This window comes from Pistacia vera, unplaced genomic scaffold (genome assembly GCF_008641045.1).
Source record: "Pistacia vera cultivar Batoury unplaced genomic scaffold, PisVer_v2 Contig1007, whole genome shotgun sequence".
In the NCBI taxonomy this organism is placed as follows: Eukaryota; Viridiplantae; Streptophyta; class Magnoliopsida; order Sapindales; family Anacardiaceae; genus Pistacia; species Pistacia vera.
The window spans coordinates 122,348-194,436 of record NW_022195036.1 but is presented as its reverse complement, the minus strand read 5'-3'; the positions used below and the strand labels follow the sequence as shown (position 1 = coordinate 194,436).

Here is a 72,089-nt window from a genome sequence, read left to right as displayed (position 1 = left end):
AAACCACATTAACAAATTCATAAAAACATCACTTCATTCCAAAAACTCAAAACAAACAAAAAATAGATGCTTTTGCTTAGCAGTTAAAAATTTATCACTAACATAAAGACCCCATTAGCTTCCAAATTCATCAAAAAAATCTCATAAACCTCTCCTAAAATGAATAATTTATCCAAACTCACCTAAGAACAATCATTTAATTACAAATTTTTGAGTCAAAAAAAAAAAAAAAACACAACTTTGCTCTCAAAAAACAAAAATTATGACCCTAGCAGTAAAAAATATCATAACATAGAGAGTACAGACAATATAGCTTCCAGATTCATCAAAAAAAAAAAAAAAAAAAAAAAAAAACTTGTAAACTTCTCCTAAAATTATCCAAAATCTGAAGGTTAACATCTAAATATCTTAAACCCAAGCACATAAATGAAAATGTACTCCTACAATAATTTCAAAAAATTAAAACGAATAAAAAGCAACAAAATAATAAAATTACGATTCAGCAAAACAGTAGAAATTTGATTCTAGATTAAAAATCGCTCTCACTCTTGATAATCGAATCATGAAATAAAGAAAGAGATAATCAGAGAATTGAAAATGGCGAAAGGCGAGAGAATCGAAGGCGATTGGATCGTTTTAATCTAATCGTGCACGTAGAATAATACGAATACGAACACGAAATTAGATGAAAAAAATACGCGTAGAGAGAGAGAGAGAGAAATGCAGTACCTAATGAAGAAGAAGAAGAGAAATGAAATGAGATTGAGATGTGTTGTGTTGTCTTCAAAGGGAAGCACTTTCTTCCTCTCATTTACTCCAAAAGCCTGGCCGTTCTTCTCTTCCTTCTGTTAGTATTAAGGTTTTTCTTTTTTTTTTTTTATAAAAAAAACAATTCAGTTATAAAAAGGGAAAATATTTTTATATAAAAATTTTCCAATATTGTGTAAAGTAAAGAATAAAAGATAAAAAAATATTATTTGTACTTTTATATATTTTTAATTTTTTTAGTTAAAATATGGTTTTTTGTTTTTCTGTTTTATTTTAAAAAAAAACCGAGTATAAATGAACAAATATTAGTATATACTCATTTTCTTAAATAAATTTATTATTTTAATCTTTCGATTAAGGAAAATAACTTTCAAATCAACTCTAAGAATGATTTCAATTGATTACATTGTAATATTTATTTATTATTTTGGTAATTTTTCCTTACATTAAATTAAAATTCTATATTTGCTAAATTCATTGAAAGAGGACAAACATTCTACATTAAGTTATATATTCCAAATAATGTAGTATATAAAGGAAGTAAATGGAAATAATATTTATTTTCCTAACATTACTGCTTCATTGATTATAATTAATATACTTAATATTTATTTAATGTTTGATGTTAGACGAGACCATGTCTTCTGTCTTAAAAATATTGAAAATTGTTTATAAATTAATATATAAGATTTAATTGGATATATATATAATATTTTTCTAATTTATTAACAATGTGTGAGAACGGCAGTGAAAGCTTTGATTTTATTCACATCCATGTTAAGAAATTATTAAATACCTCCTACAAAGAGATGTTTATAGGAGGTTTTCAATAATCGAGTTATAATATTTAAAAATTATGAGCGTAATGAAATTATACAATTACTTAGTGATTTGTCAAGCAATTCGTTGTGAAAATTTTGTTAAACGATACTCTATATTATTATATGTTATCAGTAAATGGTTACCGTTTTGAGGTTCGATAAAGATTATAGTTTTGAAGGTATTTGTAAAACAAATCTAGAGATTTTTAATTATAAAAGAAAAAAAATTATTAAGATATCATTATATACTATATTCATTAAAAAAAATATTTAAATTTAATATTATCAGCCAAAACTTAGATGTACTCTAGTTTAGCATGCAAGATTTAAAGAACAAGTGGCAGGTGCGAGATCAAAGTGAACAAGACTATAAATTATTTTCAGTTCAAGAAATTTGGTTTTAGATGGATTTGTTGGTGTCAAAGCATATGGCATTCAGAATAATTTTACAGGATAACAGTTAACCTCAAAACTCTATCATAGACATTTATGCATGCACGTGTTCGAGAAGAAACAAGTCACATAAGAACAGTTGGTGAAATGATATCTTTTATCCTACAGAGTCTTTCCAATTGTTAACGGCAACTTTTGATCTATGCAATTTAGTTTTCCCATCATCATATATAAGACTTGTATTCTTTCAGATTCAGAGAAAATAATGCTGCTACTTAATACAAAACAACGGCCAGGAACCAACTCTACTTACAAATAATAGCAAACTGAATTTACTTGAAGATGCCACTATTGAACCACAGATTATAAATAATTCAAAATTTGACATTTAGTCACTATTTACAGGAATAGTGTAAGAGCCAAATATTATCATTTTGCGATTCCAATGTAACCCCCATAAACTAATACATAAAAGTTCAGCCTGTCAGAAATTCCAGATTAGCTCAGCAAAAACAGCTACCAAAATTGTGAATTTTATACAATTCATTTACAATAAACATTGTCATTGCATAGAGGAATGGAGGCAGAGTGAGACAGTAACTACCTTGTTGAAGATGTGAGATGAGATACTGATGTACAAACAACTGGCATGACCTTCATCCTGCAAAGCACTTCTCTGAACTCCTCCATTGTGAAAGATTTAAATAATAAATTCCATCATGCCACACTTAATCTTGGAATCCAAGTGTCAGACCACGAACTTCGAGTTCCATTACCATGACTTTGTCCCATAGAAAGCAGGAAACAGCATAGCCTATTCACCATTCCGCACTGCATGACTCTTGATCTTTATCAACTGATTCAAAGAAAACTTCAGTTTACATAATGCAACAATCAAAGAAAACTATGGCACATAATGGTGACTAAACATGGTAGTGCCTCAAAAATCCATGGAAAATAGATGTTATTTCCATGTTGCTTCAAATGCAATGACTATAACAAATGCAGTCATTGACAATAAAAACATGCTTCACTATTGTCTCATCATAAATAGGTTTACTATGATGTAAGGCGCCACCATTGGTAAAGTAATGGCACATGCTTCTAGGAAAAGAACAAGCTTGAAGTTTATGAAATATAAGCTCTAAAGTTCCCATTGTTTTAGTACTTTTGAGATCGATGAAATAATTGTACGAGCACCTTACCTTGTAAAAGTATTTTTTCCGAATTTTGATTGCTGTGCGTATACATCTTTTTATATGTATCTCAAGCAGCTTATCATTGAAAATCTGCAATGTGTCAATATTTTAACACAAAACAAACTTTAGAGAATTTCACGTACAGATCAGAATAAAGAAGCAGTTGAGTCACTAATTAAAAGGCAGAGCAAGATGTCTGCATTTTACAGCTTACAAATCACTTTCCTACTATATTACTCAACTTTAATTTTAATGAATAAATTAAATCTGGCTAGACAGTTTTTGACCATCAATCATAGAAAAAGGCCTTCATCTCTACAGAATGTTATTGGAGAAGAAGCTTCTTCTAGTATCAAGAAAGCTCCACTTAGCAAGCAAATCATAGAAGGCAACAATGTATCAAATCAGAAATAAACTTCTAAACAATGAGATGATACCCAACTGACAACTCTATTGGCCATGTACAACATAAATTTCCTACATTGTTAGCTAGCCCATGCCGTGATGTCTACAGATGGTTCCACCATTGACCCAGGAAACGTTCCTGCCTTAATTAGGGTCTTAAGGGTTCAGAGAAAGAGGGGAAGACTACATCTAATTCTGTTCTCCCTATCAAATAACAGAAACCCGTCATAGAATAACCAGAAATACTACAGGTGCTTTTCAACCATGAATTTTGGAATAATACATATAAAATCCTAATAAAATATTGTACATTTAAGATTAATAATGTTATGATAGCAATTTAATTATTCAAATCTTAGAAAAATCATGTTTTCTATCTCAAAAATAAAAAGTGACAGAAAGACAGAGAAAAGAAAATGTTAGATCCACAAAGGCCCTGCTAAAGCCTAATTTAGAGGTCCCTTAAGATGGATGATGTGGTGATTGAGGCATTAAAGCTTTAGTTTGATCCACCCACCTCATAAGTTCACTACACTACCCCTCCCCTTCTGACAATTCTCACTTATAATTATCAACTTGTTATGAACTCTTGCTGTTTTCCTTCATACATAACAACCAAACATTTCCCCTATTTAGTTTTTCTTTATAATTTTATTGTTTATTTTGCATGCAATACTGAGTGTTTGCATTAGAAGAAAATTGAACTACAATCAAGTACTTTATAGCTAGAAGGAAAAACACATGAATTGTCAGCAATGCACCTGCCTTTATCATGTCATCAATTGAACGTGTTTCTTTCACAATTTTGTTACGGTTCAATATAAGAATTGCTGCCACACAAAACACAGGCAATTCGTCATCTCCACTTCCAGTTGATGAGACTACAGTGCAGTTCTGCAAGTGATGATTTCTTGACCAGAGATTCCTTGTCAAGCCACAAAATGGATGACCTGATGCTGATTTCACTCCAACATTGTCAGGCATGGAACCCTCCACATTTCCATTTTTTTGTTCTAAGCCACCCTTTAAATCAGTACCGCCACCATTTTCTGTGCTTTCTTCTCTAATTTCTGCATCAGACTCCCTTGGTAACCGTATAATCAAGGCTTCCAGACAGTTCTCCTCCAAATTATTGATCAAAGACATGTCAAAATCAGCAGCCCACATCATCTGCATCAAGGATCATTATTCTAAGTGAAGCTGAGTTATTAAAAATAGAATAAAATACAATAAGTATGTACATCTCCAAGAAAACAAAGTTACAAAATTATCAAATGCATCCCAAAAAGTTGATATGTTCCCCAGAAGCTCGGCTATATATGTACTATTCATTCAGAAAAGGAGTCCACCTAGGTTATGAGCAAGTACAGAAAAGCTAGACAGACTTAAAACTGTAAGAGGTGATAAAAAAGTCAAACAAAAATATATTCCCTAACTAGACAAGGACTAAACTGTGAGCAAGTCTACATTAACTACTAAAAAGAATATGCAATAATAGTGGATTGATGGCCCTCCAAAAGGGATAACTTTCATAAGCTTCCCCAAACAATCTGGTCTTAGCAAAGGTATTTGCAATTAGCAACAGGAAATAATGACAGCAGGCAACTAATCAGTACCACTATTTTCCATGTTAAGATGAGACTAGCTCATCTATTAATGTATTGAGAAATACGACTCATACTAATCCTGGGAAATAATACTCCTAGTTTTGTGCATCATATTGGCATTATGATATAGATGACACCACAATTTTTTATAAACTAGTTCCCACATCTGATAATAGATAACTACTGAAAATATACTAACCTCCCACATACGAAGAGCATCATTAAAAGATAACTCCCGACGGAAGAGTACCAGTAACATTCGAAATGCAAAATGAAGGCTTTCAGCACCTATATTTGACAGATGTGAAAACATTTCCCTGTCTGTGAGTTCCAGAATATGCCACAATGCTTGCAACTGCTTCATAACTCCAGTTGGACCTTCCATTTGAAAATTTTCACGCTGCAGAGATGTGAAAAGTATATGTAACTAAAAGATCATATAATTGTCTATCTAAATATATTTAACAAGATTGGAATTACCGTTCTCCTAAGAAGCATCTCAAAGCACCAAAATGCATCAGCATTGTCCTCAAAGAGAACAACAAAAGGAGATAGCAAGTCACTCATACCTATAATCAGAATTTTAATCAGTACAAAATATAAATTTTTTAAGTGTAAAAATTAATCCTCCAAAGCTTGAATAAGAGAAATAGCAATCATGTGGCTCATGAGGATCAATTAAAGACCTCGGATAAAATTAAGGACTACAACCTTGACAATAACCAGTGGCAGGATCAACCCAAGCATAAACAGCAAGGATGTCAGACATCCTAGCTAAATTTCTTGTATCCTCATAGAATTCAAGATGACTATCTGTTCTTACCACATCAACGACTGAAAAAGAAAAAAAAATCTTGTGAGTTGTTGGCAAATTTGACATAAACAGAAGCCTTTACAAAAAAATATAATAGAAAAACCAAAACTAAGTAAACCAAAACTAAGTACCTATCCTATGCAAAGTCCAAAGCCATTCAGAAACCCTGTCTCCACTGACAGCCGCTCCTTGTAATGTGGTTGCATTCATCAATGGCGTGTCTGGAACATCTGATATTCTCAACTTGTTAACTATTTCTGTTTCAAAATCCAGATTTTTGGACCACAATTCTGGTTTATGGGAACCAGAACAAGCCATTTCAATTTCTGAATTCATGGGGTGTGAAATGTTGTTAGATGGTGAACCATTTGATTCCATGATTAATTCTGCATTATTACTAATTTGAAAACTGTGCATTCTGTCATCCTCAAATCTCAATTGTTGCGTAGATGGTTCATCTTCACACACACCATATTCTTCATCATTGTTTCCACTCGTCTCAAACAAATTTGTGACTGGTAAATGAGGAAAATCAAAATAACTTTCAGTTACAACTTGTGATCCATTACTTTCTCTTCCCGGATTAGGGGTGTTGCAATTGTTTGGATCAGATGTAGGTACAAAACAAGAAGAGTCATATGCTGCACTATCCAAGCTTTCCCAAACACTGACAAGCTCTGCCGAATCAGTAGAACTTTCCCTTTTGCATGCATATGATGTATCTGTACAATTATTACTCAAATCACAAAAATTCTCCAATTGGTTAGTATTATCAATAGAAGCTTGTCTACTTTCAACTTTATCTTCTTTTCTCCCGTCATCTTTGGATGATGTTCTCATGTCCATAACCTTGGACCCCACAACATAGGCAAGTGATCCAGTTCCAATGCTTGAATGCATTATTTGACATTGCTTAATCAACTCCTTGTAACGTTCCCTGAAAAACAAGTCTCAAAAAGATGTTCTTATGAACAATAAATGATCATCATGATCTCAAAGATTTGACATACATGCATACTTGTTTCGACAAAATAGATGCTTCATAAACTGTTCAGTAGTAGAAAACATACTATAAACATGAACACAGTGCAAACACAATTTAAAGTACAGAGTTTTATGATAGTTCCATCCAGGCAAAAGGGTTTAAATTATTTCAAGTAAATGAAGTATCACATTGTTGCAGTTCACGCATTAATAACTTTTTCAGTCACTCTCTCGTGCTTTATTTTACTGGGCAACCCAAAATCCAGTCATCAGTTACTAAACCAATTACAGCAGCATGGTAATGCAGGACAAAGTGGATTATAAAAATCAAAAGCTTTGCAGTTGATTAAACTCAACTAAATGATAAGGCTAACAAACAGAGCAGATGGCCAGCAAAAGAATCAGAAGCTGGAGTATTCACCACCTCTTGACTGAATTATTCTTCAAAAGATACAACACCATCCAGATCGAAAATACCAAAGATAAACAATTCATGTGAAGAATTCATCCTCAATTCCAACAATCTAGTAAGATCCTAACCATAAACAATTAGATCAAAGAAGCAGGCCAACAAATAAAAATGGACAGGATGATCAATGGTACTAATTATTCAGACAATTTAAAAGCTGTCTGAATATAGAAACATATGAGATTCATGTATTCAACTAACCAAAAATATATATTTAGATTTATTTGCAAGCACAGCAACCCAAGAATCAGCACTTGAAAGGAAATATACCGCATACCTCCTGGCTCTTCTTAGTTGCCTTCGGTACTCAGCAGTAGTCCCCAGTGCATAGCAACCAAGTAAAAATTCCCAAACTTCTGGCCGTATAGATGGATCCACACCCTACAATGCAGTATATAATATGCACAACAGTAATAAAAATTGGAGCATCCTGACAATGTCACCTTTAAATAAAATAAATAAAAAAGAAAGAAAGAAAGCAGAAAGTTTTCGAAGGAATTTGGATCAACAAATCATCATTTTCAAAATGCAAACTAAATATTATTCATCAAATATCTAAACATACAACATGGAATGACTAAAATTTGAAAAATAAAACATTAACACAGTATAAAAACTTACACATTAAAAAGAATTAAGAAGGATTATATATCCAAAAATAATCAAATTTCAATTGGCTAGTTCAAAATTCAAGATTGAAAATATAACCATCCTATATGTTGACCCAGAATTGAGAATGCAAAAACTGCAGCAAGGCCATGTTAGGATTCAATATGAGACTGTCAAACATCTCTTTCAAAATGTTTGACCGGTAGAAGAGAATATCTAAAACCACACTGGTCACAAACATATAAAACCTATCAAACCATGGAGCTGAAGTAAAACCAAGATGAGAATGTACCCTAAATCCTAGCTCAGTGAGAGCCATATGATGATAGGGTGAGATGTAGTACTAATATATCTACAGAGAGAAAGGCCAAAGATTTTAAAAGTTCAAATGTAGAATGTTCAGACATGCTTGCTTCTCTTAAGTTACCAGATTAGGTGACATGAGATTTGAATTTCAAAGTAAGATGGCAAATGAATAATGTAGGGCACAGGCGAACTAAAATGACACATAGCACACTTTCCAGCTTGGGCCCCTATTTTTTTATTTCTTTGTCTACACTAATACTTCCTGCAAATGTTTGGACAAAGAGACTAGCCTTAACCGTTAGAATTTCATATCATAATCATAAATCCCAATTGCTAAAGCATATTTACACTGACAAGAAAAAACCAGCTTAACTTCATAAAAAGGAGGATATTGAAACAAAATGCCATTAAAACATGAAAACATCAACTAACAGAATTTAGAATACATAACAATGGTGAAACAACACACCCCCAAAACAATCAACTTGAGTGCTTTCTGAAAACCTGAAACCTTGCCATCACTATCAAAAGTTGCCTGCCACTTTTCCGGCTTCAGCATTCTAGATATCTGCACCAATAACATATATCAGAAGTTATAATATGATTTCAGACACCAATAAAAGCACAATAACAAGTTATAATTACACCTAAAAAAATTGGAACAAAAAAGCATCTTTTAAACCAAATCAATTTACCCAAACAGCTCATACAAGTTGCACCATTACCTCAGTCATCAAGTTTTACTTTTTCAGAAAATCATTGAAATCACTGATGTATGCATATCACCTAGAAATCCTTCAACCTTTCTTATGTATAAACCAAGTCCAATAATGAGGGATTGCTGAAAATAACTGATATATAACACTAAATCAATTGGTAAACACACAATGAAGAGACATGACTTCCCAAAATTATTAGCAGATAAAACAAGATATACAATAAGATGATAGGTATTCTTAGAAATACTATTCCAAACTCCATCCATAAATCTTATGACATGTAAACATCATTTGGCTCCAAATAGTCCAACATACATGAAGCAGGACCCCAGTAATGCCTTGATGGTCACAAAAACACCCTAAAAGGTTATTGCTATTAATTTCAATATTTTTGTAAGCAGCACCTTAATGTCTATCTTATCCTTCCTTATTCCTGTATTGCTATCTATCTGTTGTTTTAACGTGAGACTATCCCACATAAAATGCAAGTGCAGCAGCAAACTACATGTATTAATCAACAAGATCGAAACACAAAATGATCTTGCACATGGACAACTCTACAATTACCTTAATTCTGCATCATCAGCATAATTGACAAAAAGACACTACTCACTGACTGATTTGATTTTGATAGCAGTATTTAAGTATCAAAAATTCAGAAAGTGCCAGAAGTAATTAAAATCCAGTTCAGAAAACATCTTACAAAACAACCTTTATAGGCGATTGTGAAAGGCAAGGATCTCCAATATCGCGTACAATTGAACCCATTCTTTGCAAATTCATTGCCCGCACTTTTCCACAATCCCATAGCTCGCCCTCTCTCCCTCCGCCACAATACATCACAATCCCCACAAACCCCTCTGCCTCTCTCTCACTCTCAAACTTTCAAGCTCTACTATCATCACAAACTAAACCCGATTTTCAACACTGAACAACTGCAAGAAACATTGAAAATACCATGCACAAACCACATTAACAAATTCATAAAAACAATCACTTCATTCCAAAAACCAAAACAAAACAAAAAAATAGATGCTTTTGCTTAGCAGTAAAAAATTTATCACTAACATAAAGACCCCATTAGCTTCCAAATTCATCAAAAAAATCTCATAAACCTCTCCTAAAATGAATAAATTTATCCAAACTCACCATAAGAACAATCATTTAATTACAAATTTATTGAGTCAAAAAACAAAAACACAAACTTTTGCCTCTAAAAAACAAAAATTATGACCCTAGCAGTAAAAAATTATCAATAACATAGAGAGTACAGACAATATTAGCTTCCAGATTCATCAAAAAAAAAAAAAAAAAAAAAAAAAAAAAAAAAACTTGTAAACTTCTCCTAAAATTAATCCAAAATCTGAAGGTTTAACATCTAAATATCTTAAACCACCAAGCACATAAATGAAAATGTACTCCTACAATAATTTCAAAAAATTAAAAACGAATAAAAAGCAACAACAAAATAATTAAATTACGATTCAGCAAAACAGTAGAAATTTGATTCTAGATTAAAATCGCTCTCACTCTTTGATAATCGAATCATTGAAATAAAGAAAGAGATAATCAGAGAATTGAAAATGGCGAAAGGCGAGGAGAATCGAAGAGCGATTGGATCGTTTTAATCTAATCGCATGCACGTAGAATATATACGAATACGAACACGAAATTAGATGAAAAAAATACGCGTAGAGAGAGAGAGAGAGAAATGCAGTACCTAATGAAGAAGAAGAAGAGAAATGAAATGAGATTGAGATGTGTTGTTGTTGTTCCTTCAAAGGGAAGCACTTTCTTCATCTTCATTTACTCCAAAAGCCTGGCCGTTTCTTCTCTCCTTCTGTTAGTATTAATGGTTTTTCTTTTTTTTTTTATAAAATAAAACCAAATTCAGTTTATTAAAAAGGGAAAATATTTTTATATAAAAATTTTCCAATATTGTGATAAAGTAAAGAATAAAAAGATTAAAAAATATTATTTTGTACTTTTATATATTTTTAATTTTTTTAGTTATAAATATGGTTTTTTGTTTTTCTTGTTTTTATTTTAAAAAAAAAAACCGAGTTATAAATGAACAAATATTAGTATATTACTCATTTTCTTAAATAAATTTATTATTTTAATCTTTCGATTAAGGAAAAATAACTTTCAAATCAACTCCTAAGAATGATTTCAATTGATTTACATTGTAATTATTTATTTATTTATTTTGGTAATTTTTCCTTACATTAAATTAAAAATTCTATATTTGCTAAATTCATTGAAAGAGGACAAACATTCTACATTAAGTTATATATTCCAAATATATGTAGTATATAAAGGAAAGTAAATGGAAATAATATTTATTTTCCTTAAACATTACATGCTTCATTGATTATTAATTAATATACTTAATATTTATTTAATGTTTGATGTTATGACGAGACCATGTCTTCTGTCTCTAAAAATATTGAAAAATTGTTTATAAATTAATATTATTAATGGTTTAGTTGGATAATATATAATAATATTTTTCTAATTTATTAACAACGTGTGAGAACGGCAATGAACGTTTGATTTTATTCACATCCATGTTTAAGAAATTATTAAATACCTCCTACAAAGAGATGTTTTATAGGAGATTTTCAATAATCTCAAGTTTATAATATTTTAAAAAATTATGAGCGTACATGAAATTATACAATTACTTAGATGATTTGTCAAGCAATTCGTTGTGAAAATTTTGTTAAACGATACTCTATATTATTATATGTTATCAGTAAATCGGTTACCGTTTTGAGGTTCGATAAAGATTATAGTTTTGAACGGGTATTTGTAAAACAAATCTAGAAGATTTTTAAATTATAAAAGAAAAAAATTATTAAGATATCATTATATACTATTATTCATTAAAAAAAATATTTAAATTTAATATTTATCAGCATGTTTGGTTCATTATTTTTATTCCTATTGTGGATCGGATTATTAAAATAATGTTTGGTTCATTTTTTTCAAAACTCTATCCCCAAAACATGATCCTGACACAAGTTTGAATTGTCTGCATCTTCACAGCTTTCTCAGGTTTTGACCGTTTCAATTTTTTTTTTTTATTCATTTTTCCTTCACTACTGAACCGTTTCTGCACTGCGTGAACCATTTTCTTCACCATTTTTCTTCATTTTTCGTGACTTGCTCACCAGTTTCTACGCTGCATCTGATTGAGAAAATTAAACAATTTTCTTCACTGCATTCTTCACCATTTTTCTTCACTTTTCGTCACTGCTTCATCTTTCTGCACTGCATCTGACTGGACGTGGACTTTTCTTCACTGCATTCTTCACCATTTCTTCACTGCATCTTCACAACCGTGAACCCACCTCACCTACTGCATCGCAACAGCCGTGAACCCACCCACTACTGCATCTTCACAACCGTGAACCCACCTCAGCTACTGCAGCTCCCCAGCCATCAACCCACCTCAACTACTGCATCTTCACAGCCATGAACCTACCTCAGCTCCCCAGCCACCGTCAACCCACCTTAGCTCCCCACCGTGAACCCACCTCAGCTCCCCACCCCCGTGAACCCAGATCTGTCACTTCTCTTCTCACGTTCGCAAATCGCAAGCTATGAAGCTGATTTCTTCTCAATTCCATGCCATTGTTCTCCTCTCATTCGGCTATTTTTATACAAAGTTCGTTGATTAATTTTCTTCACGAAAGTATTTTCCAGTTTTTTATTTATATTTCTTGACTTCGTGTGTAGAAATTGTTGTAATTGGTGGTATTGAACTTAATGGTCGTGAGTTTTGTGATAATAGAGTGATTAATGTGTGGTATGACGGTGCTGGTGGCGGATCAGTGGTAGTTTTGGTGGTTTGTGGTGTGAATAAATTTAAATATTAGGGTTCAAATTGGGGGTTTTAAAATTTAGTCCTTCTGTCGCAATGTTTACTTATAGGCATATTTTTTACAATTGAATTTTTTTTTTTTTTTTTGTTACTTTAATCGACTAATGTTGTTGGCAGATGATGGAAACAAATAATCATTAAATGGTGAATGGTTCAATGTTATGGGTTTGATTTAGATTGGGGTTTGGATTTGAGATTGGGGTTTGGTTTTGAAAATCAATGATGATTCTGAAGATTTGTTGTTCAGGTTTTGATTCGAAGAAGAATCAATCGAAGAAAGTGTGGTTGTACAAAGGAGTTGTAAACAATATAGGGTACCAACGGAACCGAACTAGTAGGTTCCTAAAAGCTTTGGTAAAGTAGTATTTTGCAAAGCTTTTTTTTGTTTTTATTCTATTCTACAGTTAATAAAGCTGAATTTTCGGACTTTGATTTTCGTAAGCTTGATGATAATTTTTGTTTTGTTTGGCAGGTTTTTAATATTTTAATTCGGATTTCACTAATTGATATATTTGTTCTATAGATTCGACATCGTGATTTAATCGTAACAAGAAATTACGCTCATATGCACAGATGTCAGTATAATTTGTCTCGACGTCGTAGGATTGATTACTACTTCTAGCAGAGGCGAAAGTTTCGACCTTTTTCCAAACTCGGAGTTCGTCATACACCCTGTTGGTCGACATTATCTTTATCTTCCCCTGCATTGACGTCTTCAAGCAGTGCCGGATCGAACGAGGTATAAGTTTATATGTGTTTAGTTGATTACATTAACATGTGAGTATTATATTTTGCAATGTGATTGGTGATTCATATGGTGTCCTAATGTTGGTTGTCCCTAACTGTACCGTCCTTAGATTAGTGAATCTGTGGCCTGGTCCGCTGAAATGACCCACCAATTTCTGGTCCTGTTATCTGAGCGGGCCAAAACTTCGTACGGTACTGCAATAAAAACAGCTGATTGCCAAGAAATGTTGGGCGACATATCATCACTAGCTGGCAGGAGACTCAATGTCACACAATTAACCTCTAAGTTCTTTCGGCTGCGAAAAGTGTATCAAGCATGGCGGAAATTGCTACAACACACGGGGTTTGGGTGGGATCACGAGTCACAAAGTTCAATGTGTCCCGTTGAGGTGTGGCAAGAATATGTCAAGGTATATTTTTATATTTTTTAACTAATATTATTCAACGACACCATAAATGTGCACATTTTTTTTGGACTGCTAAATATTAATATATTATTCTTTTAACTTACCAGCAAAACCCATTAGCGTAACAATTTTACCACAAGGGACTTCCTCACAAGGAGCTTTATGAAATAATATTTCAGAAGCAAATTGCCACTGGAAGATATGCATACACATCTACATCCCAACCGGTGGAGACCTCCAGTAATTCCAATCCCGACGCGGTTCCCATGGATGATAGTGAGTTTAAACCTGATCCTGATCGGACGATAGGGGAAAAACGGTCAAACACATCTGGCCATGGAAGAGCTAGAAATAGGAGGCACAGACGCAGCCCGAGATAATCAATTGCGGATGCCATTTTCAGCTTGAGGGATGAGCTTGCGGAGAAGCGAACTATGGCATCGAGGGCTACCAATCGCAGTGCAGATGAGAGGGAAGAAGAGAACACCAGTGCTTCATCTGATCCTTTTTCTATGAGCAATTGTATTGACATCATGACAGCCATGCAAGTACTGACACAGTTTTACCTGCCGGTTGTCACGTACTTATATGAAAATCCAGGGTGGCGGGAGATATTCGTAAAACTCCAACTGGAGGAAAAGGCTAACTGGATTTATAACAACTTTCCCAAGAAGTAGATTACACTATATTTCATAAGTGTTTGGCAACAATTTTGTATGCGTTAGTAGGCAGTTGTCATTACAATTACAATTTATAACGCTACTGTATGAACATATTTATGTGATATTATGTGTAACAACACCGTTTTCGATTGTCATTACAATTAAAAATTGACCATTATATTTGCTAAGTGTACACAACCTGTTAATTGTTGATAATGTTTTGCAAATGTGTAGGTACAAATGGCGTCGCTAGCCTACAGAAGAAGGCGACGTGCTACAGATGAGAGGACGAAGAAGAAATAATGACAGATGTAGCCATTGCACTTTGCGCTGCTGTCGCTTAGAAGCAAGTGGGCATCAACGCGACATACTCCGTATTAACTGGTCATCAGTACATGTTGGAAGTACTCACGGTTCATCTGACAGGATCTATGACAAGTGCCGCATGGAGAAAGACTGTTTTACATTGTTATGTGAAATTTTGTCTAATCAAGGCAAATTGCAACCAACCAGGACAACAAGTGTGGAAGAACAAGTTATGATATTTTTAACAATTGTTGGAAAAAACGAGACAATCAGAACAATGATGGAGGATTTCCAACATTCGGGTGAGACGATCCTAGACATGTTCACCACAGTTTGCAACGCTATATGTGATTTGAAGACAGAGTTTATCAGACCACCTGACTTCAATGATGTTCCATGGGAATATCGGCCAACAGAAATATTACCCTTTCTTTAAGGTACTGGTTCATTATGTTTGCTATAAGTAGATAGTTAAGTTCATTGTGTATTAATTTTTATAGTGTTAATAGAGTAAAATTCAATTTTCATTATAGGACTGTATTGGAGCCATGGATGGCACACATGTAATGCTTCAGTTCCACGTGAATTTGCCGATAGGTATCGGAATCGCAAAGGATCGATGTCACAGAATGTAATGATGTATGCGACTTTAAGATGATGTTCACTTATGTCATTACTGGATGGGAAGGATCTGCGCATGATTCAAGTGTTTTAAATTCAATTATTAATGATCCTAATTATGGATTCCCACATCCTCTACCAGGTATAAGTATTTTCTTGACATATTCTAGCGTATTACCTCCACTGTTGAGACTTTGTAATTCAAATAAAATGTCTGATATTATTATAGGGAAATACTATTTGGTTGATGCGGGTTATCCAAATAGAGATGGGTTCCTCGCCCCTCATAGGCGAGTGGCTACCATATTTCTGATTATCGCCATAACCGAAGGGGGCCACAGAGTTGTTTAACTACAGACATGCTTCACTCCGCAATGTTATCGAGAGAACCTTTGTGTTTTGAAAAAACGGTTCCGTATTCTATGGAAGAACAATTACCGTTGGACAACAAGGGAAGATTGTTATGGCATGTTGTGTACTTCATAATTTTATCAGAATGTACAATATGGACGACCGTATCTTCGAATAAACCAATAATAGTACGGGTAATGAGCAATATATTGTGGTCGTCAAAACGGGGCAGAATATGGGCGAAATGAGAAGGACCGAGTCAACCGCAATAGGTATTGTAGACAACATGACGATTGTCGGGATAACATAATTATGCACTGTGGGACACAGTGGACCATGTCGTAGTTGTTAATGGAGTATACGTGTAATAATGATTGAAGGGTTGATAGTTAGTACTTTTGTTATATATGTATTAATTTGATGTTTTTAAACAGTTGTATTAGCACTTGAAATTAATATGAGTTTTTGTTTTTTAATATCTACGGTGACAAATTACCAATAAAATATTGTATTATTAAAATATAATTTGATAAGTTATATATATATATACATTATTTCAAACAAAATATTATATAATAAATCATTATAAAAATATATTAATCAAATATTCAACACAATCAAGATCAAAATACTCAACCAAATACATATTCTATAAATCTTATTCTCGTAATTATAACCCTTCTAACTATCCAATCCTATCCCTAAAATCTTATCCAAAATAATGAATTAAACCACCACCTATTCATTAATTTTTCCCCTCCTTCAGAGCCCATGCACTCATAGGTCAAAATAAAAATGGTTATTGCTTTTCAATGGCCGCAAGTAATTATTTATTCTTTCAAAATCAAAGTTAAAGACTGTTAATTTATTATATTTAAATTCCAAATTCTTCAAGTCTAATCAAGTTTCACTTCTAGGGTTGTCTTTGAAAACTACATTGAAATGAATTTAATATACAAAAATTAAATCACAAGCTTTGTTTTTACGCCCAACTGTTCTTAGGTAAAAGATAATATAAATAATTTTTTAATTTAATTCTTTATTTTTATTTCGATAATCATTATTTTGGATTTTGTCCAATTTGAGGATTAAAAAATAAGAGAAAATTTACCCTAAAAATTAATGAGAAGTTTTGTCAAATAATCGTGTCATTGATAAGTAACTCACTAAAACATCAATCAAAGATATAATTTAAAATAAAAGTTTAAATATTATTTACAAAATAGGTTATATAATCCCTTGACGTATATAATAATACCAAAAATCCTTCTATAGTTATAAAAATAACAAAATCTCCTATCGTTAAGCTTTTACTATTAGAATAGAGACAATTGTAAATATTTACACATCATATAGTATAGTAGAGAGATTTAGGCTATTTGCTAAATCCCTAGGGGAAATATATTATTTAATTAAACCTCAGGGGTACCCCTTTAAAAAATGTTTTCCAAAATTATTAGGTGGATTTCCATTACTTTCTTTATTGATATCAGTTACGTCCCCTTTTGACATTCTTGATCTTTTATTGATATATTCTACTCGTTTTAACCTAAGTTTTTCAAAATTAAAATGTTTTAAATGAAATGAATGGTGTTTAATAAATTATCACCCAATATGTTACTAAATGTTTTATCATTTTCATTTAAAACTCGACGACTAACATAAACCAGTGTTACACATAATCGACAATGTATGACTATTGTAGACGATAAAATGTTGTTACACGCAACCAATATAAAGAATTGTTACATGCAATCGACAATATATGACTATGATACAAAAGATTTCGACTAACCCTATTTTACATAGGGTTGAAATTGCTATTAGAACAATGGTAATTACTTTGAATAGAAATCAAACAAATTTATAGAAATTGAAATGCTAATAATTTTCTATGGCTCAAATCTATATCTAGTATCTACCTATTAACATCCATGAGAACTTCCCTAATGACACTAGAGATTTAAACAACCCATGTCTCAAAGGAATTTTTATGTAACAAGTATTAACTGAATGATCGACATTGATAATAAAACAACTGTTAAAATGACATCTAAAACGGTTTCTTTTTTTTTTTCAGACACTAGTCTAGAGATTGCATATGTTTGGTATGCTGTATTGTACTGTATAAGAGCATCGTATAGTATTAAATATAAACATGGTATATATACGGAATAAGGTTTCTAAATTCTTATAGCCTTTCGATAAGCTGTATGAAAGCTATCTGCTATTCAATCCACTTCATCAACCGAGTATAGAAATTTTGATGCACCGGCTTTCTGAAACTTTTGCACCACTCAACTGGAGTCCAGAAAGTTGCAATGACCATAATTCAAAACATATGACAAAGAGTAATACTACACGTCCCAAAACTTATCTCAAAATTCACATCCCAAATGATGTGTCATCTTATTTGGCATTGCCATGTCACTCACTAAATCACCACTTTATTTAGATCTCAACACCACATAAGATTACAAATCATTTGGGATGGTAATTTTGGGATAACTTTGGGATGTATAGTATTATTGTAACAAAATAATTAGAAGAACTAAAATTCTTTGAATCCTCACTATTTCAGAATAAAAGTGGGACAAACTATACGATACCAGACTGGTGATAACAGTTGAATTGATTTGGTTTAAACTTTAAAGAGCATCCAGCTCAACTGGAATTNATGATTTTGGATTTTGTCCAATTTGAGGATTAAAAAATAAGAGAAAATTTGACCCTAATAAATTAATGAGAAGTTTTGTCAAATGATAGTGTCATTGATAAGTAACTCACTACAAATCAAATCAAAGATATAATTTAAAAATAAAAGTTTAAATATTATTTAAAAAATAGGTTATATAATCTCCTTAACGTATAATTAAATACCAAAAATCGTTCTATAGGTATAAAATAACAAAGGTGTTGTTTGTTTTATTATTTTGGATAAGATTTTGAGAATAATATTGAGTAGTTGAATAGGGGAGTTACGAGGTAAAATTTAAAAATTTACAAAAAAACCCCCTAGGTTTGCTAATTTAACTAAACATCTCAATATATAAAAATTTTGTAAAATGACATAAACATACCCACCCACCCACAGTACCAGATTCCGGCCACCATCGTCGAAATCTCGTCGAAAAATTTTGTTACGACGCAAACCGGTCGAATTTGGTGGGTAGGGCGCGATATGACCTCTTTCGGCCAGATCCACCACGGATCTAGCCATCAACGGCCGGAAAAGTCCAGATCTGACGGCCAAGATTTGGCCGTCGTTGACCGTCAACGACGGCTAGATCGGTGAATTACTAGCTATTTCCGGTTGTTTGTAGGCTGTGGTGACAGATTCCAACTATGACCGACAGTGGTTGTCGGAATCTGGCGTTAACTTTTAAACTTTTTTTTTCTGAGGGTATTTATGAAATTAATAAACTTAAAAGGTCTAAAAATAATTAAAAAAATATACTAATATTTCTCAAATAACAAAATAAACAATATTTTGGGAATAGGATTAGAAATATAGGTAAAAATAATGTGTTAAACGCACCCAAAAATTTCCCATCATTAAGTTTTTACCGTTAGAATAAAGACAATTAGGTAAATATTTACACATCATATAGTATAGTGGAGAGATTTACGCTATTTATGAAATCCTAGGGGAAATATATTATTTAATTAAACCTCAGGGGTACCCCTTTAAAAAATGTTTTCCAAAATTATTAGGTGGATTTCCATTGCTTTCTTTATTGATATCAGTTACGTCCCCTTTTGACATTCTTGATCTTTTATTGATATATTCTACTTAATTAACCTAAGTTTTTTCAAAATTAAAATGTTTTAAATGAAATGAATGGTGTTTAATAAATTATCACCCAATATGTTACTAAATGTTTTATCATTTTCATTTAAAACTCGACGACTAACATAAACCAGTGTTACACATAATCGACAATGTATGACTATTGTAGACGATAAAATGTTGTTACACGCAACCAATATAAAGAATTGTTACATGCAATCGACAATATATGACTATGATACAAAAGATTTCGACTAACCCTATTTTACATAGGGTTGAAATTGCTATTAGAACAATGGTAATTACTTTGAATAGAAATCAAACAAATTTATAGAAATTGAAATGCTAATAATTTTCTGTGGCTCAAATCTATATCTAGTATCTACCTATTAACATCCATGAGAACTTCCCTAATGACACTAAAGATTTAGATAACCCATGTCTCAAGGGAATTTTTACGCAACAAGTATTATCCGAATGATCAGACATTGATAATAAAACAACTGCTAAAATGACATCTAAAACGGTTTCTTTTTTTTTTTCAGACACCAATCTAGAGATTGCATATGTTTGGTATGCCGTATTGTACTGTATAAAAGCATCATATAGTATTAAATATAAACATGGTATATATACGGAATAAGGTTTCTAAATTCTTATAGCCTTTCGATAAGCTGTATGAAAGCTATCTGCTATTCAATCCACTTCATCAACCGAGTATAGAAATTTTGATGCACCAACTTTCTGAAACTTTTGCACCACTCAACTGGAGTCCAGAAAGTTGCAATGACCATAATTCAAAACATATGACAAAGAGTAATACTACACGTCCCAAAACTTATCTCAAAATTCACATCCCAAATGAAGTGTCATCTTATTTGGCATTGCCATGTCACTCACTAAATCACCACTTTATTTAGATCTCAACACCACATAAGATTACAAATCATTTGGGATGGTAATTTTGGGATAACTTTGGGATGTATAGTATTATTGTAACAAAATAATTAGAAGAACTAAAATACTTTGAATCCTCACTATTTCAGAATAAAAGTGGGACAAACTATACGATACCAGACTGGTGATAACAGTTGAATTGATTTGGTTTAAACTTTAAAGAGCATCCAGCTCAACTGGAATTTATTACTAGTACTAGTATAGTCCTAGTAATTTTACACTTAAAAGTCTCTCATATACACTAGTATACTTCGAGAAGTATTTCCTTAGCACAAATAATCGAACTTTTTTTCTGAAAGGAATACAATGAATCAAATGTTAGTTTCTATCATATATGTATGATAGATGCATGACCATCGACTGGAATACACTTTTAATTCTTATCAGCTCAAGAATGGGATACTACGACTAGTATTTAGTACAGCTATAAAAATTTATACCTTATCCAATGAGGGTATTTTCCGGATCAAATTCTGTATATCCAACATCAACAAGACAGAGACCATCAGGTGGTGCTGGTGGAGCAGTGGCACGTCTACATGTGGCATCCATCAGCTTCAGCAATGCATCTTCTTCTGCACCTGCAGCTGCTTCCCTTATCGAAGTGGCCACAAGCACCCGTACCATCTTGCGTAGGAAGCGATTTCCCACCAGCTCAACACACATAACTTTCCTTCCTTCCCCATGATCATGTACAGAACAAGGTAATCTGGCTTCTGCAGCTCGTGCGTGGTAGATGAAACACTCTGTTGGTGGACCTATGTTTCTTGAGGCTTTAGTGTCACGCGCAAACACCTTGTAGGATAATAACTTTCCTTCCAATTGCTGTAGGAGCAAATTAACACGTTTTACTTCAAACCTTCTTGGTTTCTTTCCAGTTTCAACAACTCCCTCATCATCAATAAGTTTGTTCTCAACATTTTCATCCTTTCCATTAGAAATTCTATTTGAATAAAAATTGTCAACTTCTACCTCACTGTCACTGGTTTCTTCCTTGTTTTCTCCATCATTGAGAGGAAAAATATACAAATACCGCCTCCATTTGGCAGAGAAATTAGGATGGAATGCACGTGACACCTCAGAAACAGAAACAACCCTGATTTTTCCTGGTGATGCAGAGTTGATTGCATCTACAATATCACGAGGTTTAACATCCTTTCTCCAAGTATAGAAAGAACACGCTTGTTGAAGAGCTGACACCCCTTTGTCCGTGCGGCCAGCAACACTAGCACATCCTTCCAATGGTTTACACTTCTCTTTCAGCAACTTCGCTTTCTTCTCATCAACAAAACTCCCAAGAGATGTTTCCACTAAACCTTGAACAGTGTTCAAACCAGGCTGCTTTTGCCAACCATCAAATGAACCTCCATGATACGAAACAAGTATTTTAAATGTTACTCTTGCCCATCTCCCAGACCGGACTTCAGTTCCATCACTCTCCACTTCAACCTCCAGAATTTCCTTATCATCATGACTAAAACATGCTCTCTCAGTTCCAAACAAGTCCGATAGCAACAAGCGGCCATTAACTATATCAGAATAGAAATCAACAACATGTTGCCAGGGCCTTGCATACATAAAATCGTAGCTTTCCCTGGCAGTCCACCTAGCGAACTTACAAGAGTCAGTATGGTTATAGTGAACATAAACCTTATTTTTTACGTGACTTTGGTTTTCCATCGAATACTTTCGAAACTGTTTACTGACAATCACAGCCGGAAACGATTTTATCATAACCCTTTTGTTGTTTTGCAATTGTAAACTCGCCAAATCTCTACCACTACAACATAGCTGCCAGCCACCGCCACAGAAGAAATCCTTACTTCGAGAAGCAAAATAGCCCAGAATGAATTCTTTTTCTATAAGTCTAACCACATCATGCTTAGTGGGTAGCAAAATGATAAATGCACACACACAAACTTAAAACGCCTACAAGAACAAGAAAAATAAACGCTATCAACGCACATAAAAGTTTTAAAAATATGCAAATTTGAAATTCAAAACAATTTAAATAAAACCAGGCCTATCATATGTTAAATTTCTAAACATTACACTCATGAACATCAACATCTTGAATCCTTTTTCAAGAAAAAACACATATATCACTTTAAATTACATAAACAAATATCCTAAGAAGCTTAAATACATTTAATCAAATAAAATAAAATATAAAGAACTCAAATAAGTTAAATATATTTATTTAATAAACATTCTAGGCCACTAACAAAGAAAATAAATCATATGCAAAAAGGGCTTATTGAAACTAAATTAAGAAAATAAAAAAAAATAAAAAACTTAAAACAAAAAAAAAAAAAAATACAATAATTCTATTAACTTTATATCTTAATTAATAAGTAGCACTTTAAATTTATTTATTTCAAAAATTAAAAAGTGATTTTTACTTATTTCAGCATACTTAATAGATATAAATCCCAGAGAAACTAAATCAAAAGTGAAAAATAAAAGAAGCGTGTCTGTTTTTTTGTAGAAATAAAAGCCTAATCCTTTGTTTGGAAGCCGAGAAACTTTGGAAAAGGAAAATTTATACGTGCTTATGTAAAATGCATACAGTTGGACAGAGCGAGGTACCTTTTAATCATGAATTGCCGGTGGTGTCGCCGCCGTAAGGGGTTACTGCGTAAGCACTTTGAGAGTTTTTTTGAAGTTCAAAAAGGAAAGGGTTTTTTTTGTACTGATTGTAAGTGGGGGAGAAGGAAACTCTGGTAGACCCCTGAATTTTAAAACGTTACATTTACATCTCAAAAACGGTGTGATGCTCAAAAGAACCGATTGGAATTAGAACCGGCGGGTATCCGAGGTTTGGTTCCTTTTCCTACCCGGAATGGGCCATCAACGAGTAGGTTCTAATATAAAATAAAAGTAAAGAGTAAGAGGGTTAATAAAAACTTTTGTAAAAAAATACTTGAATACATTTATATTTATATTTCATAGTATTTAAAGTAAGTTGGTTTAACTTTTGAGAATCTATTATTACAAAATAATAGAGTTTATAATTTTGAATTTATAATTTCTAATTTTTTTTTGTTAATAAGTGCTAGGTAGAGGGTATTTGTAAGTTTTTTAAGGGTTTTTTGCTATTTTAAAAACTTTTGGGGGATAATAAATTTTATAGAATACCCAAAATCATGTTACAAGTTCTGGTTCTAGGTACCTAGAAACCAGAATTGTCAGTTTCGGTTTCGGTTCTGGTTCTAATTCCTTCAAAAAATACAAAGTACGTGGAACCGAACACCCCTAGAAAAACGGTTCAATAATTGGAAGGCAAAAATGACAAACACCTACATTAGGTTTTGGGAAACTACAATTACCTTCCAAACGTTTTAATAACCAACAGAGAGGGAGAGACCTACACTTCCTTTAATAGAAATTATATATGTCATTCAATTACGAAACTACCCCTAACAAAATAAAGATTTTACCTGAAAATAAACACACAAACAACCAAACCATGATAGTTGTGATTTGATCATTTACAACTTATTTTTTTATTTAAGCATTTTAAAAAAGAATATTTATATGATTAATAAACAAATATAAAATAATTTTTTTCGATAAATAAATTATCGTCAATAATTAAATAATAATGAGTCTATCATTATGAAACATTTTACAATGCACTCTTTCTATTTAATCATATTCTAGAGTTAAATTATTAGTTTACCCTTCAATGTGTTAGATTTAACAGAGAAAATTGATGACATGGCAAAAATTTGGACCAAATTTAATTTCGCAAACCTCAAAGTTAATGGATTTTGTTTTACAAGTTTTTCTGATTTTCTTTTATCTTTTCTTCTCTAATTTTTTTTTTTTTTTTTCTATTCTCCTTCTCCTTTTTCTCCTTTTCATTGTTTCTTTCTTCCTAAGTACAACAGAGATCATGCAAGTTTAGAGAAATATTTTTCATTGATAGATTTCTTCGTTTGATGGTGCACGACATCCGTTTAAAGTACTTTGTTTAGAAACGTTTCCCGGCTTTTTAGCAACACGCCTAGACATGAACGTGATCATATCCGTTACCGTTCTCAAATATAACGTTGACAATACCAACATCATTCAACTCGACATCACGCTATCTGACGAAGAGGGCAATGTGAGTGGTACATGGTAGTTTGATTTCAAAGACTCTTACATGGAAAAATCCATTCAACTACTTAAGAAACATGGACTTGATTTCAACAAAATTAAGAACGATGGTATTCCCATGCACATATTTATGCCTACATTTCTAACAGTTTTGTCAAAGTATAAACATAGTCTCTTCAAATGGATTACTTTTCATGGTTTATACGATTTTGCTTACCTGATTAAACTAGTAACTAATAACTGATTAACAGTCCTTTGCCAAGAACATGTAAAGCTTTTGCGGAGATGGTTGCTGCCTATTTTTCAAAGGGTTTTGGACATTAAAGTTGCGGTGAAACACTGTAAAGAACTACTAGAGGGAGAGGTATGGTTATCTAAACTTGAGAAGATATTAGAAATTAAGAGAATAGGCGAGAGATTCACTATGCAGATGCAAGAACGACGAAGCGTTATGAGCTTAAAGAAGTTTTGGATGGATATTTTCATGGAATATCAAGAAGGTTCAAAAGGACGCCAACTAAAATTACTCCAGTAATAAATTGATAGTAGTTTTACTTGATAAATTTTGGTTTTATTGTTTTTCTGATTAATTTTTTCTTGTTAAATTGATGTTAAACTTTTTATTTGTTCTCAAATTGCTTCACATCTATGCATATTAAATCACAAATTCTCACTAATTAAATTGCAATATCACCAAGCAGATCCAGCCTTGAAAATCTCTGCTCATTCACGGCTATTGAGCAAACCCATCTGCTACGAGTGGCGGAACAAATCTGCAATCTTGAAGAGTCTGCTCAAATATATGACCCACTTTCAGCAGTTTTTCCTGTATACATTAAGAGAGAATCGTCTCATCAGTTTGATAATCCTTCGACAACCCTTGCCGGTAAGTACTAACTCATAAATAATACTACAAATAAACTTCATTTACAAACTTTTGCATACAAATTGGTATGATACAAAATGAATATAAAACGTTTTGTAACAACACCTATCAGATATTGTTCACTTTAGACACAATCATCACGGGCTTTTCAACCCACAACGAGTCTAACAAGTTAAGGAACACCCTAGATTATATACATTTGCTCTAGCTTCCCACCTAATTATGTGGGCACTCTTGCTTATGGTTTGCTCCCATACACCTGGTGCCCACAAGCAGCCCTGACTAGGCACGCTTTCTGACAAACCTAACTATATAAAATAGTAATCAATTTGCAAATAAGAGTTTTTTATACATAATTTGTATGTGTAGCATTACTTATTTATGAGAAAATAACACTGTAATTAGCAAAAGGTTATGCAGAGCTACACAAATAGTTGGGTTAAATTTTTTTGCTGACAGATAAAATGTGCAACTTTTATCAAGGTATCAATGTACTAATGCTTATTTATTGATATACTAATGATTTGATTATACTTTGGCGTCTTAAGCCTCACAACAGGAAATTAGAAACCAAGAAAGTTTGCAAAAAATATTCTGAACAAAGGCAAAAGGTGGCTGAAAAATCAAGTGATTGTAGATAACAGAAGTTGCAATTCTCAGAGGACTCCTCTTATCAAATTAAAATAACGAATTGTAATGAATATGGGTAGTCTGTACCTCATCAAATGCTGCACCAATCATTTGGAGACCAATAGGAAGGCCCGCAGGTCCGCCTTCTACAAACCCACATGGCAAAACCAATGCAGGTAACCCTGCCAAGTTTACGTTTACCTGTACCGAGTATAAAATCCCGAATGAGGAAAACAAAAATGAAGCCAGGTAATATTTGGAGTTCTGTCCTGACGCTAACTAACTAATAGAACTTAAAAAATGTAAAAACAAAGAGAAGAAAAAAGAAAAAGAAAATCACACATGCTAGTTGTCATTAAAAAAAATTTTAAATCTTACAACTCATTAAATAAGATGTGATTTTCAGGAGGGATCATTCAGAAAAATTAAGAAGCTTTCCTCCAAAATGAATCCATAGTTTCAGCAATGACTGTAGGAAATTAAAATCTGGATAGCAATCTATTATAAATATTCATAGTGGTAGCCAAGAGGACGTAAATATGGCAGATCATAGAGCAACAAAAAGATTCTTACAGTCATAATATCCCCTGCATACATTGCCAGCGGATCATTCTTTTTCTCACCTGTAAATATCACAAGTAATTAGGAAACTTCAGTCTAAAATAAAAATCAAACATTTTAAGTGAAAGAAAAAAGGAAGGGGGGAAGAAAAGAGACAAGTGAATACCAATCTTATAAGCAGCGGATGGAGCTGCAGGTGAAATTAGAATGTCGTTTTCATCCAAAGCTGCCTTAAAGCTTTTCTGTATTAAGGTCCTCACCTAAAACACTATTACAATCATAATTTTTTTCTTGAACAGCAAAATAAAGTTTTTCACGAGTCTCAGAAAACATAACAACCAGATAATGAATAACTAAAATCAATGTTCTACATCCCAAAACAATCATTCAATCGTGGTCGAGCAGATATAATTTACACAGGCAGAAGGACTGTAACAATGAAAAGATTTGGGAGAACATCAGCCAACTCGTAATTCCTAGGATTTCTACACGCTTGTCAATTGAAATAATAGAGAGAAACAAATTTTTGGTTCTCCATAGCAAATATCATGGAACTGGAACTTCTCTTGAACACACATGAAGGATGATTGTAGTACCTGTTGGGCACGCTTGTAATATGCATCATAGTATCCGGCTGAAAGGGCGTAAGTTCCCATCAATATTCTCATTTTAACCTGCAAAAGTTTTATGCACATTTTGATTTAACACTCCTTATTGGTACAAATCTAAGTTACACTTTTCCTTTGGGCTACTTAGCAGCTAGCTCTCTCTACACAACTACGAGAACTTAAACCAGTGACAAGTAGCCCTGGGCAGTAAAAAAAAAAAATCAATAAATTTGAATAAATACGGGGAAAAAGGATCTTATATCCACTTGAGATATACATACCTCAGAGCCGAATCCTTTTGCACGGGAATCTTCATATAGTGCATTCAGCTCATCAGCAACAACTTGGTTCCCATATCTGGATATTGACGTAAAAATAAAGGCAAGAACTCAGAATTATTTTGTAACACTGGATTATTATATAAGAGAGTTGGAAACATTCTTTCTCATTTCCTTCGGTAAAATAGACAACAACAGCAGACACTATAGTTGATTTCAAGTTTTTTGTAATCCATCTCTCAACTAAAACCCAATTCTTAATAAATGCTTGCTTTTGGACTTCAAAATTGCCACCAAAATTTTTTCTTCTCCATTCCATTGATTTACAAATGGAAGTAAAATTAATAGACATATGTGCAAACAAATTGGTTTAATAATTTACCAACAATGCCTGAAACAAAATCAAAAGAATGATTATTGCTAAGATGTATTCTTCAGTAAATTACCTGACACCATCATAACGTGAAAGGTTGGAAGAAGATTCAGATGAAGCCAGAATATAATAGGCTGGTAAACCGAGTGAAAAGGATGGCAATGATACCTAAAATGTCAGTGAAAATAAAAATTATAAAATTATTTGCATAAACTTCAACATAAACAAGTATGAGAAAATATCAAAGGCACCTCTGACAAAGTACATCCTAATTCTTCCAGATGGGAAACAGCACCAAGAATTGCAGATTTTACTCCAGTATCAACACCGTTATCAAGAGTTTCACGAATTATACCAACCCTCAGCCCTTTCAATGGTTTGGATTCCAAAAGAGTGGCAGAAACAAATTGACTTGTGAAATCAGGCACTTCCTGAAAAGTGATATCATCACAAAATTAAAATATAACACTGGAGAAAAAAGTCCTAACATGAAATTAATACAGAAAGTACAAAGCTCAGTAGCACCACTAGAAGCTCACAGTGCTAGAACCTAATCTCAAAACGTTGCGTTTTTAACAAGTCAGAACGGTCAGATGGTCCATGACATGACAAAATAATGCTGGTAATAATGCTCAACAGCAAATATGGTGACTCTCCAACTGACATAAGCATATTAATCTATACAAAGATGAACACAAAATGGGAATGGATCTTGTTTCTGTCCCTCAGCATATACAGTTTTCTCTTACCACATTGGTGTAAACACGCAAATTTCCTAAATCATTTTTCGGGGAAAAAAACTAGTAAATTATAAAATTAGATAATAGTTTGCTCCAGGGAGAAGCACTGACGAGTATTTATTGAAACATTTAGATATATCTGTATACCCGTAGACATAATCAAATGAAAGAATGATGATGAAGAAACAAGGAGAAGTTAGGGACACATACTTGCTTGCTACTTGTGGCATCAAGTCTATCATGACCAGAAACTGCATTTAGAAGAATTCCAGCATCAGCAACAGATGAACCAAAGCAACCAATGACATCAAGTGATGATGCATATGCCATAAGTCCAAATCTTGAGACACGGCCATATGTTGGCTTCAATCCAACAACACCACAAAACGAAGCTGGCTGTCTTACACTTCCACCGGTGTCACTTCCCAGAGATACTACACACTGCCTAGCAGAAACGGCTGCTGCAGAGCCTCCTGATGATCCTCCTGGAACCCGAGAAACATCCCAAGGATTTGCTGTCACCTAACGAACGAATGAACAGATTGCATCACCTGAGTAAACTAACTCCAGTTACCAGTTGTAAATATCATAATCATCTTTCACAGAAAGGCTTTCTCAGTGAGGCTGCTTTTGCATTTGTGTATTAGGAGGAATGAATTTGGAAAGTTTTCAGTTTTGAACTACTTGAACCAGGCTTAAGAATAGTAGTCTATCTATTGTTAATGGTAGAAGTTCCATTATCTACAAAATTCAAACACCCTAATGTGAAACTTTCTCACCACTTTGACAGGAGCAATAAACCCTAAACCCTAAACATTAATCATCCAGGATTTTCAAGCAGTCTTAACAAAAAGAAGGCGAGCTGCAAGCTCGGTTTGTCGAGAGGTGGTCTTGCTCGGATACCAATTGTAACAACCACAACTTTGTAGAACTCACCCTCAAAACCGGTTTGTAAAGGGAGGGTGCCCACATGATTATTACCCACATGTCAAGCCCATTCTTTGGCGATACGAGACTTAATTAGGATCGTTACACACAACAGGATATCATTAAAAACAGAGCCTTTAACAAGTCTAGTTGCTATAATTAATAATTAAAAAGAAGAAATGATATAAGACCTGAAAAGCAGAAGCTTCAGTGGTGCTGCCCATCCCAAACTCATCCAAATTGGTCTTACCCACAACAATCCCACCCAATTCCTTCACTCTTTTCACTGCAGTGGCATCGAACGGCGGACAATAATTCTCCAAAACCTTAGACCCAGCGGTGGAGGGCATATCCACCGTACATATATTATCTTTGACTCCTACAAGAACCCCAGCGAGGGGTCCCACATCTTCATTTCTCTGAATCTTTTCATCAATGGCTTGTGCTTCTTTCAAGACATTGTTGGAGAGGTGAAGAAAGGAGTTGAGCTGAGGCTCAGTGAGTTTAAGACGAGTTAAGTAGGATTCGGCCAGCTGAGTGGCGGTAACGTGGCGAGAGAGGAGGGAATGACGAATGGAGAGAATTTGGGATTGGGGTGGTGACGTTGAGGACGCATGGGGTTGTTCGATGATGGGGTGTGAGGAAGAGAGAATGGGTTTTGTGTGGAAAGAGCGAGTTTTACTTTTGGAAGGTAAGAAACGAGAGAGAGAGCGAGGAGGGTGATGGAGTGTTGATAGCATTTTGGAGTGAGAAATGAGTGAAGCCTCAATGGGGCTTGTCCTTTACTTCAAAATTTGATTCGGGTATTAGAATTTGGCTATTATCTTGGACCAAAGGTTAAATAAAAATTAGTAGCATTTGATACATAAAAAATGGTGAAAAATATTTACTTAAATTACTAACTTAAAATAAGGGAACTCAAATTTCTCGCTATCCCTTTCGTTGCGAAGGTCACAGTTAATTGGTGATGATAATAAGCTTCTCTATCAGTAACGAGGATGCTGATGAGGATCCTATATATTAATACCAGCTTCCTTGATAGCATTGCCATGGAATTTGATAAGGGATTTGCTAACATATTTGTCGGTTGGGGCCTCACTCCACCCCCTGTCGACAAGCAACCATCTCATCTTCCGGCTCTTGTTGAACTTAGTTGTCCTATGAATGACCTCTCGCTCAAGAGTTCCCGCTGTCAGGTTCTTTTATGTACCTGTCAATCTGGGAATCCTTCGACAAATTGGAGTCAGCACAGCAGCACCTTGTGGCGTTGAATTAGCAGTTTCATGAGTAGGTGGAGCACCCACATTGACTGATTACATGAGCTTGGCAAAAGGAGTTTTATCCGTTTTGGAATCGACAAGAAGTTCATTTAACTCCTCAGACAATCATTCATTACTTGTTTATGAGTATATTTCCTTGAATTTGGCAATTTGCATCACTCTTTCGTTAATCCTTATTCACTTATTTAATATTTCATGATTATATCCTCTTTCTAAATTCTAAGTTTTTGAGTTATTGTAAAATCAATATGTTGATGACTCTGTACAGCTGTTAAGTCCACTTATGTGGCCATGAAATATATCTGATACGGCGGACATCCTGAATTTAAAATTTTTTTTGCCCCATTAATTTTATATTCAAGTGGCAATCCATGGTTAAGGAATTTGAATCTCAGCTTATACGACTTATTATCTGTGACACAGAATTTTTGGACAGTATGGACATCCATTTTCACTCACATATCTCGGGGTGTTTCTTTACGGTTATATATTTGTCCATAGCACTTATGAAAGATTGCCTATGCAGCTTAGTGGATGCTACCGTATTTAAGAATTTTTCCTGTTATACATCTATGACAACCACTGTAGGGCCGTTTGGATTGGGGATAAATAAGATAACGGAGGTAATCTTTGTTTATTTTATAAAATTCATGTATTTGGTTTGCAAGTAATAAAATATTACGGTAATATTTTATTACAAATAATGTTTACTGTTGGTAATGTAAGGGGTAATTTTATTACCTTGCTAGGTGGTGTTATTAAAACATTAACGAGGTAATCTGATTTTTCTACCTATTTTGCCCTTAATTAAAAACTATTTCGGATACGGTTGCTCTTAAATGTCTACCAAATAACAAATACTCATCCCCTCTATATTTGAGAAATTAGATAAAACACCTCAACCATAAAAAAGTTTAAAAGTTAACAAAATACCCTCAGCCACGCAAGACCATCGTTAGCCGTGACTCACCACTGCCAGCCACAAGCGTCAATCACCGTAATGGTGTACGACCAGCAAGATCTAACAGGTCGTGCGCCGGTAAGGCCTTTTCCAGCCATGGATCACAAATCCATAGCTGGAAACGACCAGATCTGGTGTTTCCATGGCCTACGGCCAAAGATGTGACTGTGAAATGGCCATAGATCTAACCGTTTTTCGGCCATAAATTTGTGATCCATGGCCATTTTCGGCTTTACCAGCACATGGCCAGTCGTGCGCCATTCCATCGACTACCGGCAGTGGTTGGTTGTCGGCAATAGCTTGGGGTGGATGGGGGTGATTTTGCTATAAATTAAAGTTTTATATGACTGAGGTGTTTTAGCAAAATTTCAAATGTAGGGGGTTAAAAAAACAATTCAAAAAATAATAATAAAAAAATACTTTTATATTAATATTTAAAAATGAGGGCAATTTAGTAATCTATATAACATACCTAGCCATTTATCCTTCTAACCAAACATATTATTCACCAATTTATTCTAACCAACCAAACATATTTTCTGAACATTCCTAGTAATATTCAAGGTGATCTTTTTTTTCGTTAATATAATATACCCCTGTAATAAAATATTATATGATTCAAACACCCTCTACTTGTAATGGAGTTGATATTCCTCTTTCAGTCACTGCGTTGCAGGATGGTTAAAAAAATTGATCTGCAAGGGAGGGTAATTAGTGCCCAAATTTGTTACGGAAAGGGAAGAGGGGTAGCCTGTGCTCCCAAAGAATTGAGGAAGATGAGTATGTTGAAACCACAGCCAAACACACGCAATAAAATAAAACAGAAAAGTAAATAGGACACTTGATTTATCATGGTTCGTTCCGATTAAAGAACTATGTTTAACATTCAAATAGATATTTTGTATTAAGTTTTAAAACTCTATAGCAAGTACAATCTTAATGACGGCAGCTCACTCTCTCTATTTTTTCGTAAACCCTTGGACTCTTACTATTACATCATATAATAAAAAACCTTACCCCATTTGAGCTTACCTAAATCTAACCTGACTCAGGCCCAAATATTAGTAAAACAATAACAAGTCCAAATACTGATAGGGGCCTTTAAGCCTATGCAAATTATGAACCATATCCAACAAAGTCAGCCTTGTTTGAACGTAGCAATGATCTATTTTCATGGGAAATTGTCTTTTGTAGTTCATATCATATTCCAGTATCGTTTTTAACAGAGGTAAGAAGATAATCTTCATATCATTTCTTTCGTCACAAATTTGGTTGTATTGAAGTTTATCTAGGCAAACATACGGCAGTGTTGAATGTAGTACATGGGTTCACTGTTCACAAGTAGTTCATATAACAAATGTGTAGCACCACACTGTGTTGCGGTGATATGTACATTTTCATTTACTGCAGTTTTTTATATTGTGCCCCAATCTTCTGCTTGATAGTTAACTTGTCTATTTAACGCAGTACTGCTCACAAAATCTGTTGTGTCAGTAGCTTTTCCACTTCAGGAAGTCAATTAGAGTATCTTCTGCCTGAAAAAAATTTGAAGCTCAAGTGGTTGGGTGGATGAAAAGTTATAATGATGGCCAATGGGCAGAAGGAAGTGTGAGAGTACCTGAGGTTCGGTGAGGATCCAAATAGGAAACAATAGGAGATTTTGAGAATATAAACAGAATATGATTTTATTCGGAATTTTATTGTTGCTGGTGTAATTTAAGCTGCAAAATGTGTAATGCAAATGATCTTATCAGTTTTTTGTTATCGTATATATGAATCTTAATCTGGAGAAAAAAGCCAAATGTATTATTACAAACAATATTTTTTTCATTTATTAATTGTAGTGATAAGATTTAATTTTGAAAATTTCTCTGACTCTTTCATTACAGATAACCAAACCTATTGTATGAAAAGTATAAAATCAAACTGTCGAACAACCTTCAACCGCCTTCCATGCATCCCAGTAAGGCAGTAACCCTTCACTTAACAATTTGCAAAAACTGTGAATAACTTATTCAAGAATTACTTACCTTCACTAAAGAAGTCTTCAAACTTCAATTAGCCTCAATACACACTTAAATGATTGGGGCACTAACTTTGGACTTCTTCCCTCTGTGTTTGAATACAAAAGCCCTCCCCGACGTTGGTTTCCCTCTAATGGCAAGCAATCGATAAAATATACATCTAGTGTCCACGTGGGAACCTAAACCCAACACCATTTCAGTAACAAACACATCAAAAAAATCCAAGGGTTTATATGCCCTCAAACAACATAACATACACATAATTACTAGACAAAAATAATTACGATCCTGTCAACTTTATTGTTTTAGCCTAAATTTAGGGGCAAACGGTGGGCTCTAGACATTATATTCTTCCAGTATGCACAAGACATAGGGCCTCCTAAGTGACTCCGGCAACCCCATGAAAACATCAATTTTGTGCTGATCCTTGCACATTGCCTCCAAAACATCTATCCTCCACACTGGGGTTAAAAAGTCCTATGTTTTCAATCACCGCAAACAAACGCTGACTTCTATCCTCCGTTTCATAAAAAAATGCTACAATATTTTCTATTCCCTGGGAAGCAACCTCATACGTATCCCTCCACTTTCATATTTGGTCCACCATTTCAGAGGTGCCCTCCTCACTTCTTTTCCTCTTCTTGCTACTGGAAGTCCTTCGAGTTCCACCAGCTCTTGAGCCAGCCACATCTTCCTTGCCTGGAACATTAATTCCACTATCAACATCCATTGTTTCGTTGTTGGAATCAAGATCTTCAACGGCATCAGCTGGGGTCTACACTCCAGCTCCCCCTGCCCGGTCCTTACCGAATACTATGACTAATGTGTCACAGCGAGGGAAAGATTTGTTCCTTAAACCTTTTGCATTTGGATGGCTATGAAAAAAAAAAAAAAAAGACAGATGAAACTTTAGAAATAATATACTAATGATATTTACCGATGCATTGAAGATAGAAACAACCTTACACTTACCCACTCCTCAAAGACATCATCGGTCCATCATCTTCTCTAGTTGGCCACGATATACCCAACTTTGAATGCACCGTTGTCAGCTTCCAATCTGGGTTTTTCTTTAAAGCAAGTAGAGAATCAGCTAAAATTTCCTCTTCCTTTGTCCACTGTCTTCTAGAACCACTTCTTGTGGCTCTAGCCTTCCCTTTCTGTCGCATGCTTGGGTCATACAACGTAAAGGCAGATCCTGACTTCCGGGTGCATTTGCTGAGTTATCCATTATGGAATGAACTTTTAAGGAAAAGAAATGAAACATTTATTTGCCAAATAATTAAAACTTAAATGATACTACCTCTTACTAAATAATAAAAGTCAAGAATATATTTAGGGATTGTTTGTTGAAGCTCATGAAAATAGCTAATTTGAACATATAAGCATTTGAAATTTAAGTAGTTACGTGTTTGGTTAAAATATTTATAAGTAATTGATAAATAATTGACGTGTTTGATAAAACGTGGCTTATAAGTATATTTAATTATTAAAATGATTAAAAATGGTATTATAATAACATGACTTGTTTGAAATATAAAAATAAGAGTATATTATAGAATTTTAAAATTAAATAAGGATAATGTAGTAATATACTTGTCCAAATTAACTTATAAGCAGAGTACGGATAAGCAAAAAAAAAAAAAAAAAAAAAAAAAGTGTCTTCCCCCCAACCTATTATTTTTTACTTATAAACCTAGTTTATAAGCCCGAAAAGTTATAAACAATCAAGTCAACTTAATTTTAAAATTATAAATTAGTCTGATCAGCTTATAAATTTAGACAAACACCCCCTTATACAATAGAAGATTCAGAAGTGAAAAACATATAATCTAAGACAAATAATTTGCATTCAAACAATAGTTTAATTTGACAAACAAATTTTAGAAATGATATTGCGGATGCTCAGATGGAGAATCGAACTGAGACTGTGTACCTATCCATACTATTCTCAAACCCAATTCGTTCTAACCATCTAGACTATCCACAGTCCAGAGATGGGTCATATCAAAATATTGAAGTTAGAAAAAAAAAAAATATTTTGATACATTATTTTAAGCGGTCAAAACATAAAAGTGAAATTACAACAAATTTTTTAATATTTTACTATAAAAACTAGATAAATATTTGAATATTTTATTAGTAGAAATTTTATTATAGTTTAATTTGGAAGTATTGTTATTTGTGTTTGGCTTGATAACTTGTTCATTAATAAATTTTCTTGGTTTTGTTTTACACTCGTGAAAATATTATAAATTTATTTTATATCATCAAACACAATATAAATAGATTGATTATAAAGAGCATTATAAATAAATACTCATATTTTTGTATAACTTATATCCAATATATTATTTATTAAAAGTTTATTTACAATTTTATTATTAAGTTTAATTAATGTCTTAGCCTCTCTAGAATGAGTTTTTGGCTATAACTTACTTGAGATTAAAATTTTTTGTATTATACATCAATGTTTTAAAACCCAACCCGAGGTGAAACCCGGCAAGTTTCGGGTCCCGGGTTGACTGGTTGACAAAAAATTTTAAAACTCAACAAATACACCCCTAAAAATCACCTGCAAGTCCCTACATGTTTAAACTTTATCAAACACACCCCAAATGAAAATCGACTGGCGACTGATCGGCAGCGACGACACCCCAGATGCAACCCCAATCATCCCCTGAGCCCATTTCCATTAAAATCTACCCAAGATCTGGTCGAAATAGGTTCTATTTTGGTCAGATCTCACAGACATCAGCGTGGGTATTCCACGCCAGATCTTATCCACGCCGGGGTCGACAAACCTCCCCATCACCCAAGAATTACTCCCCTGTTCCTCCCGACCAAAACCCACCTCACCCCACCCCCGTTAGCCTCGCCAATCATCGGAAAAATCCCATTGTTGCCGCTGCTAGGTTTGTTTAATTTCCGGTCAATTTACTCACTGGAAATCAATGCCGTCACCACCATTGTATTCACCGAAACTTAGTCTTCAAAAGCCCTAACCTTCCGGCTGTCGATTATTTGCCGATCATCCTCCCAAATCTTAGGGTTTTGGGGTGAATCGAAAAAGTTAAACTCGGTCTGTTGAAGCTACCGGGTCCCGGTTAAACTAGTTCAACCGGTCAGGCCGGGCAGGTTTTAAAACAATGTTATACATAGTTATTATTATATATACACTTTTTAATGAAGTTTTTTTTTTTCAATTAATTTTAAATGTAGATGACATCATGACAAGCACTAAAAAAATATTAGAAAATTATGATCATGTAATTTATTTCTTTGAACTTTTAATCTTTTGTAAAACCCTTTAAAGCGCCAACGTTGAAGACACAAAAGAGAACCCTCAGAAAACCCTCGGTTCCTCACTATTAAGGTCTGTTTGGAGGGCGATGAAGTGAAAGAAAAGAAGCTCAATGACAGAAAATCCAAAGCATTCTCTTGACACCACTCCTGAATCTTCTCAAAGGGCTCTAAAGATCCCAAAAACCGTGGAAGATCAGACCAACAACAACAACACAGAACAAAACCCAGAAGAAGAAAAAGAAGAAGTAGAAGAAACAAAAATTGCAAAAGCCATGAACCAAAGCGGTAAACTTCAACGCTACTTGGTGGCTATTGAATATTTGGGGACCCGGTTCTCTGGGTCCCAGAAGCAGCTCAATCGCCGTACGGTGGTTGACGTTCTTGAGGTAGTTTATTAGACCTCTCTGTTTGGTTGCTAAGAAATGAAAAAATTTTGAACTTTTTTGTTTAGGTTAAATCAATTGGGTCAGTTAAGTGAAAAATGAAAAAAAAAAAAAAATTGAATTGTTTTGTTGTATTGAATTAGAGGGAGTTGCTACAGCATGCAAAATCTAATACCAGGCCGGTAATGTTACTGGCCTAGTTCATCCCTTTTGGTATAATTTTTTCCCATAATGATTTTCTTTTGGGATGATAGTATGTGCCAATTTGGTAATATTACCGGCCCAATATTTTGGTTATAAGTAACAGTTTTGGTTTCGTGTACGGTAGAATATAAAATAGTTATATATATTGACAATTGATGTGGTAATAAGTATTGCTATATGTAACCAAAATATCTGTAGTTGTAGCCTAAACATCAATCCAGTAACTTTGCCGGAACTAGTATGGTATAAATCCCTTCTTTTAGGGGTCTGATGCAGTATCTTGCTTGGTAAATGTTACTGTACTGATATTTTAGTTACATGGAACGAGAAATTAGTTGCTTGAAAATCTGTTGAAGTTATTATAAATGATTTTTTATTTACTAATATATGTAACCATTTTTTATTCTATAGGTATTACATTGAACCTAAACATTGTTACCTGTAACTAAAATATTGATGTGGTAATTGTATTGGGTGGGTTGGTATTATCGTTTCTTTTGTGAATGATTTGACTTATAACCTTACCTAATATTTCAAAGCAAGATCAATCTGAAACTGGTATGATGTTTTATCCTACAATTGTTATAAGGCTTATGTTGCATTTTAAAGATAAAAGCAATGTTCCAGGAATATTACCAGCCAGGATATTGCATACTGAATTACTATGCTACTGGGAGTAGAATCTCAGGATTTGCATTTGGGTTCTGTGTCATTCCTTGGAGAAGGTGAAGTACACCATAGAGTGCTCATAACATATGCATCTATAGTGTTTTTTTGGTTTTGTTTTTCTTTTAAAGATTTGATTATAATAGATTTAGTTTTGTCTGATTAGGAGGCATTTCATAAATTTATTGGGCAGCCAGTTTCAGTTTCTATCTCCAGTCGAACTGTAAGTATAGAGCTTGCTTTAAAGCTATTATTTTGATGCTTTATTTGATTGGGTTTATGATATAATGGTATGCTTTTGGTTCAGTAGATTTTGAGATATACGAGTGTTTGAGCAAGATTAGTGATACTTATCATAAATTTGAATGCGATTTGCAATGTAAACATTTTGTATGCAATTGATTGCGCATATGACACAATTTCTTAATTCAATGACAACTTTCCTCTTCACATTGGTGGTATATGATTATATCTCATATATAATCAAGTCCAATTGGTTGATGAAGAATATCTTAAATTCATATTAGCTGCTCATTTCTCACTTGTTCGTCTCACTTTTTCTTCCTTATTTTCATCTTATCTTACTTTATCATTAATCAAGTCTAACATGGTTTTTTTGAAGAATATTCAAATTCAAGAACTTATCCTCCCCATCACCCAAACCCCCCCCCGGCGAAGTTGATTCATCGTTTCTCTCATTTTCTGTTCTTCTAAGGTTTCATAATTGATGCATTACTTTCACTTAATTAGTGATTGGTGATTGTAGAAAAGTTCAAAAGGCTAAATGGAAATGCATGCATGTATGCAAGACTTTGAGGACGTTAGAGAGTTGCAACCTATAAAAGTAAAAGGAAGAAGTGCCTTAAAAGCTTAAAAGTAGATTGCCAGACTTTTAACTGTTGGATGGTACCAATGAGAAAACTGCTTGTAATTTGTAATGCCCTTAAACCATAAATTCAACTAATTTGAACTTGTTATCGAACTTGTGTACCCTGGAAAGTCTCTGCGACTTTTCTCGTCACACAAAACTAATTGCTACATGATATTGAGCATGTTTTTTAGGCAAGAAGACTAACAATATTTTATTTCTTTTTAGAGATAAATAGCATGTAGCAGAAACACCATTTGCACATGGCACAAAAATGCTATAGACAAATATCACCCTAAATCTTTGAGACATGCATGAAAACAATTTTTTGATTCTTGTTCCTATAGGATACAGGGGTACATGCCTTATCAAATGTTTGCCATGTAGATGTGGAACGCATTAGCAAAAGGAAGCCTGGTGAAGTGGTATGTTGCCTATGAATTACTATTCTTTTCCTTCTTTGATGTTTACATTTTTAACTTGTGCTGCTCAATTTACTATTTTTTTAGTCTTACCAAAAAGTTATTGTATATATATCACATTTTTTACACAAATTATTTAGGCAATTAGTTTTTAGCACTTTTGATGGTTGAGATTCAATACAACTTGCACATTTGATGTACTTTGAAAGGTACATAATTCAAATACAATCTCAGTGATTAAATGCTTTAATCTAACGACTTTAATAATTTGTTTGTCAATATCAAATGCGTATTACTTGTGAAAAATGTACTTGGATTGTATTCTTTCTGAAAGACCAGTGAATAAATTTTCTATTTTACAAATAATATGGTTTTGGTAAATCCATTAAAATAGACAATTGTGTCTCTATGAAGCAGTTTAAATGACAAAAATGGTTTCCTCTTCTACTTTACCTTCAAATGAGATGTAATTTGATTGTTATTTGAAGGAATATGGTAAATTGTAGGAGACTATGTTAGGGTTTTGGTTAGAGAGAGAAGAAAGGTGGAGAATTTAGTGTGTGCTGGACTATCACAATCTTACTATTGCCTTTTTATATGTTATTTATTTCATACTAATGGAAATGAACCTGTTTTGGACATTTCAGCCAATGAAGACTCACAGTGAAATGATATAAAAGATTTGTACCTTGTTCAATACAAATCACTGTGAATATTACTATTTACTAATGAAGTCTGTAACAAAAGAAAATAAGAATTAAGTTGACTAAACTCTTAAGCAAATACCTAAACATCCTATGTCTGTAAAAATACTGATTTACCTACTGATTGCAAAATAATCTTAAACTGTCATTGTTCCTCTCTGCTTTTTATATGGTTCTCAAATCATTATTTTCATCTCCTTTAAAATGCAGTTACCACCTCATGAACCTACTGTGGTTAAAAAAGCTCTGAACCATTTCTTACAGGTGTGTATTCTTATGATCCTAGAAGTTTTAGATTAAGGATAAAATTGTGGCTGGTTCCCTATCTATTGTCAGTTCATAATACCACCTAGATCTGACAAATTTTTGGTTTTTTTTTCTATTGTAAGCGTGAAGGTGATATTATGGTGACTGATGTTCGATGTATTCCACCTGACTTTCATGCAAGATTTAAAGCTCAAGAGCGAATGTAAGTATTCCTGAATTAAAGTTATTTTTGTGTTTCTTTTCTGAAAAGTTGTTTGTAGAAATTACATCCTCATATTGATTTATATATATGTTTATCTCTGATATAATGATATGAATCGGAGGCTAGATTAAAAAGAGTGATCTATAACAGAGGATTTTGACACTATTGGGGTGGTTTTGGCTGCTTCCTCCTTTTTGTTGTATTTCCTTTTTTGGTTACCACCATTGTCTCAAAATGAGATTTTAGATATATGTTGCCAAATAGCCACCTTCCTTAACTGCTGATCTATGTTTTGACATGATTATATAAATAATGTTAGAGAGTACATTTCTTAAATTTGTGGTGAAAATTGCTTTAGGTACTTTTATCGGTTATTGTCTGGGCCAGAGCCTTTGTCTATTTTTGAGAAAGACCGGGCATGGCATGTGCCTGAGGAGCTAGATCTTCATGCTATGCAGGTTTGTTGACCATTATGCGTACAGAAATTTATTTAATCTTCGGTTTACCTGAAAACACAATTTGGTTAATTTAGAATAATGCAGGAAGCATGCAAAGTTCTTCTTGGGTGTCATGATTTCAGTTCCTTTAGGGCATCTGGCTGCCAGGTTGTTTCTCAACCCTTATTAGGTAGCTTTAAATTTATTCTTTTGTATCTGTTTGGTGTTCATTTGATACCAATTCTATAGACACTTGGTTGTTTATTTTTCTCATCTCGTAGCCAGCTAGACCATACTAGCAAACCTGAAAATCACTTTTACCTCTGACTTGTAAAATCTTGCGAGGATTAAACCATCATAAGTTCAACCTAAGCAACATGAAAATGAGACTAAAATAGAACATTTTATTTATCTTTTTTTGACTCAGATGAGTTTCATTTTGAGTGTGAGACCTGCTTATTGAAAGTGTACTTCCAGTAACAAGTGTGCTACTCACAATATTGGTACCTCAGAAATTTGAGCCAACCAATATATAACTTGATTACATGTACTCTTAGCTTAGTGTGAAGAGTTTGGACTTGAGACTACTTTCTTCTTTCAGTCGGTGGGAGCAATGACTATTGTATTATCCACTTCCAGAGCTGGACAATTGAATTTTTCAAAGATGACGAACAAAATGAAACGCCTTTTTTTTTTTTTTTCAGCGGACTTGAAATGCAGCTTTATATGTACCATGAGTAATGTGGCTAAACTCTGCCATCTCTTTTGTTTTCTTTGCTTCCAATTTCCCTTATTTATTTTGAACACTGGTGCTTGCAACAATACTTGAACATATGGTTTCTTGAGCTAACAGGATATGTAAAGCCTTTACTTGATTATTTGTAGGCGAACTCGCCAATCAGAACAATAGACGAGCTTCATATTAACGAGGTGATTTCAACTCCATATTTTCCTTCCAATATGGAGAGGGAACAAAACAATATGAAAAGGGAAGATTCCTGTGCAAGTGACTCCATCAGTTCTGCAACTTTCCTTCCTGTTAGTTCTATTTCCAACAGCGATATATTAGGGACATCCAATGGTGGAAGTAATTTGGAATTTGGCATAAGGAGAAGGCATCATAACTATTTGGTTAAAGTGCGTGCCCGCTCTTTTCTCTACCACCAGGTTGGGATTACACTTTTCCATGCCTACTTTTGCCAGCTTATTTGATTTTATCTTATTTTTTATCACTATTATAATCACGTAGTTTACATGATTACATTTTCCTGTGTTCCATTAGTATCATGACATTATAGCAAAATTTTCCCTGGTCACTAGTTGAACAGTTCCAAACTCCAAGTTTTTGTCTCTTTTCTACAGGTTAGGCTGATGGTTGGGATACTAAAATCCGTTGGAACTGGAGATCTTTCTGTTTCTGATGGTGAGGCTACCTCTTTATTATCTTGTATATTTATGTTGATCAAGAAAAAAATCGTATATCATAGTCTCATTTTGAACTAACTTTTTTTTCTTATTCTATGAAAAACTGTATCAGTTGAAAGAATCCTAAATGCGAGGACGGTGACTGCTGCAAGTGCCATGGCCCCTGCATGTGGTCTCTACCTTGGACATGTGAAGTACGATCTTCCACAAGAAAACTAAAGAAATTATAAGTTCAAAGACATTTCAGATTTCATTCACTGGTATAAGTCTGCCGTTCAAAGCGATTATTTATCATGTGCTCATCAGATAATGCAATTCTGGCACAGGTCTTCAGCGCAAAAATACATTGACCCTTCGGTTGCATTGAGCCTTTCAGGTTTTCTCCCTGGGGATGGAATTAAAGAGCAAAAATTACATCATATCAAATTTTTGACAGTTTTGTAACTATTTCAGGCATATGCTGTTTTTCTTAATGACTCTAGCCTCGAGTGTTTTTACTCAGTCCCTTGGGTTTATGATCAGTAATTGCAGTTTTCTTTTGAGAAAATGCCTTGTCTATAACTTCAAGAATCAATTGATACTCCATTTTTCATCATAGATTAATGGTAAGACCGTAAGAGATGTATGATGATATTTCTTGACCATAAAATCTCTAGAATTTAATCAAAATTACAAGGTCTTTGACATAATTATCATCAAAGGATGTATTCTGAATAAAGGATCGCAAACTCGCCTAATCTTTCTAAACTGAATTTAATCCCAGAATCTTTATACAATTACAGAAGATCTCACAAATTAAACTAACCAGTACCCTCAGATATACTAGATACTACTCATAATTATAAGGAGATTAAGTGTAAAGTACAATCAAATTGATACAAATAAATGAAGCTGACCAAAGTGGAGCTTTGTGCAAATCGTTGAAAAAGATCAATTTCAGTTGTTTGGCCATGGCTTCAAAGAACTTGTTCGGAGAAGAAATGATTTCGAAGAGAGGCGTAAGATGCATCACCCATGTTGCTGATATATTGTTACCAGAGTTCAGAAGCTCAAGACGCAGTTAGCATTCTGCAAGAGAGCATAGTAAAGAGCTCAAAAGCTCAAGACGCAGCTAGCATTTTGCAAGAGAGCATAGTAAAATGTTACAGTGGCCGCTTGAGTCGCATAGAGCCGACATTTTCAACCCGAAGGTCTGTGGTGGAAGTGGAACTTCAGATTTGTTGAATCACCTCCAAAGCCAATAATCACTATCTGTTTAATTTGCAGTACAAATATTACTTGCTACCAGAACACTGCACTCATATACTGGCATTGAAACCATATAATAGAACTTTGAATAAGAAGTTGTACTGTGGTACATGTTTGACAATAATAAACCCGACAAAATTGCGAGAACAGTCACATTTGCCTAATCTTATAAAAAGTGCTTACAAACAATTAAAGGACTTACTTCATTAAAGACTCGATAGCTGCATGAATGGAATTATTATGAGTAGAATCCTGACGCTGAACCAGGGAGTGAGGTCCATTCCAAACTGATTTTTGACTGTTGGGGAAGAGAATTCCACATAAATTCAAAAGCATGGGACTTTCGAATTGGAAGTTACTGTACAGCTTAGCTTTTCCTTCTCGTTCTTGTGACTTCTATAATTTAATCAAACCAAGAAGTCAGATAACATTCATGTCATCAAATTAACCGAAATGGCATAGTATAATACACAATAAAAACTAAAAGGAAAATAAAGCACCTTCAAGCATAATATGTCAATGTTTATATGCCTTTTCTATCAGCTGGTGTCATGTGATAGACCGTAGAGGACAACAATTGTTTTAAGTTCTAAAATTTATGGGGTATCTATACCAATAATGACAATTTATATAACATATATTATAATGACAAACGGCAGGGGGACCAGCCAGTGCAGCTCTCCAATTGAAGCCATAATTCATTTTTCATATCAAGAGCATGTTTACTATGATAAAACAAGAGACTGCAATGAACCCCAGGCATGCTGAGTACCAAAAATTGGCAGGCCTCCATTACTTTAATCCTCTTTGCCTCTTTGTACTAAGCCAACAAATATTAAAATGGTATCAAAATAGGTCTTTCATCACTGTTCGTTTATTTGAGTAAAAGATTGTATCTGCAATGCCATTCATAAAAAAAAACTTATGTACCTTATCTGTTTTCTGCTTAACTGCCACAGGTTCCTCCTCATGCCCCCGGGAATGAGTTTGGACTCCTGTTCCAAGCTTCTCTGCTCTTCCTGGTTCAGATTGTCTGATAGACTCTCTTGAGACTTCACCCTCACCTTTCTTCTGAATCTCCGTCTCATTCGCTTCTTCGTCTTCGTCTTCTTCTTCTCCATCCTCTTCTTCTTCATCCTCCTCGTCCTCTTCCTCTTCCTCCTCATCTGCCTCATGCTTCCCATCTATATGGCTATACTGAGGTTTTGTACTCTCCATTTTCATCTCCTCTCTTTTCCCTTCAACCTCAGTATCTGCATCAGGGTCCTGTGATTCACCTGAATCTGATGATGAATCCTCACCACCAGGACTTTCTACAGGAGAAGATAAAAAAAAAAAAAAAATTCATTTAGAACATGTTCAATTACTTGTTTCTCTATACAATGGAAGAAAGGAGGATCAGAAAAGCAAAAAACAGAGTGCGTTATCTTTGACAATTTTGAGCTTTCAAATATATAAATTATGATCTATTGTTGATTCTAGGCAGCCTTTTCTTATGTATCAATTATAAAGCAAATTAGTAGCCCATTAGTTGTTAACACAATGGTATTTACATAAGAATACTTGGTTCTATTTTTAAGAACAAAAAATTTACCATGAAAGGGACAAAGAAGTATCATTGCACTTGGCAGGGACCAAAATAATAATAATAGAAAACAGACAGGCAAAACATATCCTCAACAACCTTGGGGTCAGCAAATTTACTTCATGATCAATGATCCAATGAAAAATCTCGCCGCTAAATATGGCTGCCTTCATAACATATGTCTTTTCCAAAGAAAGAAAATTGCCATGAGAAGCAATGACTTCAACACCCCAGTAAATGGACAAACATAGTCAAATTCGGTCAACTTATCACATAATTCTTTTCTCCTATATGGCCGCACCCAATATCAAACTCACAGGCTTGCAAATTTATTGAAATGTATCACACAAACAAAAAAAAAAAAAAAAAAAAAAAAAAGACAATACACATTTACCACACATTGGACTTGCAAGAATGTAAGGTAAAAATTTCAGTTATTTATCAATAGAAGGCATATGGAATCTTTACTTAAAATAATAATAATAATTGTATCTATTGCATTACCTCTTGAACATCAACAACTCCAATTTGACGGTTAGCAATTCGAGCACTCTCCTCACGCTCCCTTTTGCGGCGCTTTAGAACACATATAGCACATAAACAATCATGTTTATGACGCCTTCTGCAAATAAATAAAAAGTTTACTGATAAGAAAAAATGCTTGAATTATAAAGAATAAGGAACTATCAAGATGAAATGACTGCAAGAAAAGTACAAGAAAGGAAAAACTTATGTCCTGTATCTAAGGTAATTAAACTCCCTCTATAATTCCATACGTTTATCATCTATAAAGTGTCTCATCATAGAAGTTTAATGTGAAGCCAGATCTTAAACAAATATAATAAATATGAAGTTCCTCAGACCAGATCACAATAAGACCACATCCAAACTCAAAATTGAGGTCTGGAATTCACCATAATATATACTGAGTAGCAAGCAAAACAATGAAATGAAAGAAAAGAAAGAAATATCAGAAATCAAAAGTCAAACAAACGAATTGACCAACTCACCAAAGTTAGCTTTAGTGAAGCTCAAACATCAGAACTTGATAAATAACATAAATTTGATTACCATTACAAATTCAACATAAGACACTCCACTGACATCACAATAACAACAGAAAGAAACAAATTACGCTCCCCACACTGGGAAAGAAAAGGGTATCTGCCCAAACATACCCATGACGTTTTCCTGACTTCTGCTTTGGTTGGCTACCTTTAACTTGTACTTTAGCTTGACTGGACTGGGCAACATCTTCAACTTGAATAATTTCAACACCTAACAAGAGAAAACAAATAACGCTAAGGCCGCTGCTAGAATATGGAGCCCATCAGTTTTAACCAATATAAACACATATGCACATATATACATAAATGCATTTTATTAGGAAACCGCACTACATACATGTGTATACTTGCACAACAACACTCAATTAGCCTCTGAAATTAAGCAAAACAACAATAAAATGTGTAAACATAATTTAGCGTAGTGAAAATCAAATTACAGTAACTAGTAAAGTGTACAAACATGAAACTCTCACCATTATTTCCCTTTGGTTGCTCACTGTATAACCCAGCTGCTGTCCAGTACTTCATAAAATTTTTCTTCACCCGCTTCATAAGGTCCAATATATAGTCACCTTTGTTGTTATACTTGTTACAGTTCTCCCAGATGTACTGTACATCCTTGTAGACATCTTCTGAATTCATATACTTATCACCACTTTCAAGACTCGTGCATATTGTTCCAAAATCCATTGGTGTATCTATAACATCAAAATAATCCTGGTTCCAAACAGTATTGCAGTCTAAATTAAGAGTAGGAAAATCTTATTCATTAGAATGAAAATTTACGTATATTAAAACACACAGATGTTGTATTGTCATGGTATAGAAGGGGAGAAAACAAGGAGAAAGAAGTAAAAATAAAACTCAATCCTTCACAGCAGGCATATATAAGAGAGAACTTAGAGCGTAAGGCACAACACACTAACCAATAAATAACAAAAACCTTAAGTAATCCAGTACTTTTAGCTTATAAATTCAAACAACATAGAGTAACATATGAGCCTTGTGATATTCAATATTTAAACTCCGCAGAATATTATTAAAACTTATCCAACATGAAGAAATGAGTTGAGATCCCCATGGATTGAAGTTTATAATTAAGAAACAATTGCTAAAGAAAAGCATTGATTCTTGCACATAAATATACCTTAACTCTTAAGGTATTTATCCACACAACTTAAAAGACAACAACATTAAAACCAGGAAAATTACATGAACTTCAACTCTCTAGGCAATTCTCTAGACATGAAAATTCTCTAATTAAAGCATAACAAGAACAGAAGGGCAGAGATTCCAAAAGCATTCCACATAGAAACACTTACAGGTATTCCCAAAGCTTCAGGATTCACAGGGGCATTAAAGGGCTCAGCTGCATCCATTTTCATTACCTTCTTAATTACCTGTGGAGGAATAAACAAAGACAAAAGTCAGTAAAAGTAAATCTTTTATTTAGAAATCTGCAGCTTAAAACACAGACACAAAATGGTACAGTCAAGCATATTCAGCAGAGATCCATTCCAATTTTCTTAACATACCATCAACGCAGCATCTAGTTCTTCTCTGTCATATTGAGGATCCATACGAGGTCTCTTATGTTGTTTTTGATAAGAATTCTCAACTTGTGTCGCAACACTGTTGCCAGTGTTGCCAACACTTGTACCACCCAAAGCCTTTGATGACTTAATCTTAATGCTCCCAGCTTTCTTCATTGTATTCCCCAGAAGACCCATTTTCAGTTCAGCCAATGACATGGCACTATCCTCCATTCTGTCAACAATGCCACATTGTCTCTCCAAACCCATTTGCGAGCTACTCTTATCAGTATCACTATGAGAAGAATCCAACATTTTTGGAGTCTTCAACTTCACTTTCACACGTCCAACCGGCTTCCCTAAAGTCTTATCAACTGACCCATCAGGGTTTATATTTGCAACATTCAGGGGCTGATCAGTCCCAGTCGAAGAAGGTGTATTAATCTCCATTGGTGACTCATATTCATCATTTCCATACTCATCCACCTTATCAGAATTATGTTCTGTGTTATTGAGACTAACAGCATTTGATATTGCCTCCTTTTTAGCTGTGGCAGATGCCCCTTTAAATTTTCCTTTTTTGTGCCCCCGCTTTCGCTTCATGTTTAAAGTTCCACGAATTAGTTTATCCTCGCCCCTCGGATACTGCAAGCAATGACAAGTTGAAACACAAACTAAATAAATCTATAAGAAACTCACTACAAAACCATTAATTTGTATTCATGCGCCATCAACAAGCTAACCCTTTTAGTGAACACATAAAAATCAAGATACAAATTTTCCATAATAATTAACAATATTTTCTAGTAAACTTTCTTGTTTATCGGACATTTTCCATTGAACTCTCTGAAGTTTAACTTTCACAAGCAATTTCTGCCTATTGAAAAATACACACACAACCCAAAAAAATTAAAAAAAACCCTTGAGATTCAAGCTTCATTTGAATTGTACTAAACACAACTTACGTATAAATGTAACACTAAAAACCTACTCTTTTTTCTCCAAAACAACTAAAAACCCTAATTTCGTAAATCTAAATTCCCCATAAACAAACAAGTCCCAAATCTTGAAAACCCAGAAAACGATTAGCTTCAAAAAAACCCTAAAATCATTCACAAAAACAAACCAAAATAAAGTTTCAATCTTTTCGAAATCAAGCGCAACCGCAGCGTTTAACTTCGAAAAAACTAAACAAATTAAGCTAAAAAAATCATAAATACAAGAAATTAGATTAAATTAAATAATATTAAGACAAAGATATAATGTTGGGCTTTTACCTCGTTAATGAATCCGAAGAGACAAAGTTAGCGAAGTTAGTGAGATTTATTTGTTTTTTTTTTTTTTTGTTTTTATAGGTTTCGGGGAGTACGATGAAAGATGAAAACAATATTAATAAAAATTATTATAAGAAATTTTTGAATATTCGAAGCTTCTTATAAATTATATCAGGCTTCATTGGAGTAACGACATCGTTTTTGTTTAAGTATTGGAATCAGAATCTTACTGCTTTTATTTCAATATTATATCCCTATCCCATTATACTATTATATCATAATTCTATTATTATATCTTAAAAACTCAAAAATATATTTATTTTAATATTCTAAAAATTTTATTCTACTTTATTCATCTCATAAAATATTAATAATTACATTTCTTGTAAAAATAACTTAATTTTTTTAAATAATATTCTAAAAATCATCAAATAATGAACCAAATGAATTGAATACATTGTTTTATTTAATGTGAATGTAATATTTGGAATGAATAATGATAAGTTGATAAAAATTTCTTATAACTTTTTCTCACAAACGTTAACGTGATAACTTTCAATTAGTAAGTTCGCATTTGATTTGACAGGACCTATTTTGAGCAAACGAGACAAATTACGAACTGACCAATTATGAGTTGACATATCGTATTTGTGAGAAAAAATTAATAAAAAATGTTTGTGAATATAATATTATTGATTTGGGTTTTTGTCCATATACATGAAAATAAATGGTCTAAGGTCATTCTTTTATCATTGTTAGTTCTTTTCATTCAAATTCATTTATTTAATATTTTATGATTATTGATTACTTTTTTAATTTCAATCCATCTCATCCACCACAATAAATTCAATATCACTACGTCATAAATCCTGTCAATCATAGGATAAATTTTATTAGTCTAAGAGATAGATAACTCTCAAATGCCGTAACGAATTTCAAAAGCATTAGATACCTCTATAAAATTATAAAAACCCCTTAAAATATTGTCATAAAACCTTATATAAAATATTAATAAGCTTTCTACAAATAGGATTAAATCCATTAGTACCCCTGACATTTAAAAAATTAATCTTAGGTCCAGAGTTTTGCCATAGTGTGCAAACACTTACTCTACTGTTAGTTTTTGAGCCGGTCAAGAGAAAACCGACTAATACAATAGCATCTCATGTTTATTGCCTGTATTACTTCTCATTATAAATTTATTGAGCAATACTACTCTTACAAAGACAAAAACAAAGAGACCATACAAAGACAATTTCCACCCTTCATCTTCATGATTTCTCTCTCTCTCTCTCCCTCTTTTTCCGTTTTTTCTTTGTTTTTTCCTTCCTGGTGATGTCACTTTGTAGCTCTCTTTGTATTGTCTTTGTAAGGATAGCATTTTTCAAATTTATTTGACAGCCTTTTAAGAGGCTGCCTGAAGATCATCTCCCCCCATCCCTTTGTAAGGCGCTCGCATAGTACTCATTTGATATGAGATAGCTGCTTACCATCATCCATATTTTTCTCCCAAACAAGTATGCATTATGAGGCTTGATGTCTCAAAACGAGGTCTGTTTCTGTAGATACTCAATTTGCCATGGGTAGCACTTGATAAGTCTCTTCTAATCACTTTAACGTTGAATAATTCGTTATATCCTCTGAAATTTTTGTTGAAGATGCCTCTCTTCTAAGGCTGTCATGTCCATAATATGTTTGACTATTCTCTTGAGATTAAGTCAATACAGAAAATCTTTTTTGAGAAAAATCAGACGATTCCAGATGAGATATGATCATCTTTTCGCGATGATGCCTCATGAGAACTCTTTCCTCCAGCCTACATTGAGAAATTGCCTCAGTCCAAATAAAAATTGATAGGCTATTCGCAAGTGTACAAAATCGGACAAGTAATAAAGCTCGAGTAAACGAGTGTCGAATCCCAAGAGAATTACCTATAAAGTACCAAACTAGTCTATTTTGTTGCTATTTGATGAAATAGAATTTTAAGAATGAGTTTAATAAAAAAGAAAAAAAACTAAACAAAAGCAAAATTTTATTAATACTATGGTAAACAAATCAATATGACTAAACCTATGGCACATATTTCACACCAATTTAATCTTATGCGTTGACAATTATTGCTAACCTAATAAAGCTTATTCTAAAGGTCAAATTCCCTGATATTCCACTAACTTTCTCTCGAACAATTAGCGAATTAACCCTTAAGCAACAACCCAAAACATCTCTAAGTTGGATTTAGAAGCTAAGAGATTATTAAGTTCTATAGAAATTACCAGAGTCTCATAGATCACGGTAATCTATCTCTAGCATTCGCTCAATCTATGGTTTTATCACCTTAGACAAATTAGGTTTCATCTCTCGATCTTAACCCAACCCAACCCATGATATCATTCAACCATCAGATCCTTAAGAATTGAAAGCATTACACACAATAATAAAAACTTAGAATTAATGCTCAATTAGAATTAAAAAAATAAAGTCAACACATATTCACAAATTGGGCGACATCTTTAGCCCTAGAAAAGGGATTTAGTTCATAATTGCAGTAATAAAAACAACCATTGTATTCAATAACATGAGTTCAAGAAAGAAGAATAGAAAAACTTCTCTAATTGGCGAATGAGAACTGCAAGAAGTCCGATCTCCAAAAATAGTAGCCGTCCTTTCTCCTTCTCTCCTCCACTAAAAACTGATTAAAGACTCTTATTTATAGTGCTAGGGTTCGGAGGTTACTTAGGAAATAATTAAATGCCTTCACCCATTCAGATTCAGACTAGGAGAATATAATAACCTAAACAGGCCCGTGACCCATCGCTGCGGCAATAAGAAACAGTCGCTGCAGCAATCGTTCTTTCTATCCCACGAGTCTATGATCTTCAGAATTTGGTAAAGTCATCAACATAAACTTTGTAGCTCTCTAAATAATCTTTCCAACACCACAAGAATCGTTGAATTCCAATTTCTACAGCTCAAGTTATAATACAAACATTGAAGCATGCTCATCTTGAAGGATTTCAGATTTTACATTGTATCTTCGACGCGTCACAACTTTCTCATTTCAACTCCAATTTTTGCACTGTTTGTTCCTACTTGTCACGAATTCTATCGACATCATTCTTTTTCCTTCAATTATTAGTTTGAACCTGAAAATACTCAAAATACACCTGTGATCCCATAAAAGGTATTTATGAAAGAATTAATTCAAATTTTACAATTTAAACACATTTTTCCATAAAAAATCCAATTAAATAACTAACAAAATATATACTTTCAAGCTCTTATCACAACCCCCAACTAGCTTTTTGTTAGTCTCTAGTAAACTAAACGATAAAATAAATCTCTAAGCTTGAAAATAAAACAACCAATGAAAACCTATATCTAAACTATCATAAATCACTTTCTTAGATTGACACGATTACATTTAGCGTATGTAACAAGCTTTTAAACCCCTAAGCAGCCCTAGTTGGACGAGTTGTAGTCTCGTGAGGGTTTCGAACGATGATACCCACAAACATCCATACTAAACTTAACCTAAACTCCAAAAATAAAAATAAACATAAAAAGAGCAAAAACTAACAAAAATTCTTGGATCAATTCATAAAGGTGTCTCAAAAATAGCATATACACAAAACAAATAGAATAATTAAAAATCACCTAAACTCACAGACAATGCAAACGTCAATTCCATTTTCGTTATCAACCCAAAAACATCCATACAACCACAAACCATTAATCTACGAACCCAAATGGTTTTATGCATAACATTCATGAACAAGATTTTTATCTTAGTATTCGAGTTATGACTTATATGTGAATCATGGAATCAAACTCCATAGGCTCACTTTTCAAACCACTCTCTACCAATGTAGAATTTCACATTACCTTGGATCAATAGGTCTTTGTAAAGGTTGTAACGTTAGGCTAAGGTATGAGTTCATGAAGAAACGAAAAGGGAAATTAACAAAAATCAAATTAAGAGACTTAATTTTCATTCATTCTTATTACTATCATACAAAAACACTCCCCTTTTTCACTTAGTAGTTTCCCAACCTTTATTGAGCTCTTTCTTTTCGACAGTAATATAAACTCATTTGCATAATTCCAAATCTTCACAATGCTTTTCAATGCCCACTTTTCTTTTCTTTCTCTTTTTTTTTTCTTTTTTTTTTTCCTCTTTTTTTTTCCTCTTTTTTTTTCTTCATTTTTTTTTTCAACAATAATAAGAAGAAAGTAGAAAACGCACACACAACTCCACTGATCTTACAAGCACTCCACAACCCCCAACCAATTTCTTCGCATAAACCTGGGTTGTGGCAAAATTATACTTCCTCACCAATACTCGTACTAAGCTTGAATAACAATTAAGTCTCTTAAGGATAAAATGGGTAAGATTGTGTTTTAGGCTCATAATCAGGGTAGGAGGTAAAAATTGAGTTCAAATAAAGAAAAACAATAGTGTTTAAAAGCTCAAAGGGTTAACTAGCGATGATAATAAGAAAAGGTCGGCTTGAAAGGCTCAATCGGTCTAAAAATAGCCTAAATCATTTCCTAAGTGATGTGAACTCTAGGATTTCACCTCGAGTGGTTGTCAAATGAGTTCTAGAGTTTGTTTAGATTGCAAAAATGTTCATAGAAAATTCACACATAAAACGTCTCTAAGTAGGTAAACTTAACCACTTTCAATCAACAAATCACCAGGGTCTCAAATTAAATGTCATTTAACATTTACAATCATCCGTAATTAAAGGCAAAAATTAATGTCTCCCATTTGTTACATGTTATTGCAATCACATTCCTATCATAGACATATAAATTAATCCAAGAATAAAACCAAAATTCAAAACATAACACAAAAATAAAAAAAATAAAAAAAATTCTTATAAATCCATAAATTCAAAGTCTTTGGGAAGAAACTTCCCTTACCCCCTACCTAAAATCTACATTGTCCCCAATGTACAAATATAAACGAAAGGAAAAAAAAGAAAAAGAAAAGTTACCCCTTTTTGCAATAGTGAAGTGCGAATATGCATGACAATTCGATCACCAACTCGTTTCATTCCATTGTTGTCTTTTAATTTTGTCAAAACAAAGAAACTTGCAGTACACCTCATCAGAAACACACATCACGTGTTAAATTTATGAATTTAGAGAAACAACCACAACATCAAAATGATTTACACAAAACAGAAAAAAAATTAAAGATACTTGAAAATTAGCACCTGCAAAAATAACACACTAATCAATAAAAGAAAAATAAAAATAAAAAGCTTGGGTTGCCTCCCAAAAGCATTTCGTTAAAGTCGTAAGCTTGACTTTTCATGTTCTTCAATCCGGATCATCTAGGAGAATCCAAGCCCTCATATCCTTAATTTCACCATTCACATAGGGTTTTAATCATTGTTCATCTACCATCTCAAAGTTAACCTCCATAGTCCTAGAGTTGACTAAACAATTCTCTAGGGGTGAACTAGGGTAGTTTTCTTCTAATTTTTTATTCACTATATTATGAATGACACTAATCTCAAAGCATGTGTCTAAGTCGGACGGACGCTTATTAACATAAAAAACATTAAACTCTACTTGCTCATCTTCTACCCTTAAGATTAATTTCCCTTAATGAACATTTATCAATGCTTTACCCGTGGCTAGGAAAGGTCGTCCTAGGATGGGAATTCACTTCGTTAAAAGCAAAAAAAAAAAAAAAAAATGAAATGTGGTTCGTGGTGGATGGGAATTCACTGCATTTTGGGATGATGGAATTTGCCTTGATGACAGGCCTAAAATGTGGGGCATTTCCAAAAGCTGAAGTGGAAGAGAGAATAAAGAAGAGTAAAACAGCTGAGACCTTTGTTTAGAAATAGTTTTTTTTTTTTTTTTTGGCTGGGGGGGGGGGGGGGTGCGGGGCGGGGCTAGGGCTGTTTAACGAACCGAGCCGCTCGCGAGCCGGCTCGTTAACGGCTCGGTTCGTCTGATAACGAGCCGAGTTCGAGCCATGCTAGGCTCGGCTCGTTAGGCTCGCGAGCCGAGCTTGGCTCGAAATACCAGGGGTTTTTTTGAAAATTTCTGAACTATTGGGATTTAATGAAAATGATGCAATACAAGTTTTAAAAAATAACAAAATAACCCTGTTATTAAAATCCCCAATCGTAGAAATCTTTCACCAGTAGAACCCTTGCCATCAAAGTTTGAATCAAACTCCTCCCAAAGACCCAAACTAACGATTTTGTTCATCTTCAGCCAAATATGTTTCGCATTTTCATGGGATATTGTTCATCTTTGTCAGATCTTCGTCAGCTTTGCGGGATCTTCATCATCGTCGTCTGATCTTAGTTGGATCTTCGTCGAAACTTCGTCGAAACTTCGTCATCTTCGTCCGAGCTTCGTCGGATCTTCGTCATCTTCGTCCGAGCTTTGTCATCTTCGTCAGATCGTCATCATCTTCATCGGATCGTCATCATCTTTGTGGGATTTTCGTCAGACTTTAATCGATGAGTAGGGGGTTTCTTCGTCGGATCTTCATCATCTTCGATGGTTGTTTGTTTGGGGTTTGTTTGTTAGAAGGTGTGTCGAGTTTATAAAGGTTGAAGTTACAGATGAAGGAATCAAATGGCCTCGTCATTCACCAAAAAAGCAAAAACAAGTTAAACTTGTTTGCTTTTTATCTGATTTGGCCACACGGCCCACACCACACCATTAAAATAAGTATGGGAGTTACTATGAATCCTAACGAAGTTGAAGAATCATCATCGGCCATGGCAGACATATTCTTCGTCTGATCTTAAAAAAAAAATTGAATTAAAAAAAAAATTGAATTAAAAGCTAGCAGACAATCAGACGTGCAGTTGCTGCCCAGAATTTTTTTTTTAATTGAATTAAAAAAAAAAACAGAATTATTTGGCGAGCCGGCTCAAAATGTTAAAACTATTATCGAGCGAGTTGAGTCATATAATTTATGGCTCGGCTCGTATTCGGCGCGTTTAGTCTTTCTCCTTCACGAGCCGAGCTCGTTAAGCCTAAAACCCGGCTCGGCTCGGCTCGATAACACCCCTAGGTAGGGCTAACCATTTATTTCAGCACGTGATTTAGAAGAGAGGTTAAGAGAAGAAGGCAATAATTATACCTCTTCTGAGAAGGTTAAGAGAAAAAGGGATTCATATGCCCATGGAAGCACTAAACAGCCCAGTGCTCCCAACAATTGCTCATTATTTCATCATTCAAGCCATCCATCAGGGTGTTGGTCATGTCAAACTGAATAAATTTCAGTGCATATGCCCCAGAATCAGCACTACAATAAGAAGAAGATATTAGCATTAGAATCAATTTATAGAACAATAGTATTATGTAAGTTTTATACAAAATTTACCTTGAGTCATTTGTTGGGACGGGAATGCACTTGAGTGGCCACTTTCCCGTTAGTACTTCGTCACCTAAGTGTTGAAACATCCTGCTATCGTGCAACAGCCGCGGGAACAATATGCATAGTGGCTCCAACTCCAACTCCATCTCCAACTACCTCTTTCAACAAATACTTGGGTTGCAGTCAAGGATCTATAGCAAGCCCTCCTCTAGAAGCGCGACAACGGTTATCCAGTGCATATCCTAGATATTGATGATGTAGTATACTCTTTTAACATTTGCCCAACGGTGGCCATGTTTGGGCCTTTCCCTTCATACATACTGCATAATCCTGTCATCAAACTGAAAATCATCAGAGACGTCGTCAAAGTCATTTGTGCCCAATCTTTTTGCTTGCCTCCTCTTGCTGCACCCCTACCAATGACCTTTTTTAATTAAAATGTCATATGTCATTACTAGCGTTTGGCCAAATGCCACATCGATGATGACACAATCGGGATACAATATATCACCATTATAGTTATGTCGTAGCCTCATGAGTGCCAATACCTCATTGATGTGCTGCATCAAATAAAAAAATGATAAGTATACAATACCTCATGGAAAACATAAGCAAAAATAAGGAAACATAAGAGAAAATAACTCACCGAGTCGTCAAACCACCTTCCCGTCATTAACATCTTTTCAAACCAGTCCTAGGGATAATCCCCGGTCTTGCACTTCACATGGGCATCACTTCCAGCATAGAAGAGTTTTTTCTTTTCCTCCTCTATTGGCCTATACAAATCGACTTTTAACTCCTCCGTTTTCGCTTGCTCCCTTCCTCCATTTGCACATCCACACTTCCTTCACGCCCCGCCTCACCCTCCTTCATTATCACTTCCTCCAGCAACTTCCTTAACCTTCGCCATTTTTCGTGGACTTCCTAAATTTTTTTCTTCATTTTCCTCTTCTTTCCATATGTTACTACGGTGCAAGGAAACTTACTCTTTCGGCTTCTCTTTTCAGTAAGTTGCACTTCAACTGCTTTCAATAGTCCACCAACTTCCTCCTCCACCCTACCAACTTTCTCTGCCGACTTATCAACTTTCTCCTCCACCCTTTTTCATCCGCTCTTCCATCTTCTCAAACCTCTCATCAACAGTTGTAGTAAAACTCTCAAACAAACCGTTTATGAGGTTAACCACCTCATTCTCCCAACCCCGACGCCTCAGCAAAGTGCTACTTGTTGTATCGGTTTGCCAATTGGGTGAAAGCATACGAACCTCTTCTTCTTCCTCCTCCTCCTCCCTCCTGTCGATTGGAGCTTCATTATCCTCGGCATAAACAACATTCTCAGGTAGTTGCCCTGCAACTACACTCACATGCGTGACCTCTTCTAGGTCCCGCATTAGGCAGTTTATCCCATCTACTTCATCCTCTAGTGCTTGGAAGGATGTAACATACTCCTCTCCCGCTTCACCCCTAGTAGCGGTGAGGAAGGAACAGACGACTCCCTGTAATAAGAAACAAAATCAATTAGATTTAAGCCACATTTAAAAGCAAGTGCATATTCAAAAGTTTAATCCTTTAATCTTATCTGAGCTGCTTGAATTTTCATGTCTATTTTGTCGTAATCCCAATGGGTACACTTCTCGACGTGCCACTGCAACATCCTAGGAAATTGCGGTCGCTCATCCAAAGTCTTCATCCTCCCATTGCCTTAGCCAGGACAGGAACGACCTCATACATCCAAGCCTACATTGTAAAAAAATAGTTTATATCATAATTAAAACACATATAATACAAAAAATATAACAGAAAGCTATTAATATTTACCTGCATTGCCCATGGGAAGCCAAACAAATTGTACATGCTCGGTCTATTCTTCTCGACAGATTGGGATTGCTTTAACGTCATATCTTTTCCTTGCAAGGAGTCTATGGTTAGCTGAAATGATACCCGTCCCCACGAATAAGCATTAAAGAAGTCGATATTGCTTGCAAACTTCACCCAATCCATATTAACGGCTTTTGTTAAGTCATAAGCCATAAAGATCGAATGCATGAACCATACCAAGCACATTTTGAACATCTCTGAAGAGGTATACCCACCTTCTTCTAACCTCTCCTCTAAATCGTGTTCCGTAATAGACGATTTCCCCCCCCAAAACCTTTCTAGCCAAGTTTTTGGCTGCCCTACTGTTCTTTATTCTCTCTTGTTCTACCGCATTTGGTAATTTCCCACATCTTAAGCCTGTCATCAAGACATATTCCATCATCCCAAAGTGTAGCTTACCATCCAACAACTCTCTTTGAATCGGTCTAAACCTTTCTTCTGTTCCCATAAAATATCCATTATTCTCATAAAAACTTGCCAACTCGACCTAACTGTCACCTTCATAAGTCACCTTTATAGGGAAGTACCAGATGCGATAAGGTGAAGTTGGCAAGTTATGAGAGCAGTTAGGTCGAGTTGGCAAGTTTTTACGAGAATAATGAATATTTTATGAGAATAGAAGAAGGGTTTAGACTGATTCAAATAGAGTTGTTTCGGTCATTTTATGAACATCGGAGAAAATTGGAAAAAGTTGTTATAGGGGTAGTGATGGCAATGGGCTGGGCCGGGACCAGGTACCCCTTGGCCCAGGCCCAAGCCCGACCTTATGACATAAGCCAAGCCCGGCTCGAGCCCATTACGGGTATGATAGGTAAAGCCCAGGCCCGGCCCAACGGGTTTTTTATAACCACAGGCTCGGCCCAAGCCCGCCTTTTTTAATAATGTTTATTTTAAATATTAATAAATTTCAATTTTTTTTATATTTTAAATTTTAGAAATAGTTTTTAAATATTAATTGAAGTTATTTCCATAACTAATTTAAGCAATAAGTGAGCAATTAAAACTCCATAATATTTGATTATACTAACTTTTGAGCTGTGCATAATATGTTATGGTGAAATCCACTTTTATAAGTTAAACCAAACCCATCTAACTCATTTAAAGGCAATTTTAACATGTTAAACCTTCAATATATGATGAAAATTGAGGTTAGGGTTTGGAAAAAATGGATATATATATATATAAGCCTGGAACAGATCACTCTTTCTCCAAAATAGTCATCACAGGCACTCCGGGATGATTTACTTCGAAAGGAACACTTTATTCAAATTTCCCAATTGGTTTTACCAATGGTGGGATCATTTTGGATTAATTCCTGAAATCCTACCCCCAACTGTCCATGACGGATTCAATGAGTTCAAACTCAAGTTCAAAGTTTCTGAAGCAGATTCAAACTTCCCTCCATCACTTCATTTCTCAGCAAAGTTCCACCTCTTGTGGATTTTACAATGGGAATATGAAATTGTCCAAAATATTAGCAATCTCCCTAATTTGATCCGAAAATTTAAAGTCAAGTGGTGGGATAAATTTGATGCAGCCCACGTGTCCAAAGAAAAAATTCAACTTTGTCTCTCAAGTTCACCTCATCAAACTCAGGCAATTACCCCTGAAATTGCTAATTTTTTACAGAAAAAGACTGTGGCATCAGTATCCTTAGTAGGAGCCAGTTCAGAAAATTTTCCCAAAATTTTGACCCCCCTGGATATAATTACTGGGATTATCAAAGAGCCTGGAACAGATCACTCTTTCTCCAAAATAGTCATTACAGGCACTCCTGGATGATTTACTTCAAAAGGAACACTTTATTCAAATTTCCCAATTGGTTTTCCCAATGGTGGGATCATTTTGGATTAATTCCCGAAATCCTACCCCCAACTGTCCATGAAGGATTCAATGAGTTCAAACTCAAGTTCAAAGTTTCTGAAGCAGATTCAAACTTCCCTCCATCACTTCATTTCTCAGCAAAGTTCCACCTCTCGTGGATTTTACAATGGGAATATGAAATTGTCCAAAATATTAGCAATCTCCCTAATTTGATAGGGAAATTTAAAGTCAAGTGGTGGGATAAATTTGATGCATCCCACGTGTCCAAAGAAAAAATTCAACTTTGTCTCTCAAGCTCACCTCATCAAACTCAGGCAATTACCCCTGAAATTTCCAATTTTTTACAGAAAAATACTGTGGCATCAGTATCCTTAGCAGGAGCCAAGACAAAACAAGAACTCAAAGACCACCTCAAGACTATTCTTTCATAACTCCAAGATGAAGAAAAGGAAGCAGAAGAAGAAGACAGAGAAGAATCTTACCAGAGCTCTTGTGCCTCGGTCAACCTCGCCCAGAGCAATGAAGATGACTGTTATGGAATCATCTAACTTATTCCAAATAGTTTGAAATTACCGCTTCTCTAAAAAAGAAGACTGGCCAAAAAACTGACATCAGCTTCAGAGAATATCTGGCATAATATTGAAGAGTCAAAGATTCCCTGCGAAAGAGACATTTAATGCTCTTTTAAAAAAAATAAAAAAAATAAAGAAAAGAAAAAGAAATTATTAAAATATTCACTCAATAATATTTATGCGATGCTATAGTGAGATACGGTTTTCTATAAATTAGAAGGATTCGTGTAATGTGAACCAAGCTTTACCAAGTCAATTCTAAAACTTTCTCTTTCATTCTCTTTTGATGTAAACTTCAACTTCAAAAAGCTCTCCAAAAAGAAAGCTTTCATTGTAAGTTCAATTTCTTTCAATAATCATTCAATGTTTAATCTTTCAAGTTCTTTGATTATTCTCTTTTAATCTTTCAAGTTCTAGTTCTTTTATTAATCTCTTCATCATTCATCATGTTTCATTTAAGTTTTTATTTGTGTTCTTTGTTTCTTTAAATTTTTGTTCATCACTTAATCTGGTTCCAGTGCATCACTGCCGCCGTTACCTAGTTAAGTGTTAATCTCACTTCTTAATATGATTTCAGTGCGGCTCTGCCGCCGTTGTCTTATTAAGTTGTAAGATTATTTAAATTAATGTTTATTTAAATTTTAATTTTGTTTAAATAATCTCTGCATATCTCCTCATTGTGTGCAACGATCCTGTGTCCTTTCTGGTATCAGAGCCAGAAGATAGGTATAAAACTGCATTTACTGTACCATTTGGTCAATATGAATGGAATGTAATGCCCTTTGGGTTAAAAAATGCCCCATCCGAATTCCAAAGAATAATGAATGAAATTTTCAATCCATACTCCCAATTCCTTATTGTCTATATCGATGATGTTCTTATATTTTCATCTAGTATAGATCAACACTTTAAACATTTAAAGACATTTATTCATATTGTCAAAACAAATGGTTTAGTTGTTTCAAAAACAAAAATAACCCTTTTCACAACAAGGATCCAATTTTTAGGCAAATAAATCTACAATGGTACAATATACCTATTCAAAGATCCATTGAATTGGTAAAAATTCCTGATGCATCATGATAAAACTCAGTTACAAAGATTCTTGACCCCCCCTAAACCCTAACACACACTTTTGGGAAAAATGTGCCCCTTCTGGTATCAGAGCCAGGGAGGAGGCAGGGATTTAGGATTGTTTAAATTTGTTTATAATTATTTTGAGTATCGAGTCTTTTTGGGTTGTGTAGGGCTGTAGGATCTAACCGTGTAAATCCCGTTAACCAACCACTGTAGGGAAAGAAATAAGTGATTCACAAAATGGAAAACTTTTCTAGATCAATGTCTACTTCCAGTTCTAATACTAGAGAGAACAGATTGTTCATCAAGAAGAGATTTGTATAAATCAAAATGACAGCATAATTGAAACAAGTCATGATTGTACATAAAAAGATAAAAGGTCATAAGACCTCAAGATTTACAAAAAAAACTTTTGATAAATGGAATATTCCAAAATTCTCTATCAGATGTTTACAAAGAAGGAAAATTATCAAGTCTCAATAGAGTTAACCCTTTAACAAAATCAAAATACATTATTAAAACAGAAGAAAAAACTCTTAAGAAAACAATTCTACTCAAATCGAGGGGGATTCTACTTAAGAAAAAGCTAGTATTAGTCCTTAGGCATTATTGACCATAGTCATTTGTTGTAGACTATATAATGTTATAATCAGACATGCCATCTATGTTCCATTCATAGATAGAATTGGCATTGATTCTTTGTGTATTTGAGAGGATTCTTCCAAAACAAATCTGGGGCTGAAGCTTTTGGATAATACATTTTTGGGAGTTTTTTTCAATCTCATGTGTTGATTTGAATAGAATGATCACTTGAGGAAGTATTTTGATAATCAGTTTCTGATGATTCTGAGAATCTATTTTACCAATAAAATTTATATGTTTAGAAGTTTGGGGAGTGTCTGGTGCAACAACACTAGAGAATTCTTCTTTTATCTGGTTAAGTTTTCTATTATTTCTTGCATAAATTCTCTTTGTTGGTTAAGTTTTAGTGTTTTTTGGGGGATTTCATGTGGAATAATAAAGGTTTGTTATCAACATTTTTAGTGGTTTTGGAAAAAATGTGAAGATAATTATATCCTTCTTGTATTTTTTTAACCATTTCTTAAATAATAATTGAGTTATTTGAGTAGAATTGTTTATCTAAGAGTTTTTCTTCTGTTTTAATAATGTATTTTGATTTGTTTAAAGGGTAACCCTATTGAGACTTGATAATTTCCTTCTTTGTAAAAATCGATATAGAAATTTTGGGAATGTTCCATTTATCAAAATGTTTTGTAAATCTTGAGGTCTTATGACCTGTTTATCTTGTGTACAATCATGACTTGTTTCAATTAGTTGTCACTGATTATACAAATCTCTTCTGATGAACAATCTGTTCATCTCTAGTATTAGAACTAGAAGTAGACATTGATCTAGAAAAGTTTTCCATTTTGTGAATCACTTATCTTTCCCTACAGTGGTTGGTCAACGAGACTTACAACGGTTAGATCCTACAGCCTACACAACCCAAAAAGACTCGGTACTCAAAATAATTAATAAACAAAATTTAAACAATCCTAAATCCCTGCCTCCTCCCTCGATCTGATACCAGAAGGGACATAGGATCGTTGCACACAATGAGGAGATTGCAGATTACTTAAAATAAACTTAAAATTAAATAAACATTAATTTAAATAATCTTACAACTTAATAAGACAAGGTGGCAAGCCGCACTTAATCAATAAGAAGTGAGATTAACACTTAAAGATAACGGCGACAATGCCACGCTGGAACCAGATTAGTGATGAACAAAAATTTAAAGAAACAAAGAACACAAATAAAAACTTAAATAACATTACAAATAAAAACTTAAATGAAACATGATGAATGATGAAGAGATTAATAAAAGAACTAGAACTTGAAAGATTAAACATTGAATGATTATTGAAGAAATTGAACTTACAATGAAAGCTTTCTTTTTGGAGAGCTTTTGGAAGTTTAAATCAAAAGAGAATGAAAGAGAAAGTTTTAGAATTGGCTTGGTAAAGCTTGTGTTCACATTACACGAGTCCTTCTAATTTATAGAAAATCTTATCTCACTATAGCATCACATGAATATATGAGTGAATATTTTAATAATTTTTTTTTTTTTTTTTTTAAAGAGCATTAAATGTCTCTTTGTAGGGAATCTCTGATCTTCAATATTATGCCAGATATTCTCTGAAGTGATGTCGGTTTTTTGGCCAGTCTTCTTTTTGAGAGAAGTGGTAATTTTGAACTGTTTGGAATAAGTTAGTGATTCCATAACAGATCTTCATTGCTCTGGGCGAGGTTGACCGAGGCATAAGAGCTCTGGTAAGATTTTCTGTCTTCTTCTTCTGCTCCTTTCTTCATCTTGGAGTTTTGAAAGAATAGTCTTGAGGTGGTCTTTGAGTTCTGTTTTGTCTTGGCTCCTGTAAGGATACTGATGCCACAGTCTTTTCTGTAAAAAATTGGAAATTTCAGGGGTAATTGCCTGAGTTTGATGAGGTGAGCTTGAGAGACCAAGTTGAATTTTTTCTTTGGACACGTGGGATGCATCAAATTATCCACACACTTGACTTTAAATTTCCCTATCAAATTAGGGAGATTGCTAATATTTGGACAATTTCATATTCCCATTGTAAAATCCAGAGAGGTGGAACTTTGCTGAGAAATGAAGTGATGGAGGGAAGTTTGAATCTGCTCAGAAACTTTGAACTTGAGTTTGAACTCATGAATCCTTCATGGACGTTGGGGTAGGATTTCGGGAATTAATCCAAATGATCCCACATTGGGAAACCAATTGGGAAATTTGAATAAAGTGTTTCTTTTGAAGTAAATCATCCAGGAGTGCCTGTGATGACATTTTGGAGAAGAGTGATTGTTTCCAGACTCTTTGATAGTCCCAGTAATTATATCAGGGGGATCAAAATTTTGGGAAAATTTTCTGAACTGGTTTGGGTTGGATCCCCAATCAGAAGGACTAGGATTTTCATACTATGAAAGGTTGAATGAGTGATAAATCCTGGTGGTTTTTATCCTCATAGTGTTTAAACTCACAAGAGTCAGAATCAACAAGAAGAAATTCATAAAATTTTTTAGTTTTCCTTAAATCTTCAAGGATAAATGAAAGTTTTTTGGAAAAATTTGTTGAACTAATTGTTTAGGGTTTTCAAAATCATATCCTTCTTCGAAAACCAAAGAAGATAGTTGCAATTCCTTTTTGAGTATATTTTTGTCCTGGTTAAAGGCTTTTAATGGTGTAGCTGCAGGAACAAGTACTTTGTTTTTTGAAAGAGCAATTTGAGCTACCTTTTGCAATGTGCTTAGTGAAATTTTTTCACATTTGGAAATTCTTGGGAATTTTTTGGAAGAGTTTGAAGTTCTTTAAATTTCAAAATCTCATTTTTGGTAAATTTGGTGTTAACACATCATAGCTAGGGTTGCTTCTGGACTTTGCTGAAAAGAGCTGATCCAATTCTGGATTGCTCTGTATTTGTTGGGCTCTGAGAGAGCTTTGAGGCTATGCCTTTTCCTTTTGATTGTTGGGCCTTTTCTTGGGCTTCTTCTTCACATACGAGTTCATACCATGATTTGGTGTTTGTGGGCTTTTGGGCATAAGAAGCCTTTGTTGTTTTTGAGTGATTGGAGGTGGTCTTTGGGGCGGATGATGGTTATCTCCCTGAAGGAATTCCCTGGTGAGGAAGTCAGGCAGGGAATTAGCTTTCCTTTGATATATTCAATGTCAAAATCAAACACACATAAAATTGCTTGCCACTGTGCAAAAATTTGTTTTGATACAATATTTTGAACATCCTTTTGTAATATGTTTAGCAGTTGAAACAATACGAAGTAAAAATTTTTGAATAAAAATCACTTTGAAATTGGAAATGCATAGGACAATGGATAAAATCTCTTTTTTGATAGTGGAGTATTTTGTTGAGTTTCATTCCAAAATTTGGAAGTACTTGGACAACTTGTTCTTTGTTATCTTGTACTTGTTTGAGAATACCTCCATACCCTAAATCTGAGGCATCAATTTCAACTATTTTGAAGGCTAATGGGTTCTGATAATGCAAACATGGTAAATGGGTGATTTGGGCTTTAATCTATCGGATTGTATTAGTGTGTGGTTTGCCCATGGGCTGGATTCTTCTTCAACCTTTCATATAAGGTTTGCAAATTTGACTAAGTTTAGGATAAAAGTCCATTACATAATTAAGACTTCCTAAGAATCTTTGTAACTGAGTTTTATCAGTGATGACATCAGGGAATTTTTCACCAATTAATGGATCTTTGAATAGGTATAATTTACTATGTAGATTATTTGTCCTAAAAATCGGATCTTGTTTGGAAAAGGTTATTTTTTGTTTTTGAAACAACTAAACCATTTGTTTTGACAATATGAATAAATGTCTTTAAAGTTTAAAGTGTTGATCTATACTAGATGAAAATATAAGAACATCATCGATATAGAAAATAAGGAATTGGGAGTATGGATTGAAAATTTCATTCATTATTCTTGGAATTCGGATGAGGCATTTTTAACCCAAAGGGCATTACATTCCATTCATATTGACCAAATGGTACAGTAAATGTGGTATACCTATCTTCTGGCTAATTTGGATTTGCCAAAACCCAGATTTCATGTCGAATTTGAAAAGATTCTTGAATTGGATAGGTTTTGTAATAATCTTTTGTTTGGGATTGGATATCTTACCATCTTAAGGCTGTATTAAGAGGTTTATAATTTATGACAAGTCTTGGAACTCCTCTTTCAAGTTCAGCATTTTTCTGAACATAGAAGGTTGAGCAACTCCAAGGAGACTTGCTTTCCTAATTAATTTTTTCTGTAGAAGATCATCGATTTCCTTTTTACAATGTTCCTCTAATTCTTTAGCATTTGTATTGGTCTGGCTTTTGTAGGTATTTCTTTTTCATCAAAATCTTTTTAATAAGGCAGACTGACCATATGTTTTTTTCTATCCCAAAAGGCATTAGGTAGGTCAGAGCAAATTTGAGTTTCAATGTTTTTATATTTGTTTTATCTTTGTGCGGTATCATTATGTTGAAGTTGGGATTTGATTCTTTAGTTTTAACTCTCTTGGAGGAAGTATATATGTTTTTGTTTATGTAGGTAAGGTGATTAATTCATTCTTTGAGTTGAGTTTTTGGAGGATATTAGGTTTCTTTGGATGGGTTTGTGTATAAAGTTGAAGATAAGAAGTTTCCCCATTATTTGTGTGGATATCCCCGAATCATCAACACTAAATGGTTGTATAAAACTAATGAAGGGGTTCCTAGTATCATACTTCTTCTCAATTTTTTACTAATAAGAATGAGGTGTTAAACAAATATTTTGATTACAAACTTTAACATCTGATAATTTGTAATTGATAAAAAGTGTTGAGCCATTGGCTAATTTAGTAGATTCATTAGCTCAAAATAGTTGAAACCGATAGTGAAGAAATAGAGTCAATTCATCCACCTTTAATAGAAGCAATGATCCTATAAAGGAGTATAAATTAAGGCTTCACCTTTTAAAGTCAAAGAAAATTTAAATGAAAATCAAGAATGATATAAAAAATATTTATCAACAAAATAATTATGCAAACCAATGTTTGAATACTATTAGCGAACAGTTAAATAGAATTGAAGATGTTGTTGCAAAATCCATCCAAACCTATTGACGAAAGGTCAAAACTACTAAAACTGTTGATAACAAACCTTTATTTATTCCACATGAAATCCCTCCAAAACACACTAAAACTTTAACTAACAAAGAAGAATTTAGCAGAAATAAATAGAAAACTCAACCAGTAAAAGAAGATTCTCTAGTGTTGCGCACCAGACACTCCCCAAACTTCTAAACATATTATATATATATATATATATATTAATATATATATATATATATATTATTATATATATTATATATTATATATTTATATATATATATTATATATTATGTATAATATATTATATATATATAATATATATAGGATAATATTGTAATTAAATATATAGTATAAGGGTAAATTAGTAAAATTAATACTAAAATTTTTGGGATGGGCCAGGCCGGGCCTAAAGATATACCCATGCCAGTCCGTACTCGAAGTCGGGCCTTAAAATCAAGCCCAGGCCAAGCCCAAGCCCGCAACCTCGGTAAAGCCCGCCCTTTTAGGCCGGGTACCTGAAAATATCTGGCCCATTGCCATCTCTATATAGAGGCAGAAGTGCATTATATTTGTTGTTGCACTCAAAAAAAAAAAAAAAAATATGGTTCGTGGTGGATGGAAAGCCACTACGCTTTGGGATGATAGAATATGTCTTGATGATAGGCTTAAGATGTGGAAAATTACCAGATGCGGCAAAGCAGAGAAAATAAAGAACAGTAAGGCACACGATTTAGAGGAGAGGTTAGAAAGAAGGTGGGTATACCTCTTCAAAGATGTTCAAAATGCGCTTGGTATGGTTCATGCATTCGATCCTTATGGCCTATGACTCAACAAAAGCCGTTACTATGGATTGGGTGAAGTTTGCAAGCAATATAGACTTCTTTAATGCTTATCCGTGGGGACGGGTATCATTTCAGCTAAGCATAGACTCCTTGCAAGGAAAAGACATGACGTTAAAATAGTCCCAATCTGTCGAGAAGAATAGACCGAGCACGTACAATTTGTTTGGCTTCCCATGGGCAATGCAGGTAAATATTAATAGCTTTTTGTTATATTTTTTTGTATTATATGTGTTTTAATTATGATATAAACTATTTTTTTACAATGTAGGCTTGGATGTATGGAGGATGAAGACCTCGGATGAGCGACTGCGATTTCCTAGGATGTTGTAGTGGCACGTTGAGAAGTGTACCCATTGAGATTACGACAAAATAGACATGAAAATTCAAGCAGCTCGGGTAAGATTAAAGGATTAAACTTTTGAATATGCACTTGCTTTTAAATATGGCTTAAATCTAATTGATTTTGTTTCTTATTGCAGGGAGTCGTCCGTCCCTTCCTCACTGCTACTAGGGGTGAAGCGGGAGAGGAGCATGTTACATCCTTCCAAGCACTAGAGGATGAAGCAGATGAAGGAATAAACTGCCTAATACGGGACCTACAAGGAGTCACGCATGTAAGTGTAGTTGTAAGTCAACTGCTTGAGAATGTTGTTTATGTCGAGGATAATGAAACTCTAATCGGCGGGAGGGAGGAGGAGGAAGAAGAAGAAGAGGTTCATACGCCTTCACCCAATTGGCAAACCGGTACAACAAGTAGCACTTTGCTGAGGCGTCGGGGTTGGGAGAATGAGGTGATTGACCTCATAAATGGTCTGTTTGAGAGTTTTACTACAGCCGTTTATGAGAGGTTTGAGAAGATGGAAGAGCGGATGAAAAAGGGTGGAAGAGAAAGTTGATAAGTTGGCAGAGAAAGTTGGTAGGGTGGAGGAGGAAGTTGGCGGACTATTGAAAACAGTTGAAGTGCAACTTGAACTGAAAAAAGAGAGCCGAAATAGTAAGTTTTTGTCAAATCTCCTTACATCGTAGTGACGTATGGAAAGAAGAGGAAAATGAAGAAAAAAATTTAGGAAGTCCACGAAAAATGGAGGAGGTTAAGGAAGTTGCTGGAGGAAATGATAATGGAGGGGGGTGAGGCGGGACGTGAAGGAAGTGTGGATGTGCAAATGGAGGAAGGAAGCAAGCGAAAACGGAGGAGTTAAAGGTCGATTTGTATAAGCCAATACAGGAGGAAAAGAAAAAACTCTTCTATGTTTATTACAATGAATCTGGAAGTGATGCCTATGTGAAGTGCAAGACCGGGGATTATCCCTAAGACTGGTTTGAAAAGATGTTGATGATGGACAGGTGGTTTGATGACTCGGTGAGTTATTTTTCCTTATGTTTTCCATGAGGTATTGTATACTTATGATGTTTTTATTTGATGCAGCACATCAATGAGGTATTGGCACTCATGAGGCTACGACATAACTGTAATAGTGATATATTGTATCCCGATTGTGTCATCATCGATGTGGCCTTTGGTCAAGCACTAGTAACGACATATGACACTTTAATTAAAAAAAAAAAAGGTCATTAGTAGAGGTGCAGCAAGCAAAAAAGATTGGGCAAAAATGACTTCGATGACGTCTCTGATGATTTTCAGTTTAATGACAGGATCATGCAGTATGTACGGGGAGAAATGCCCAAACATGGCCACAGTTGGACAAACATTAAAAGAGTATACTACATCATCAATATCAAGGATATGCACTGGATAACCGTTGTCGCGCTTCTAGAGGAGGGCTTGCTAAAGATCCTTGACTGCAACCTAAGTATTTGTCGAGAGAGGCAGTTGGAGACGGAGTTGGAGCCACTATGAGTATTGTTCCCGCGGTTGTTGTGCGATAGCGGGATGTTTCAACACTTCGGTGACGAAGTACTAACAGGAAAATGGTCACTCAAGCGCCTTCCCGTCCCAACAAATGAGTCAAGGTAAATTTTGTATAAAACTTACATAATACAATTGTTCTATAAATTGATTCTAATGCTAATGTCTTCTTCCTATTGTAGTGCTGATTCTGGGGCATATGCACTGAAATTTATTGAGTTTGACATTACCAACACCCCGATAAACGGCTTGAATGACGAAACAATAAGCAACTATCGGGAGCGTATGGATCCCTTTTGACTGACTAGAACTCAATCCAAGTCATTGTTGATGCTATCATCAAAAGGTATGAAAGTTGGACTTAGAATTTTGTAGTTTATGTGATGTTATCTTATTAGATTGTCTTGAATAATTGGATTGTCTTGAATTGGATCACCTGGTGTTGTTAGGCATCAGGTTGTTGATACTTGGGTTGTGGTGCTGATGCTGAAGGTGTGCTGTATAATTTTGGAGGATGGGGAAGTGGTTGAAGAGAATGATGAAGAGGGGGGAATGGAAGCTGTCGACCTTGCTTTTTTTTTCAGTGTATATAGGAGATTTATTTGTTGTACATAATGTTGTCATTGAATGTATTGACACATTTCATATTAATACAAAAGCAATTCAGTATTTATCTACCTCTTTTGATTTTGAGTTTATTTAGTATTTTTGTTACATGGTCTTGTGTTGATAAAATTAGGTTGTCAAATTCAGGAGAAAATATAGAATTAATATGTGTTGGTGATTTTAGTTTGTCAAAATTGAGGAGAAAAGTTGGAAAAACCAGACGTACCAGCGATACACTGCCATCTCCACCTACAATCGGTGCTATCACTCCCAGCTACCCACAATGCAAGAAAACATTCAACAAATTCCACTCCTTTCAATTTCCATTACATCGAACACAACCCAACAACCTAAACAACTAAATCAAAATCATAACCCAAACCCAATCCATCATTAAATTTTTGTAAATCAAAATATAAAATGAAAAGGAGAGATACACATACTTGGACGAAATGTCAGGAGGAGGTAGATGATCTGTGGCGGAGAAGATGTTAATGGCGAAAGAAGAAGATAGTATTAATGGTGGGAAGAAGAAGATGTATAGGACGGAGGAAGAAGAAGATGTAGATGAAGAAGAAGATGCAGAAGAAGAAGAAGAAGATG

At 34.1% G+C, this 72,089-nt stretch overlaps 5 protein-coding genes across 8 annotated transcripts; 1 reads left to right on the top strand and 4 right to left on the bottom strand.

Annotated features, from left to right (window-relative positions):
* Window positions 1-2,416: 2,416 nt before the first annotated feature.
* LOC116144922 (small G protein signaling modulator 1-like) lies at window positions 2,417-10,927 on the bottom strand. 3 transcript variants are annotated; one of them, XM_031430387.1, is made up of 11 exons: window positions 10,815-10,927; window positions 9,806-10,029; window positions 8,845-8,943; window positions 7,738-7,841; window positions 6,139-6,944; window positions 5,905-6,027; window positions 5,674-5,762; window positions 5,393-5,593; window positions 4,352-4,756; window positions 3,188-3,271; window positions 2,417-2,838 (listed from the first exon to the last, which is right to left on the bottom strand). In XM_031430387.1, the coding sequence occupies exons 2-11, from the start codon at window positions 9,932-9,934 to the stop codon at window positions 2,797-2,799; spliced, it is 2,082 nt and encodes a 693-aa protein (XP_031286247.1). In that variant the 5' UTR covers window positions 9,935-10,029; window positions 10,815-10,927; the 3' UTR covers window positions 2,417-2,796. The 3 variants fall into 3 exon arrangements, 2 of the variants coding, with proteins under 2 accessions (XP_031286247.1, XP_031286349.1); XR_004130349.1 differs by having other exon boundaries at window positions 2,774-2,838; window positions 4,348-4,756; XM_031430489.1 differs by lacking the exon at window positions 9,806-10,029 and having other exon boundaries at window positions 2,419-2,838; window positions 10,815-10,858.
* Window positions 10,928-20,914: 9,987 nt separating this feature from the next.
* LOC116144679 (tRNA pseudouridine synthase A) lies at window positions 20,915-23,473 on the bottom strand. 2 transcript variants are annotated; one of them, XM_031430149.1, is made up of 2 exons: window positions 23,414-23,467; window positions 20,915-22,646 (listed from the first exon to the last, which is right to left on the bottom strand). In XM_031430149.1, exons 1-2 carry the CDS (start codon window positions 23,422-23,424, stop codon window positions 21,266-21,268), a joined length of 1,392 nt encoding a protein of 463 aa, XP_031286009.1. In that variant the 5' UTR covers window positions 23,425-23,467; the 3' UTR covers window positions 20,915-21,265. The 2 variants fall into 2 exon arrangements, with proteins under 2 accessions (XP_031286009.1, XP_031286064.1); XM_031430204.1 differs by having other exon boundaries at window positions 20,916-22,753; window positions 23,414-23,473.
* A 2,000-nt stretch (window positions 23,474-25,473) lies between these two features.
* On the bottom strand, window positions 25,474-30,706 carry LOC116144598 (glutamyl-tRNA(Gln) amidotransferase subunit A, chloroplastic/mitochondrial). The gene is made up of 10 exons (XM_031430068.1): window positions 30,123-30,706; window positions 29,215-29,526; window positions 28,516-28,695; window positions 28,338-28,432; window positions 27,895-27,970; window positions 27,602-27,679; window positions 27,172-27,265; window positions 27,018-27,067; window positions 26,532-26,645; window positions 25,474-25,754 (listed from the first exon to the last, which is right to left on the bottom strand). The coding sequence occupies exons 1-10, from the start codon at window positions 30,669-30,671 to the stop codon at window positions 25,662-25,664; spliced, it is 1,641 nt and encodes a 546-aa protein (XP_031285928.1). The 5' UTR covers window positions 30,672-30,706; the 3' UTR covers window positions 25,474-25,661.
* A 6,804-nt stretch (window positions 30,707-37,510) lies between these two features.
* On the top strand, window positions 37,511-43,627 carry LOC116144508 (tRNA pseudouridine synthase A-like). The gene is made up of 10 exons (XM_031429984.1): window positions 37,511-37,888; window positions 38,922-38,978; window positions 39,971-40,048; window positions 40,960-41,013; window positions 41,139-41,218; window positions 41,577-41,676; window positions 41,761-41,823; window positions 42,541-42,822; window positions 43,018-43,078; window positions 43,193-43,627. Exons 1-10 carry the CDS (start codon window positions 37,613-37,615, stop codon window positions 43,297-43,299), a joined length of 1,158 nt encoding a protein of 385 aa, XP_031285844.1. The 5' UTR covers window positions 37,511-37,612; the 3' UTR covers window positions 43,300-43,627.
* Window positions 43,628-44,346: 719 nt separating this feature from the next.
* LOC116144838 (bromodomain-containing protein 4-like) lies at window positions 44,347-49,901 on the bottom strand. The gene is made up of 8 exons (XM_031430291.1): window positions 49,790-49,901; window positions 48,516-49,157; window positions 48,303-48,380; window positions 47,454-47,697; window positions 47,092-47,191; window positions 46,412-46,535; window positions 45,259-45,654; window positions 44,347-44,724 (listed from the first exon to the last, which is right to left on the bottom strand). Exons 2-8 carry the CDS (start codon window positions 49,113-49,115, stop codon window positions 44,527-44,529), a joined length of 1,740 nt encoding a protein of 579 aa, XP_031286151.1. The 5' UTR covers window positions 49,116-49,157; window positions 49,790-49,901; the 3' UTR covers window positions 44,347-44,526.
* Between the last annotated feature and the right edge of the window lie 22,188 nt (window positions 49,902-72,089).

Excerpts from the sequence above, each read along its gene's own strand:
- LOC116144922 (XM_031430387.1), bottom strand. The coding sequence starts at position 9,934 with ATGTATTGTGGCGGAGGGAGAGAGGGCGAGCTATGGGATTGTGGAAAA. Across the intron at positions 7,842-8,844 it reads TCAAGTTGATTGTTTTGGGG|GGTGTGGATCCATCTATACG; the intron begins GTGTGTTGTTTC and ends ACTGCATTGTAG. Across the intron at positions 4,757-5,392 it reads ATGCTCTTCGTATGTGGGAG|ATGATGTGGGCTGCTGATTT; the intron begins GTTAGTATATTT and ends TCCTTGATGCAG.
- LOC116144598 (XM_031430068.1), bottom strand. The coding sequence starts at position 30,671 with ATGCTATCAACACTCCATCACCCTCCTCGCTCTCTCTCTCGTTTCTTA. Across the intron at positions 27,266-27,601 it reads ATTACAAGCGTGCCCAACAG|GTGAGGACCTTAATACAGAA; the intron begins GTACTACAATCA and ends ATAGTGTTTTAG. Across the intron at positions 27,068-27,171 it reads ATCCGCTGCTTATAAGATTG|GTGAGAAAAAGAATGATCCG; the intron begins GTATTCACTTGT and ends TGATATTTACAG.
- LOC116144508 (XM_031429984.1), top strand. The coding sequence starts at position 37,613 with ATGACAGAAAATCCAAAGCATTCTCTTGACACCACTCCTGAATCTTCT. Across the intron at positions 41,014-41,138 it reads CTCTGAACCATTTCTTACAG|CGTGAAGGTGATATTATGGT; the intron begins GTGTGTATTCTT and ends TTCTATTGTAAG. Across the intron at positions 41,219-41,576 it reads TTTAAAGCTCAAGAGCGAAT|GTACTTTTATCGGTTATTGT; the intron begins GTAAGTATTCCT and ends AAATTGCTTTAG.
- LOC116144838 (XM_031430291.1), bottom strand. The coding sequence starts at position 49,115 with ATGAAGCGAAAGCGGGGGCACAAAAAAGGAAAATTTAAAGGGGCATCT. Across the intron at positions 46,536-47,091 it reads AAGTCAGGAAAACGTCATGG|AAGGCGTCATAAACATGATT; the intron begins GTATGTTTGGGC and ends ATTTATTTGCAG. Across the intron at positions 45,655-46,411 it reads TTGATGTTCAAGAGGTAATG|TCTTCTCCTGTAGAAAGTCC; the intron begins CAATAGATACAA and ends TTTTTTTTTTTA.